The sequence below is a fragment of the Neovison vison genome, chromosome 11 (genome assembly GCF_020171115.1).
Source record: "Neovison vison isolate M4711 chromosome 11, ASM_NN_V1, whole genome shotgun sequence".
In the NCBI taxonomy this organism is placed as follows: domain Eukaryota; kingdom Metazoa; phylum Chordata; class Mammalia; order Carnivora; family Mustelidae; genus Neogale; species Neogale vison.
This window is the reverse complement of record NC_058101.1, coordinates 22,187,326-22,259,414: the sequence shown is the minus strand read 5'-3', so window position 1 is coordinate 22,259,414 and position 72,089 is coordinate 22,187,326. Positions and strand designations below refer to the sequence as shown.

The following is a 72,089-nucleotide window of genomic DNA, read 5'->3' as shown; positions in this document are numbered from 1 at the left end:
CATGAATAATATATCTTTGTGCACATCTCCTGGGTGAACTTGTCAAGTTTTCTTTCTCCTGGCTGCTTTGGTTTTATTTTCAAACCATTTCTACCCAGGAAAGTCTTTGTGTATTGCTTTGGACCCTCTGGAAACAGCTGACTATGACATACACTTATCTCCTACTCAGTATATCTAGGGCTTTCTTGCCCCATAATTTTTGCTTCCTGATTTGTTAGTTTAATTTAAGCTGGGTGCTGACTGGATAAAGATGATTCTGTCTACCTTAATGTTCTTTCTGTCATCTCCACCACATTCTGGCACCTAATAATGGCTAAATAATTTACAACTACTACAGGAAATATTTTCTGAGACTTCACACATACACTGGTTTGAAAACACTCCTCAGTAAAATCCAAATGGTTGAATTCACTTCTAACCATACTGTTTTCAAATAACAAGAACAAAAGCTAAAACATAAAGAAGTAAAAAAGCTTAAATACTCAAAAACAGTAATGGTTGTTTTAGGTTATAAGATTAAGGGTGATTCTCGTCTCCCTTTTTCCGCATAACTCCTATAACATGGTTAGATTCCTTTTATATTTAAAATTCAGAAAGAAAATTCCAGAAATGAAACAATCAGCAGTTGTTTGCTTTAAAAATAATAGTCGTGGACTGAATCAACCCCTAGAGCCTTTCCTCACATGCCTCTGTTTTGTGTTGTAGAAATTGCCTTAGATTTGTGTGCTGCGTTTGTTTTTCCGTGTTAATATTTCTCAAACTGCATGGAAATTCCAGCAAGGGTTTTAATAATTCAACATAAAGGAAGAATAATATTATAGTTGAAAATTAGCCTAAGAAAGGAGAATACAACCTTTTTAAACAAGAAAAATAGGAAGGGTGAGAAGAAGCCAAATTAGCTGAACAAAGAGCTGCGTAATGACCTGATGCACAGATAGGAATGTCTTGTAAATTGCAAACTAGAGAGCTCACTGAAGAGTGTTGTGGAGACAATTGCCCTTAAGTGTAAAATCAGAAGAGTTAGGGCAAGATACAGGATGCTACCAGCGAGGCATTAATAGGGAATGTTTCAGAGGTTTATTCTCTCCACATCTCTTTTAAGCTCAGGTACAAGGGAGGCCTCCAGAATGTGTGGGCACAATGAGAGTATTGGAGACCATTTCTCTATACTGGTGTGGTTGCTTCTGGTGGAAGTGGATGGCTCACTTCCGGGACCCATGCGCTGTGTTTTGAGCTTGGGCAGCTGCTGCTGCTAACTCCCAGCATTCACAGCATTACCAGGAGTCAAAGCCAGTCCCCTGGAAACGCTCCTTGAAACCCAGACTCAATACTGGGCAGCACTGATTCCTCCACACCCATGCCTGGCTCCTGGTTGAATTAAAGAAAGAAAATGGCGAGTGACCATAACATAGAGATCACCTCTCCCTTTCTCCTTGCTTTACCCAGGGCTGGAGAGGGATGATCGTACAAGCCAGTTTCATATTTGGAATTTCAGGCTCTGCTGTATTTTTTGTACTTTCCTTCATGGTAGGCATTTCCTATCCTACCCCTAGGAGCCCTGGTTTCATCCTTTCTCTCCCTACTCTCTCTTTGAAAAAAGTATGTTCACAGGAAAAGATCTGATAAACTCACTAACTCCAAGGTACATTTCCAATAAGGTTTGAATTGGGCTCCCCTTCCTGGTGTGTTGGCGGTTTGCTTGAAAGCAAGGCATTTAGGGGATATTTAACTTTGGAATTTTTGCAACTGTTTGTTCAGTGATTCTAAGATTATTCACTCTAAATCACTTTTTTTTTTTAAACAAATCACTATTTTTGTTAAACTCTCCGTCTTATAAATCATGTGTTTTTAGAGACTTTTCTTACCAAAGTGAACTTATTGTTTCCCCACTACTGATCTCATCGGCAGATGTAATTTTAATCAAAACACAAACTTGTGGGGCACCTGGGTGGCTCAGTGGGTTGAGCCTCTGTCTTCGGCTCAGGTCATGATGTTAGGGTCCTGGGATTGAGCCCCGCATCGGGCTCTCTGCTCAGCGGGGAGCCTGCTTCCTCCTCTCTCTCTCTGCCTACTTGGGATCTCTGTCTGTCAAATACATAAATAAAATCTTTAAAAAAAAAAAACAACAACACAAACTTGTGTTAAGGTAAGTATTTTTATATTGACCTGGTTTACCTACAAGGGCCAATATGGTTGAATGAGGGGAAATGACACTAAGGAGTACATGGATATCTCAATAGAAGATATTTCCCTTGTAATCTACATCTAACCAATCATCTAATACTTTAAGCCCTACTTCCAAAATATATCCCACATTTTCCTACTCCTCACCAAAGCCATAGTGCAAACTTTAGCTGAAGACAATGTAATTTCTTACCTGAAATACTACAGAAGCCACCTAATTATTCTCCCTGCTTCCACATTTGTAGCCCACCCCCTTCCACCCCATTCGTCAAACAGTAGCCAGAGTACTGGGTTCAAAGGTCAATAAGGTCCCATCACTCCTTGCCTAAAACTTTCCAGTGGCTTCCCAATGCAATTAAGATGAAATCTAAAGTCCTTTCCAAAAGACTCATGAGGCCCTAAGTGATCTGTCCCAGATTTCCTCTGTGATTTCATCTTCTGGCACCTCCTTTCCTCATCTCCTAGATTCCAGCCACAATGGCTTTTTCCTTATATCTAAATAGGAAAAAAAATTATTCTTACCTCATGGGCTTTCTTTCAGCTGTTACCCTACCTGGATTGCTGTTCTGATCTTTATGGGACTATCTCTTTCTTAGGAATTCTGTTTCAGTTCATTTCCCCTTCCTAAGAGAGGTTTTCTCTGACCCAGCCTCTTCCTATCTTCTATTCACTTTAACTCACTGTCCACTCTGTTTTTCAGAGCTTTGCTCTTGGCTGGAATCATCTCATTCACCTCCTTATGTATTTATTATTTGTCTCCGTTCACCAGACTATATGTTTCATGAGAGCAGGGACCTTGGCTTTGCTCGGTGATTGCTACAGTCATGGGGCCTAGAACATCGCCAGCCACTTAGCCAATGCTCAATAAATACTTCTTGGATTTGAAGAAAAGTACCATAAAATATACAGTGTAATTTGCACAGCCACAAAGTATTAGTACAAGTCATCAGATTTCTTTTATGAGCTACTTGCAAAACATAGAGCAGGATCCGAAAGCAAGATGTTTTGATGAAATAATTAGTTCATATGAAACGAGGGAGATTTATTTTGAGCCATCCAGGAGTGAATGGGCCTACATCATGGTTGGTGAGATTGGGTTGGTCATCAAGTAGCAAAATAAACATCAGTCAGATTGGAGGTTTTAGTATGTTGCATTCTCTTTTATTAAGACAGCAGTATTTTTAAATGACTTGAAGCTTGCTGTTCTGTTACAGTGACTCGTCAACTTGAAAAATGTGTTTCTTCAGGGTGGGAGGAGAGTTTTAAATTCATAATTCATTTGTTGCAATGTTCATTTATTAAAGCACAGCTATATTCTCTTCCATTCTTTCCCTTTTGTGACATTATGCCTGTTTCTTCTTTTTATCATACTTTATGCATATATGTGCATACATCATAAATAAATTATGAAATACAGTTTATATTAGTAGAAAGAGCATTTTTAATATTTTTTATGTCAAACAGAGCATGCTTTCTTATATTGTATTATAATTTGGCTTGCAGTTTTAAAATGTGGAAAGAATATGAACACAAAGGACATATACTTTTTTTCCCTCCTTATTTATGGCTCAAACCAGAATTTCATAGAATTCATGTGTAGACATATGACTAGAACAAATCGGAATACAGCTCACAGAGATCTCTGAATTGATCGAATTATTCAGTTTCATACTAACTCAAGGAAACAACAGATCCCCTGTGGGGCAGAAGTTATAATCTATGCATTTATCTCTGTGTACTACCCTTCTCACTAAGGTTCTATTAAGCCGCTGCAATCATTAAGCTAGTGTGCAAACCACCAAATTAAACAAAGAGGCTGTTTTTAGAGAAGGGGATGAGAGGCAAGGCAAAACATTTTTTAAAATAAAAAATGACTTTTCCTCAAAGCCCAGAACAGTAGCAGAAGGCTTTAAGAACATAAACATAACCAATCTGTCTATTCCAGGGGATAAAGGCTATGTTTCTTAAACATAAAAGAACAAAATTTCTGAGTAGCAAGCAAGTTGGAAGCATTTGCATAATGGATTCTATTTACATAAATTACATTGCTTATAGCACTCATCTGATAAGACTTGGCAAAGGTGGAAGGCAGAAGTGGAAGTGGAGTGAAAAGGAAGTGGAGGGGTGAATGTATAGTTCTAGAACTCCTTTTAGCACTTACTGACTTTTCTGCATTCTTTGAAGCCCGTGCTTCTTTAGGGGCTAATACGAATATTTGCCCCAAGGTTTATAATGATGAATGTCAAGAGGAATTAGATTTGGTCATTCCTGACCTCTCTGTACCCCCTGCCCTGTTTTGTATTTTTTTTTTTTTATAAAGGTAAAAATGAGTGCATCTGTCAGCTACTGGAGCATGTTAACTTCTGTATTGGGAAGATGACAGCCACTGGCTGTGAATTTTCTTGCCATAACCACCAAATGAAAATGTCAGCAATGAATATTGCTGCTAAGTGCCAGATTTTCTTTCTCATATGCACCATTTCCCTTGGACAAAATAGAAAATTTCAGTTGTTTTAACAAAGGTCCGAAGCAAAGAGCTTATTTCCAATGGAAAACATGATAGCTTACAATGTTCATTCCTTTAAAAAATGGGTAAATATTGGGGGTATTTAGTGGAAACTTAGGTACATCTGCATCAGGATCTGAAGTTCATGAAAGACTTTCTGGCCTCATAGATCTCTGGATGTAGAAAATTTAGTGTAAGGCGGTTATTGCTCAAGAATGTTTGGCTTTCTGTTCCTACAGAACCAGGGATGCTTCAGGTGAGGGAAAGATGTGAATGATGGCAGGAGTTGGTGTGTAAGGGCCTATTTAGCCAGAGCGATTCCATCCGGTTAAACAGTGATTTTGTTGTTTATGCAGTAAAACTTAAACTACCCTGACCACCCCCCCCCCCCCCCGCACCACCATGGGAACTTACTTAAAAGCAAGTCCCAGAAACCCATAGAATGTGGTCAACCAGTCCTTGATAACAGAGCCTGAATGCAGGGATGAGTCGGGCCAGGTGGAGACATCCAATCAGTGGGGCGCGCATACTGTCTCCCTAGCTACCAAGGAGTGTGGACCCCGCCTTTTGGGTGCCTTTTGGGCTCCAGTTCTGACCAAGGTGATAAGCTAGTTCAAATAGCTACCATGGGGTGAATTGTAATTCAATTGGCCACCCGTGTGTGACCTAGCATGACTGTGCAGCTTTCTCTGTGTGTTAAAATCTCATTGGCCACCTGTGTGTGGCCAGCTCAACCACATGGCCTTTGCTCTATAAAAGTCAGTCTGTGAGGCTGTGAGTCAGTCTGTTATACCATAACAAAAGCTCTAGAACCTCTGTAAGAGGCAGCCTGGAATGGTCGGTTTGATTCTCGGTGCTTGGCGCTAAATAAAGCTTTGCTTGACTTTTACTTTGTATCAGTCTCGCTCCCTTGATCATGGACCAATCACTGGGGGACCTTTCAGGTGGCTTACATTCTGCCCTATCATCCTAACTCAGGGTCTTTGATCTGAGGAGAACTGGGAAGAACAGAACTTATTCTTCAAGTTCCAGACTGCAGAATTCCATAGGCATTGACATATACTAATTTCATTTATAATAAGCTTGGTCTTTGCAAATATGTAAACCTTTGGCCATGCTGATGGGATTATTTAGGAATTTGTTTGGCTGCGGTTAATAGCTTACCCAACCAAGCATGGCTTAAGCAAATTATTTATTTTTATACCATAACAAAAGCTCTAGAACTGAGGAGTTTCTGGTGCTGATTCAGTTGTTCATGAGAAACCCAGGCCTTCTTTTTCCATTTTTCCAGTCTAGCATCCCTAGTGTGTTAGCTTTAATCTTCATGCTTGTTGCTTCAAGGTTGCAAGATGATTTCCACAGCTTTAATATGTGGAAACCTCATTTGATACAAGAAGGGAAGTGGGGAAAATGGACCAGACCAGTAGCATCTGCCCTCTTCTATCAGAAAAGAAAGACCTTACCCCCCAAAGTCATCCCCTGTACCCACCCCTCGCCCCCACTACCTTCCTTTCAAGGACTTTTTTCCCCCTTCCATTTGCTTATGTTGCATTGGCCAGAACTATGTGAAATAATTACTCTTACCTGTTTAACTTGTATTGGCATCTGATGAAGAGGTAGCAAGGGAAAGTGTACTGAGTGAGCCCAAGCTATAACATTGGCCACAGTTACCAAAGAGTTCTAATACTCTGAATAGGTAGACATTGTTCTACAGTTCAAGGTCAGGAGTTGATGCTCTTTTGAGTAGTCTAGGACCAGTTATAACTTTTCTTTGTCCACTAATTCCTCCTTGCCTTTTAAACAATGTACATAACTCCATTCTTCTTCTGTTGCCTTCTTGGAAGGATGACTATGGTTTTTTTTTTTTTTTTTTTAAATTTATTTTTTATTTATTTTATTTTTTTAATTTATTTTCAGCATAACAGTGTTCATTGCTTTTTGTACCACACCCAGTGCTCCATGCAATCTGTGCCCTCTCTAATACCCACCACCTGGATCCCCCAACATCCCACCCCCCGACCACTTCAAACCCCTCAGATTGTTTTTCAGAGTCCATAGTCTCTCATGGTTCACCTCCCCTTCCAATTTCCCCCAATTCCCTTCTCCTAACTCCCCATGTCCTCCATGCTATTTGTTATGCTCCACAAATAAGTGAAACCATATGACAATTGACTCTCTCTGCTTGACTTATTTCACTCAGCATAATCTCTTCCAGTCCCGTCCATGTTGCTACAAAAGTTGGGTATTCATCCTTTCTGGTGGAGGCATAATACTCCATACTCCATAGTGTATATGGACCACATTTTCCTTATCCATTTGTCCATTGAAGGGCATCTTGGTTCTTTCCACAGCTTGACAACTGTGGCCATTGCTGCTATAAACATTGGGGTACAGATGGCCTTTCTTTTCACTACATCTGTGTCTTTGGGGTAAATACCCAGGAGTGCAATTGCAGGGTCATAGGGAAGTTCTATTTTTAATTTCTTGAGGAATCTCCACACTGTTCTCCAAAGAGGCTGCACCAACTTGCATTCCCACCAACAGTGTAAGAGGGTTCCCATTTCTCCACATCCCCTCCAACACATGTTGTTTCCTGTCTTGTTAATTTTGGCCATTCTAACTGGTGTAAGGTGATATCTCAATGTGGTTTTAATTTGAATCTCCCTGATGGCTAGTGATGATGAACAGTTTTTCATGTGTCTGATAGCCATTTGTATGTCTTGATTGGAGAAGTGTCTGTTCATATCTTCTGCCCATTTTTTGATATGATTATCTGTTTTGTGTGTGTTGAGTTTGAGGAGTTCTTTATAAATCCTGGATATCAACCTTTTCTCTGTACTGTCATTTGCAAATATCTTCTCCCATTCTGTGGGTTGCCTCTTTGTTTTCTTGACTGTTTCCTTTGCTGTGCAGAAGCTTTTAATTTTGATGAAGTTCCAAAAGTTTATTTTGGCTTTTGTTTCCTTGCCTTTGGAGACATATCTTGAAAGAGGTTGCTGTGGCTGATATCAAAGAGATTACTGCCTATGTTCTCCTCTAGGATTCTGATGGATTCCGTCTCACATTGAGGTCTTTTATCCATTTTGAGTTTATCTTTGTGTACGGTGTAAGAGAATGATGGGTTACATTCTGCAGAAAGCTGAAATGTGATTCTGAATACACTTAAATTGAGGGGATAGTGGACACAATTTTAAGTAGAAAAGAAGATATACTGTTTTCAGTACTTAGATAAGTTTTGTTGTCACATTTTTTTTTAAAGATTTTATTTGTTTATTTGACAGTGAGAGAGGGAATGCAAACAGGGGGAGTGGGAGAGGAGAAATAGGATCCTTGGTGAGCAGGGAGCCCAATGTGGGGCTCAATCCCAGGACCCTGTGATCATGACCAGAGCCGAAGGCAGACAATGACTGAGCCACCTAGGTGCCCCTTGTTGTCGCAGTTTTATAGTCAGTGAAAATCTGGGAGGAGGAATGTTTGCCAGTCTGTAAACTGCTTTAAATCATTGACTTATCAACACACTTTTCCATCATTTCTTCTCTCTTGCCCTGAAAACATTCAAAACACTAGGGTAGAAACTCTTGAAAACATTTATTCTCTTCTATGAAGAATGCACACGAGGAAGCCCTTAATCTGAAGTTTCACAAGGCAAACCCTGTGGGATATTGCACCATTCCCAGCAAAGCCTTTCCAACCAGTGCTGCAAAAAGAAACCAATGAATCTTAGAATGAAAAGACAAATACTTCTCGCTCCTCCATGGCATGAAGCAGGTGGCTGCCAAGTAAAGGTAGCTGGCAGGATTCCCAGAGACAGGGCTTGGGCCACGGGTTGGGCAGAGGAGCAGTTGGCATCTCATTATTTCATTGTCGTGAGGTTGCTGGGCACACTGGCTGACATGCAGAATCAAAGTAAAAATTACTACTGTCAGAGAAATGATACTAATGGCAGTGACTCTGTTCAGTCCTTCGGTGTTTTCCAGGGACAATCACCTCAATTTAGTAGACCCGCTTCCAGCTGCATTAACCCCCCAGGAAGGTGGTTGGAATCTGTTTCCTGAACTGGTGATGCTGGGTGATTTGTTTTAATAATGGTTTGAGGGCCAGATGAATTAGTCACTGTCATTCCAGGGAGGAGGAGGAAAGTATATTCAAAAGCATCACCATATTGTGCTTGCAGGGAGAAAACAAAATAAGGCTTAAAGCCAAAGAAATAAAATACTCTTTTAACTCTTTTAAAAGAGAAAGCGCAGGAAATGTACACCATGGGTGGACCCTAATGCAAAAACGTCAAAGAGGTGAAGCATTCACTCATCATGATATTCATCAATAGAGGTCAATATTTGGGCAATTAGTACTTGTGTTTATTAGTCTCAGCAACCTCCCTCCCACCCTCCACCCCCATTTTCCTCTATTTTTCAATATTTCTTTTTATTGGGAATACTAACTGGGGACATCTGAAACCTTTCAGGGCTATAGTGACCAAATGAGCAGAGATAACCGACCAGTAGGCAGTGATTTACAGCCCTACAGGTTGGGTCTAGTGCTGTAGAGATGTTTGTTGTGGCTCAGATGTTATCTCACATAACAGCACCATCAGCAGACATAAACACGTAGACTTGTCTTGGTTTGTGAGCTTGTCTATACTTCGAGTGCCTCTGTATGAGTTTCATTACTCTGAGCAATTTCCCTACTAGGTATATGCATGTATGTGTGTCTGTCAGTCTATGTGCAAAACTTAGCTCATTATAAAACTCAAATTTAAAAAGTCTGAGTATATAGGACCACAGTGTAAAGAGTGAATAAAAATGAAATTGGCATGGAGGGTAAATGAAAGTAGAAAAATAAGGTAAGTCCCGGAAAAAGAGTATCTATAATAAATGGTCTGAAATCTAAATTATTCACTTGAGGTGGGGTACATGTTTGGCTCTGAGCCTTCTAGCAGCCAAAGAAAAGAAAGAAACTTGATATGATTCTCAGTTCCATTTAATGGAAACAAAACATTGATGAAAAGAAACCAAAAACTCTGTCCTCCTATGATATCTGAAATGATTTTTTTCCTGTTCTAATAGATTTAATTGAAGATTTAGGTGTACTGTGTTTAAAATTGTGTTTCTTAGGTATAAAGGCGCTGAGGAGTAGTGGTAGCTAGTGCTACAAAAAACAAATTAAAAAAAAGTTTTATCCCTTTCTTTGAAATGTTGAATTGTCATCAGTTGCGTACTTGGTTTTGAAGAAGGACGTAAACACCATTAAAAGGAAAGCTTCCTACTAATGTTTTAAAGAGATTAAATGGTATAAAAATAGTCTGGAAATTTTTATTTTTGAGAATCAAGGTGATTCCGAGAACTGAACTGAGCCATCGAGAAACTCTAAGAGACAAAAGTGTACGAGAGCCAGAGAAAATCAAGTAGGCTGAATGTCTGCTGCTTTCTAAAAGAGGTTCAGATGACCACCCGAGAGTTACAACTGATGTCCTGTGGTTGTTGTTACAGCCAGGGCCCAGGGATATGGGGCTGGTGCCCCAGGATGTTTGGCCATGGTCTGTGGACAGGAAATTGATCATGGTGTTGCAGTAGCCCCTTCTGCACTTAGAGTCCAACCGCGGCGAGAGCACTCCACCCAGAAAGCGTCATGCATAATTCTGTCACCAAATTGCCTCCCCGATGTGAATACACTGACCATGACTGTCACTCTTTGGTGATTATACCTACTCTCTTTGCTGGAGGAATGGAGCAATCATCTAATGTTTCAAAATGTAAAACATTTAAGCTGAGTGTTTGGATTTCCTCACATGTTTAGCATCATCATATCCTAACAGATAAACAGATCCTTCCGCTATTTTAAAAGGGCTTTTAAAAAATCTTGACCTTAATTATTTGAAATGATGTGGCATGGAGGGTCCCAAAATGGGCAGAATTAAGAGACAAGTCAAATGGGTGAATCGGGTGTCTGTCTTTTTCTCTCTCTCTTACTGTATATCCGATATCTATCTCTCTTTGTATATCCGATATCTATCTATCTATCTGACAGTTTTAAAAAAAATTTCCAAAATGTCACTTCCAAAGCAGGCCAACTTGTGTAGACTTTTAGATTTAGCAAAGTCAAAAATAAAAAAATATGGGAAGCACTTTAAGGCCGTGACTACCAGACATTAGGCAGTCAATCAGCAAGTAAAATAAGGAAATAAAAAAAGCTATTTTAGAAGATGAACTTTAATTTTACATCCAAGCAATGGTAAAGACAAATATTTCAAGCATGAACTCAGTAAAAAAGGAGTATTAAGAGACCAGTGGCCTATTCATGTTCTATATTATCTTTTTTATGGCCGACAGAATAAACACAAACAAACCTGTGTGAGTCTTTAGAGACAACTTGGCTATCCTTACAGGTAGAATATTTTCTTTCTGGGTGTGAAGGTAACCATACATGCCTTGTAAAATTTGTGAGAGAATGTGTAAAGCCTGGTATTGAGGAAAAGAGATAAGATGGCAAAATGATGAAATGAAACCAGCTATTACAAAATGTCCATTTCTGGCATAGATGCATTTTTCTCCCCATTTCATTTCCAAAATTGTCCCCTTGTATCCCACTTTCTCTTGATTTCATGCAGCAGAGTTAGAGATCAATAGAAATTGCTTTCTAGAACATGCCTTTGTTGTGTGAGTATACAGCAAGGGGGATAAGGGAATTGGACCAGTTGGGAGGTCAAAGTTGGTCAGTGTTGGATAGAGCAGAGTAATTTGGTTCTTTAAAATGTGTTGTTCAAGGGGAGTTTATGAGTTTAATGACTGGGACATTATATCAAGCAGATAATTTTGGGGGGAGGATTTTATTTGATTATGCATATGTTATGATACTCTAAAATGAACCAGCCCTAACTGCTTATTACTTGCTTATCTATTGAAGTTTAAGAATCAGATATTTTCAGCTGACAATGTTGATCAGAAGGTATTCACAATTTATAAAAGAAGCAGAACACAGATAAGAGATATAAAATGCCATTTTATTTTTTAGCATGTCTAAATTAAAAACAAGTAAAGCTTTTCCTACATATGTTGGTTAGGAACTTTGGTTCTTAAGGAAAAGAGTGACTCAGGTAACCTCCAAGATTGGGAGGGAAGGAGTGGTTATTATAGGACCCAGTGGAAATAAGTCTGGCAGGGGTCTCAGCCACACAGCAGGGTCTCACTGGGGCCCAGGGAATCCTTACAACTAGTCCTCACAGGAAAAACAAGAACACAGAGAACAGGGAAGTTTGTCAGTGAAGAGCTCCATTGGAAGTTGAACTACTGCCTGGTAATATTAAAAAACCAACCAACCAACTAACCAACCAACCAAAAAACCCCAACCCTGAAACCATCCTATCAACTTATGATGGGTTATGTCTATATTTGAGTTCTTTCCTGTCATGGTGTATCATCAAGGCAAGGTTAGGGGCCTTTAATGTTTTAGGGGCTACAGTGTGTGTGTGTGTGTGTGTGTGTGTGTGTGTGTTTAAGGGCTACAGTTTGTACATTATCTAAGCTGCAGATGACCACTACAAATTTAGCTACATAAGAGCAGACAGAGTTGTTTTTAACAACAAGTTTTTATACACACGTCTTCTATGTGTTAGGCATTGTCCGGCATCCTGGGGATGAACTGGTGACCCTTGGGTGGAAGACCTTGGGCAGAGCGAAACAAATCACGGTATTCCAATTAATACATGATTTTTGTTATATCTTGTTATGACCATTTTCAGGCGCTTAATTCCTTACTTTCCTGTTAGGAGAGTGAAATTCTTCAAAGGCAAGTTTTTTTAGTTCACATACTTTGTTTTATTTCCGTTGTCACATCATTATTGTTTGTCAAGTGTTACCATTGAATGTTCTTACATAGGCATTGTGGATGGCTTCTCAGCGTCCAGGCATCATGTTGTATCTTTTATTCTTCATTGGTATTACTTTAAATTGTGGGCATCTCCGTAATGAGTTTTCTTTTCTTTTTTTTCCCTGACCCTTAAAGAAAACCCTGATATAATTTGCTGAACTCTGATCCCATTAACTTAAAATTTTAGTTATGAAAGGTCAAGGTGTTATAGTTGTCGCTTTTCTCAATCTTAGAAATAGATGAGGTCAGCTTCATTCTCTGCCCCCACAGGTATGTGTTAGTCAAAGCAGTGTAAAGTTTGATTTTTTTAAAAGCCACTTACAATAGACAACTGGTTTCACTTGAGTATTCATTAAATTGATGGTCATATACTTGGTCATAAGCATTTCTGAATAGTTCAGAGTTCAGTGCTGGATGAGATGGAGTGAGCTTTCTGTGTGTCTCAGACACCATGCCAGGCCCTAGAAGAGTAAAGATGAATTTAATACAATTCTAAAAAAGGAAGTCTGCAAAGAGTTTGGGATATATTTTTCATACCAGATAGTTTGAAGGACTAATAAGTGGCAAAGAGTTTACCTTTGAGGTGTAGTACTTTATTAAAAGCTCTTCCTAGTGAGATATAAGAATGTGTGGGATATAGACTGTGGAATAAATATAAGGGCTTGATGAGGAAAGAGAGCTATAAGGATAGGAGGATGTCAAGCAATAAAGGCCATGTATTTTTCTTGTAAGAATCATTCCCTTCTACTGGAGTCTGGTATTAAAAAACAAAACAAAACAAAAAACCTAAACTGAAAGCAACTATTGAAAGAAACACTGGGAGGGAGCTCCTATAATTTGTGGAAACCCCACATTTACATAATGCTCAATTGGAAGCTAACAAGGAAAAAAAAATGTTAGGCAAGTGAATTATCTTTACAGGTTAATAAGACTGCCAGAAAGCAACTGAGAAAGTACTTTCAAGAGGCGAATTATTTAACATAATGACATTTCTTTTCATGCAAACCAAATTAATTTCTGGAATTACATTAGAATGCACTTACCCCTCCCCCCCCTTTACAAGTTTTCAAGCTAAATTGTGTTAGATCTAGGAAACCACTAAATAGCCCCCCTGCCTGTCTTCATGAGCCTTTAAAATGGAAAATGTGTGTGAATGAGAGTGGAAAGAGCGATGACACAAACCAAGAGAACTAGAAAGTCGATCCATATCAAGGAGCAAGCATAAGGTCTGCACTGTCAGTAATTAGCATTCATACTGGGAAAGAAATTACATATTAATATACTGTGTGTTCTTTTATTAGGTGGCTCATTTTTTAACAGTGACATGCCTGTGGACAGAAATGTAATTCTTCAGAGAGATTTAAAAGGTTGGGACTACATGCAATTCACCACATTAATCATGGGTTAGATTCAATAAATACCCATTGTGGGCTTTTTGTATTCATCAAAAGTTCAGAAGCAGTAACATGTTCTGTCCCAAAATTGCAAAATAAATAAATAAATAAAATCTGAACTAAAATGGGAGAAATGAAGGACCTGGAAAATCAAGGAATGTTTTTATTTATTTCCAAAATCTGTCTTCTATTTCTAATTGAGGTTAAACTTCAGACTAATCTCAGCCTCATCCACTGGGCTGATATGAGAGGTTTGTTGTTATTAAGTAGTATAGGAGGAAGGATAAACCAATTATGTGTAACAATATTGGGAAATAATTCTAAGGATTTGCTGCTATCTAATCACTGTTTGAAAGACATTTTTATGTTAGTTCAACTCTTGCTCCTGTGTGTTGTACAATGCCTGGCAGTAGGAGAGAGGGAGAAAGTCTTTGTCTGATTATATAACACAGTCCCATAGAAGCTTGTGGTGCCCTGAGTGTATAAGGCTACTCATCTTTAAATGCCACCATGCGTTTTCAGAGAATTACAATGTATAAGGGCATAGGACTCCTGATATGGTTTATCCTTTAAAAGATACTAATAGTGGAAATAGGTTTTAAAGCACTGTTAATGAATCTACATTGTAGTATTGTTTAAAATAACATGATATGAAGCATGAATTGCATTCATACATGAAAATGAAATCTGAATACATTTGCTAATGGAAGGCAAAAGTCAATTGTCGTTTAGGTCACTGTGTGACGGTAGGAAATCATTTTAATGAAGCTAGCCCTGTTCAAAACAGTTTGGATCTCAGCATATAAAAGAATATGAGTTCCCAAACAGGATTTCACTGGAGGCAAATACTATCAAGCAAGCAACTCAAGTGTACAGTAAAAGCTCCCACTAGCAAAAGGTTGAATAAGCTTGAATCAACAAAATAGATGGTTTTAAGTATTTTATTCTTCACATTTTTGATGACTTTCAAAGTAGTATCCAGCTGCCTGCACTGTGTGAACTTTGGGGGAGAATTATGCTCATCTCAACCCTCACAATAGTTAAAGAGTGTGCTCCATTTAACTAAAATTATGCCTAAAGATAAACAATGGAGAATGTAGAATTTTTGCTGGAGAAATCAAAGGTTGAAGTATATGAATCATGTCATTACTTAATGAGGTTTCCCTCCTCCTCATCTCCCGATCAGAATTTCTTCATCAATTCCCGATTCTACTTTTCCTCTCTCCTCCTTCAAAACTGGCAAGCAGACTATTAAGAAATGAAATCTTGAGCAAGCCTTCCAGTTAAAGGTGTTCTTTGTGGAAGATTTAATGGTAATAGGTACTGCAGGTTCCTGCATTTACAGTCTTTTTCAAAAGACAGCAAATTTTGGCAAGGAACTAAGAAAGTGCAGTCCTTAGTTCAATCTGCATTTATTCAAGGCCGTGCTGTATGCCCTTGGGCAATCAAAGAGTTTTGGAATGTGTGCCAAATGTCATGTTATTGAGCTCGCCGCTGCCGTGGGCTTCTCTTACCCAGGAAGGCTGTTGAGGAAGATGATGACCCCAGGGAAATCAAGTCAAGTTTATTCAGCGTTCGGTCTCAGGCTATTGGTTAAGGAGACAATGGGAGTCCTGGATACAAAGTCCCTTCGTTCCTCACCTCTTCCTTTTCTCCACTTAGTAGAGAGAGGCACTTGAATCTGCATGGTCAAATTTATTAATATGTGAATATAAAGAAGAGGAAAATATGTCCACAATGAGCCTGTGTATCAGATCTTTGCTACTCCTCCTGATTACATAAATTTTATGGATACATTTCTGTTTAGAGATGGAGAAGAAAAAAATGTATTCAAAGCATACAGTAATATCATATGCAAAATACATGGGCATTGCTGGGAATTCTGCCTCTCCCGTGCTTCTGTGGCATTTTGGAGTTAAAAATATCTACATTAGTAAGCAAGTAAAAAAGCTAATAGAAAAAGAGACTACTGACAGGCCGTATAATGGAGTTTAGTCCCTGTGTGGTGATTTGCTGTTAGGGAGAGCTGTATGACCTTGTTTGGCAAATTACTTAAATTCCTCTCAGTCTCAGTTTCTTCATCTGTAAAATGGAGGTGATAAAATTAATGGCATTTAATTGGATGGGGTGAAATGATATAGCTTAGACTATTAGAACAAATGAAACATTGATTATTAATAGTGCTAAAATATTATAATAAAAAAACAAATGATTACATTTAACTTTTATCTAGGTTGCACTGTTTCGCTTTATGAATCCTTCTTCTGTCTGTCTTTCTGTCTTCCTCTGTAGAAGGATATTTCCTGTTGCCTAGGAATTTACATTAGGGCCCATAGATGAAAATGACAGGGATTGAGTATTCCATATTAAAACAAAAACAAACCATCACTTGGGGCCAGCCTTATGTCTACAGGGCTTGATAAGGAGTTTAGAATTACCATGAGCCACCATTCCTATCACCCTTATCTTAGCCCATATAAAAAATTTGGAGAGGCTAGAAGGAGCCTTTAGGGTCAGCCTTGGAAAGTGGTTACACTGTGGGAACAGGATGTGTATTTACCTCTGTCCAAAGCTTGCTGAAGAGAATCTTCAAGTGAATCACTTGGGCAGTTTAAGGATGCCTATATTAGAGGACTTGGCAGCAGAGTTTTCATAGGCCCTTTGAGGAGGACTGCATTCTTCCATTCGGGTGGTATATCGATACTTTAGTTTTCTGTGTATCATGTAAATAGCATGGGAGATAGCTGAGCTTGAACCACTTGAACCATATTTATGGGAACTTGGCAGCAAGTGAGGGTGGGCTGTATTATAAATGCAGGATAGGGAGGTCGGATGTGAGAGACTGAGTTGGACCCTGGTTCTCTGCAACTGTGCAGTGAGGCAGTCCTGTGTGACTCTCTAAGAATGTATGCATGTGAGTCAATACACAAGTGAACCAGCACTTGGGTGCCTACCACTTGGAGGTCTTGACCAAGGAAAGCTGTCTAAATATGGGATATTAAACAATGGAGCATTTGCCTTTTTTTTTTTTCTTTTTAGATTTTATTTATTTATTTGACAGAGAGAAAGATCACAAGTAGGCAGAGAGACAGGCAAAGAGTGAGGGAGAAGCAGACTCCCCGCTGAGCAGAGAGCCTGACGTGGGCCTTGATCCCAGGACCCTGAGATTATGACCCAAGCGGAAGGCAGAGGCTTAACCCACTGAGCCAGCCAGGTACCCCGGGAACATTTGTTTTTTTATACTCATCTTTTTTACCTGCCCCCAGCCATGGGAGAGAGTAGACCTAGAAGAGGGAGAGGAGTTTTAGAAGTTGTGGTGTTTCCATTCATCCCCCGCAGCATGCTGGCATTACAGAGGTGAAAGAGCAGGCAATGTTTTCCCCCCACTTTAGGCGTCTTACATCAAGTGTCTGGTCTGCGTGAGGGATGGCAGGAGTTGGAATTTTTTAACTGCAGTGTTTTCTCTGTTTCAATACATAATTAGCACCAAGGAGTTTGCTTTCACCACATAAAGATAACTATATGCCCTCATCACTTTTGCTTTAGAGTTTTATCCCCTCTCTAGCTCTAAAACTAAACAATTTAGTTTCAGGGACTTTCATTATCCCACTATCTTGCAGGAACTCATGTTGGCATACTATATTAATGGCCTGATGCTGGTAGGATCTGTAAAGCGTGTGCCTTGAGAAGATTCATAACTTCTAGAGGATCGAGATAAATCTCTCCAAATACAGGGGTCTACAACTTCAGTGAAATTTTTGAAGTTCTAGTGGTCTAAGAGGTGTCTGGAAGTGCTTTTAAATCAGAAAGATGAGTTGCTAGACTTTCCTCTCCTCATCAGTAAAGCAGAAGTAATGCTTGAAGGGCTACTTTGCATTTTGGGAATCAATATATACCACATATGACTCATTTATAAAAGCTAGTAGTTTTTTTGTGGCGTCTAGAGCAAAAGACATGTCTCCAGCTGGTCTAAACTGCAGTATAAGCAGCTCTTTCAACTATCACTGGTTGATGGATCTGATCAGTAGTGGTCAAAATGTCTGATAGAAATTGAAATGTTCATTGGAGCCGTGGCAGATAGAAGAATCAGAGTGGAAATACCTAGGGTTTTGAAGAAAAGCCATGATTTTTTTTTGTTTTTGTTTTGTTTTTCAGTAATTATTGTCTCTTTGAAAAACAGATCTTGCCTTGTTAATGGATCCTGATAGAAGTTGAAGACTAACCAAAGATATGAGGCAGCCACGCCGTGCAAGCTGCCCAGTTTGTACTGGGTTATCTGAATCACAAGGCATATATTTGGAATACATAGCAATCCTCTTATCAATTGACATGAGATATATAGGACTGGGGCTGAGTGGATAGTGAAGGCAAACTAAGATGTGTGTTAAGATGATTATACTTCCAGGCTATTTGTTAGGTCCTTCAGCCTCCTCTCTCTCAATCTATATTCATAGCATTGTTGTGGTTTCCCTATGATCAACTGGTTGAGAAAGAAACCATCCAAGGCTATTTTATAGATGACTTTAATCGATATGCTGGTGCCATTTATGGGTACTGCTATGATATTGTCATGGGGTACTGGCTTTGAAAAGCAATGAAAAAAGAAAATATCTCAGAAAACAGAGTATAATAATGTACACCCGTATCTAACTTATCAGAAAGGGAATATCTCCTGGGATAAGTGTGCTTAACTATTCATAGACAGTAGCACATGATTTGGCTAGATGGTCAGAGGCTTGGAAGGAATGAGACTGGAGGACTGGTGACAAGATTTGAAGAACCTCTTGGAACTTGTTTATAGTATCTATATCTATATCTGTATCTATATTTATATCTATACCCATACTCTATATCAGCTATCTTTTTGTCTATATCTATCTATGTTTATATCATCTCCCCTGTGAAAAGAAGGCTGTTAATAATAAGGACAAGATGCTTTACCCATGCCTATCTGTAGCCTTCTTCCCTAGCCATTTTGATATACTTTTTTAGTGGGCTCTTGAAAAAAGTTGCCATGACTAAAGAGGATGGTGGCTATGCATGAAATCATCAGGATTTTTTGTTCTTTATCAAATCTCACCTGGCTACTCTTACTGCTAAAGTCAAGAGTTCAATTCTGAGTTCTTGATAAGATATGTTCCCAGTGATCCTGCTATTATTCTTGGAAGTAATATGTCTCTTAGAAATAGACATATATTGTGGATTTTAAATTTTCTTCCTATTCTGATATGTTTTTCCAACATTCATAGTCTTCCATAATACTTTATACAGCATTATTACAACCAAAACTGCTTCTTACTGGGGAACTCCATCACAGTGAAAGAACAAAGGCATAGTCCTTATAGTGTGTAATTGTTTACAGTGAAAGAATCAAGACAGTAGGCTAATGTCTGTGATATTCATTGGATTTAGTATGTTCTCCCATCATCCAGAACCATGAAATAGCCTACTGGAGACTCAGCTACAGCATAAGTTAGCAGATAACACCTCAATACGTTTAAGGTATTGTTCTACTGGTTGTGTTTTGTGTACTCAGTCAGTGACCAATGCATGGCGTTGTTTCTTCATTTGCTAGAATACCCAGATCTAGACACAAAGAGTAAAAGTATATCTCTGTATTATGCCTGTTGGTCCAATTATGAAAGATTTCCTAACTGTCCCTGTGACTCTGAATTTTATTGGTTTAGAGATCTTCTACCCACATAGGCAGTATTTCCACTTAGGGTTATTACGGTGGTTCCAGTAATTTGGGAGCTAAGATATTTTTAGTTCCTTGTGCCACTAGTGAACAGATAGAAAAGCGGCATGGTGTTGGCCATGATGGTTGATCCTGATTATCAAGGTTGAAATACGGTTGCTGCTACACAGTGGAGAGAATGGAGGAATGGAAGGAACCCAGGTTTTCCCCTGTGATTCCCCTCCTCATTATCATGTAAAGCCTGTCAGTTAAAGAATCCCAACAGTCTAAAATGCTGGTTGTATGCAAAGCAATGATGGAATGAGGAGTGGGAAAAAGAAGTAATAAATACAAACTGTGGCCTTATGACCATATGCAGAAACATCCATCTTATCTTTCTTGGACATGACCAGGATTTAAAACTGTGGTTCTGGTAGATTGTATTATTGTTCCCATGTATTTGCTACTTCTTCCTGGGGAGACAAAATAAAATTTCCATCCCACTATCTTCAGACTTAACTATCTCAATGTTATTGGTAAGTGAAAAGTGAGAAGTGAAATGAATTACTATTAGCAGAAATTTAAGTTAGTGAATGGTTCTTTGTATTTTCTGTTCCATTAGCCATGGGATCAGTAATATTTTGGAGAGAGGGTACTGCAACAACATGGGTTTCAAACACTACTTGGGGAGAGCCACGTCTTCATTGGGGAGCCCCTGATGTTTTGGTATTGTTTATATTGTAGTGTAGCCAAGTCTATCCTGGCTTATATGGTGTAGTTTTACTTATCTTAACAATCTAGATTTTTTTATATCATTCTCCTTTTCTCCCAGTTTTCTATAAAGAGTGTGTTGGTAGTAGTTGATTATATAGGCAAGCCCATGGGTTATAGAATAATAAAACTGGGTCAAATAAACCTAGATGAAAAGTCACTATCACCTAGTGATTCTGGACTCAACTCTAGATACAATAACTGATAATGATGTGGATAGCTGATAAGTATATTTTTGGTTATATCATAGTTGTAGTGTGTTAGAGGGGAAAGTGTTAGGCCACTATGGAAAGTGTTAGGCCACATATGGAAAGAAGGATATATTTTTTGTTAGGCCACCCAAGAGATAGATTGTGGTAGACATTTGCCATTTTTTTCAGTTGTCCACATCTGAACCCACTTTCTATGTTTGTGATTTCCATGAGCATAGTTGAGACGCCAAGCCAGTCTTCCACCAAGAAACCTGAAAATTCCAGACAAGCCCTCCCAGCATCTCACAAATCATGGGCATGATCAAATGACTGGGGCTCCATCAAGTAGATGCACAGGGCCAGAGTAGGGGATTTGTTTTTTCAGAGTAGGGGATTTGAAAAGCTAGGATATAAATTCAGATTTTTGTGATTCCAAAACCATGATAAACCTTTACTAAAGCATGTCACTAACAAGTGGGAGTTAAGTTGCCCTCTCACCTACTGGCTTTGTGATCTGGGCTAATCACTTAACCTGTCTGAACCTCAGCTTCCTGTCTGGAAGTTGATGATATTGAGTGTGTGCCTCCATAGAGCCCTTGTGGGGAAAAAAAAAATGTAGTAACGCATACACAGTACATTAAATGAGGCAATGTGTGAAGCAAGGGCTAAGTAATTAGCAGTTTAGCCATGCAGACGAGCAGGGGTTATGGGGAATGCTTGTGGGAGTAATGGTGACAGCGGTGAGCCTGGGCTCCCAGGGCATCTGTGGCAGTGATGTTTGCTCCAGCCTCTACTGTCCATGCCAGCTCTGGAGGGGGCAGTTTCCTTCCTGGATGAGTTCTGTGACACGAAGAGGCACTGCCTGTGTCTGCAAAGCTTCAGCACGGTTCTCTAGCCCTCCGAATGGTGCTGTGAACTGCCTAGTTATCTTTTAGGAAAGTCCTGCTCTGCCTTAACTGCAAAGTCTGGTTTTGTTGCTTGGAACTAAGAACTTTTGCTATTTTGATAGGCCCGCCTGGCTTTATTTGTGATGTTCAAAAACACATGAGTTTTAGAAATCAGACAAATCTGGTTTGGCTCCTTCTGTGTCTTTTACTAGCCTGGGTGACCTGTTCAAATTTCTTGAACTCTTTGAGCTTCTAACTTTCTGTCCTTAAATGTGGATAATAATACTTAACTTTATAAGGTAATCATAAAATGAGTTAATCTGTATTAAAAATGCCTCTCACTGAATCTCACTTTTTTTTTTTTTTAAAGATTTATTGATGTATTATTTTTAGAGAGAATGCAAGCAGGGGGAGGAAAGAGGGAGAGGGAGAGAACCTCAAGCAAGACTCCATGCTGAGTGTGGAGCCTGACACAGAGTTTGATCTCACAATCCTGGGATCATGACCTGAGGCAAAACCAACAGTTTGATGCTTAACTGACTGGGCCACCCAGCATCTCCTGAATCTCCCTTCTAATAAGCATGTAGGCAGGTGAATTCTGCTCCCCGCCCCAAACCAGTATGCCCGCCTTTGTCTCCTTCATGATAGAGGTCGGGCTATATAAGCATTATAGAAGAACTATTGGTCCTTACATTGCGATGAGTCATAGAACCTGGGGGAGTGATACACCTTTCAGAGGACATGGAAAATAATTGGAAAAGGGGATTTCTCTAGCTCTAGGCTTATCTTAACTGAGTAGAAAGAATGGGGATAATAGAGAATGAAGCCCGTTACATCTTCGATTGCCTCTTGCTTGCATTCAGTGGTAATTGAGTCTGCATTATTTGTAATTTTCTGCATTATTTGTGTCAAGTCCATTAGGCAACTGCATCATTAGTATCATATTCACAAGTGTTATCATGCAGTTACAGCCAATAGTCACTTAATGGAAAAATCCACTTTCAATCATGTGGGTGTTTTCTTTCTTTCCTTCTTATTTCCTTCTTTCATCTTGCACAAGACACACATGCCTGTGCTCACATGCACGCAGTGCACACACACAGGCATATATGCACATATTGTAAAGCGTATCATATATGCCATGCTTTCCTATTTATGGTAAAGAATTTAGCTACTAAGTGTGCCCAGGATAATGATTCAGGAAAGGCACATTAACTCATTTACTTTGGGTATTAGAAATATTTTATTTGCTATTTTATTACTATTCTTAAATGCATTACTGTAGGGCAGAGGTTTTTAAACTTTGATGAGTACAAAAATCATCAAGGAGATCACCAAATATGCAGATTCCATGGTCCACTCAAATGAGGGTAGATATTATGATAGCTGTCCTTCTGCAGTGTGGAAACTGAGAAACAGAAAGGCTAAATTAGTGACTTGGCTACAGTCATTGATACGGTCAGAATTTGATCCCCGGATTTCCTATCTTCATATTATGTAGAGCATAAAAGCAGAGTATTGTGCCCTCTGATAGGTAATGAGAACAAGGTCAGTTTTAGTAACTTTTTCTTAATCTAATGCCCCAGGTAGAGCTTGCTGTTGAATTTTTGATATCAATTATACCTTTGCTAATTTTCTATAGGGAATGGCAAATCATATTCTCTCACTTCTGTTTCTTCCATTGTTATACCTTTTCCTGATTGAATGAAAATAGATATCAAATAACTGTACACCAAAGCAGACACTCAAAAGAATAATCATGTAAAAGCACTTGCTTATTTTCCCAGATCTGTCAAACCTTTCCATGCATTTAGGATTTAGGACTCAGAAATAGATCCTTTGGGACTGTTAAGGGATTATGATCTTGGGAAATTAATCCATAGTAAAAATGTGTTTACAGTGCTTGGACTTTCTTAAACCTTCATCTGGAGAAAATTTATGACTCTCTTCGCCTCTGCTGCCTCATTCCCAGTTTTTTTCATTACTGTTGAATGCTTTCTGTATACAATGACTCTCCATGTGTCATCCCACTTAATCCTCATAGCAACCTGCAAGGTAGGATACTATTCTCCCCATTTTATAGATGAGCAAAAAGGAGTTTAGAGAGGCCAACTTCTCAAGTATTACGTAACTAATCATTAGCAGAGCTGATTTATAACTATTGACTCCAGTTCTGTTTCACTCTGAAATCTGTGTCCTTGACTAACCAGCACTGCCTATTTAACAGAATCATAGGTTTTTATGTTCTTGGGACAAGCTGGTAATGCATTCAACAATAGCAATCATAACCAAACCCTAAACAAACAGATTTTATGTCCTCCAGTACGTTATGGAGTTGCTCTGCAGAGTAGAATGTTAAACTCCAGTGGAATGGGAAGGTTGAGATCTCTTTATGACCCAGTAACTGTTCTCATGGCAATGACAAAATGGCAGAAGAGCGGCACACAGGTGACAGGAGCCCCAGCGCAGCGCTCTGTTTGTACAACCTTTATTAAATGGAGCCGTTGGCTACCACCTGCGGTTTTGTAGTTGTGCCTCCCACTGAGCACACATTTGATCTTCCGATTAATTAGGTGCACCTTGGCTAGAAGCCCACGATCAAGCATACATATTTCAAAGCTTAAACTGGGTTCCTCCTAAGATGAAAGCAGAATGTTTCAAAGTGCAGCATAAATCCTCATGTCATCTTCTTGGAAAATGAATGGCATTAACAATATTAATTTATTGATAAAATAAAAAACATTAGAAGGAAACGATGCACTTCAACTTTTACTTCTAATTTGTATTTTTATGACAAGATTTTTATTGGAGGAGAGTGGCGGTGATCTTTTTGAGGAGCTCTTTAATTAGAACAGATTAATTCTATCCCTTTGGCATTACTAGGTGAAAAAAAAAATTGAACTCCCAAAGATATTGTCTCTAAAATGCTTAAAAGTCTACCCACATTCGTTCTGAGATGGAGACATTGCATTGCTTTTAGTTTTTCTTAAAATGAGTCAATATTTTTTAGGACAAGTAACATTTCCCTATTTAATTGCTATTCTATCCAAAAGCAGTGTCACCAAGCTTCTTATTTTTAAAGAGGTTCCAACTGTCTGAGTTGCCTGTTTATTCTCCTTTCCTTTGACTTTTTTCCAAACATGTGTCTTTCATCTCTGCAGTGAGCAACAAATAACCAGCCAAAACTGTCTCCTCTATCTTACCCCTTTTCTCTGTGCTAAGGTAATCTCAGTGTGCTGTGTTTCCTTTCTCCACGGTGGCTAGAGTACTGCCAGCATGTAAGACACTAACAACTCATTTCCAATCTTCAGCCACATAATTAACAGCAAAGATGAATAGATAGAACAAGGATTCATTTGCACAGCCTCGGTGGCCCTCTTTGTGTGTACCGAGGATGGATGATCTATATTTTTATTTTCCTGCTCATTTGCTTACCTTGATAGGGTGCCCTGATAAATATGTGGTAGCAACCAGACATTTGCTCATCAACTCCGTGGGATAGATCATTCTTTGTTTAAACTAGTCTTTGTGGAACTGACAGATCCAATGGGGGCTTGCAAAAAAGATCCATGAAGAATATAATGTGAATTGTCCTCTTATCAGTTGTCTTTAATAAACCTTCTAGACTTTTTCCTTTTAGTGTTTTTGTTCCTGTATTAGAAGAAACTTACTAATGTGAAGGCATTCTTGTTAAAAGTATAAAATAAGTCTTTGTAATGGAAAGCTAATAATTCTCTCTGCTCCCCATTTGCTTAAAGAGAATGCTGGTGCTGACAGACAAGGATGTATGATTATATTCCCATTTCCATGGATACATACACATACACATATATAAAAGCATACATGGATATATATATGTTTTAATATTTTTACAAACCTAAAATACTGTATGTTCTTCTTAACACATATTTTGATTAAAAATATATCCATTCAAAAGGTGTTATTGCATGTCCAGGCAATGTCCTAGATGCTGGGTTTATGATGGTCAGCAAGATGGATACCTTACTGCCCTTGTGAAGCTTACATGTTTGTGAATCATGGCGATTCCTCGGGCCAATAGACAGAGAACCAAGTGATTTAGCAAATGACTTTGTAATCTTACAGATTTCCTTTCCTACTGATAGATGTTTACATGTTTTCCACTTTTATTGTTGTCACCAACAGTGTTATATAAAATATCCTCATATAGATATTCTTATGTACCAGTGCTTTTTTTGCTTAATAGGGTAGATTTTTTCAAAACTGGAATATCTAGAGAAAATAAACACATACTTATCATTTTAATAAACATTATAGATAACTTTCCAAAAGGTTGTAGCATCCTTAGGTACAATGCTTCTACCATTCATGTATTCACCAAAAATGTGAAAGAGTGTTGGTTTTCTTTCATCCTGGATAGTAGTCCTCTTTTTTTTTTTTTTTTTTTTTCTAATTTCAAAGATTTTATTTTATTTTTTATTTTTTATTTCTTTTTTTTTTTCCAATTTATTTATTTTCAGAAAAACAGTATTCATTATTTTTTCACCACACCCAGTGCTCCATGCAAGCTGTGCCCTCTATAATACCCACCACCTGGTACCCCAACCTCCCACCCCCCCCGCCACTTCAAACCCCTCAGATTGTTTTTCAGAGTCCATAGTCTCTCATGGTTCATCTCCCCTTCCAATTTACCCAAAAGCACATACCCTCCCCAATGTCCATAACCCTACCCCCCTTCTCCCAACCCCCCTCCCCCAAGCAACCCACAGTTTGTTTCGTGAAATTAAGAGTCACTCCTCTTTTTTTTTTTTTAATTAAAGTTAATTTTTTTCAGTGTTCCAAGATTCATTGTTTATCCCTCTTTTACCATTCACAATTGCCATTTGTGAAAAAAAAAAAAGGTGCTATTTTGAATATAATTTACATTTTCCTAGTCAGTAGTCAGATGGAGTAGCTTTTCATGTTTATTAGCCTTTTGCATTCCCCTAGACTCTTGGTGGATTTTTTTGTCTCAGTTTCCTTCTTTTTCCTATTTCTTTATATATGACATTCTAACCCTGTGTGTCTTAAATGTATTGCAAATATTTCCCTAAGTTCATTTGTCTTTTTATTGTTCTTTTTGGCATATATTTTCACATTAAACCTATTTGATTACATGAAGAATTTAGAATTTTATGTGAAATCTCACTACTGACTAGGAAAATGTAAATTATATTAAAAACGCACCCTTTTTCCCACAAATGGCAATTGTGAATGGTTTCCCCTCTCACTTAAGAAATTGTTCCCCTCCTTAAGATTATTTGGGTATTAGCTTAAAATTTCTTCTGTGTTTTATAGTTTTATTTTTAGATTTAGGTACTTACTATATTAAGATTTTGTGTCTGTACATGGTGTGGTTTGGGTTTCAGCATCATTTTATTCCAGATTGGTAGTGAGTTTTGCCAGGATCAGTCATGACCTAGTTCCCCACTCCCTTCAAGCAGAATTGCCACCTTGTCACACAGATTCAGGCATTTGTGAGTAATGGTCTGTACCTCTTATTAAACTTCATGGAGGGGTGCCTGGGTGCTCAGTGGGTTAAAGCCTCTGCCTTCAGCTCAGGTCATGGTCCCAGGGTCCTGGGATGGAGCCCCACCCACATCAGGCTCTCTGCTCAGCGGGGAGCCTGCTTTCTCCTCTCTCTCTCTGCCTGCCTCTCTGCCTCCTTGTGGTATCTGTCTGTCAAATAAATAAGTAAAATTAAAAAAAAAAAACTTCATGGAGCTTTTGGATTTTTGCAAGTTCTGTAATATAATCAAGGGGGTTAAGGAGCAATTGAAAGTATAGAAATGGTACTGGTGACTTCATTGTCATCAGTTTCTCAGTGGGATGTGGAGTCAAATGCTATTCCCTCAGGGCTAATAAATGATGATACCAGCACTGTTACCTCACTTTCTTCTGATGAAATTTCTGTATTAATAAACATGGTTCATGTAAAAATCTAAATACCCTTTGGTTTGTTCCAAACATAACAAAGTTACTTACATTTTCTCATATTATAAGGCTGTATTGCTTTTAATCAAGTTAACATTATCCAGGGGCATTGCAAAGGCTACAATTTATTTGTTTCTAACACGCCTTGTAGTTGATTAAATTGACATTCACACTTTCAAGCTCACCACACCATAAAAATCACATGGAAGCTAGACATTGGAAAGAACAAAAAGCCAGCATGTCTCCCTTGAAAACACTGGTGAGCTTTATATATCAAACCCTTTAGCTCAGTAGTTCTCAAAGTATGTGCTGTGGAATACTAGAGCCACAGGATGTAATTTAAGTTGGTTTTATATACAAAAGAGATTCTGTGTCAAAAAGTTTGGCAAATGTTAGAGCAAATATATTTAAATAAGGTTTTTACTGTAGGGCTTCTCAGAGGCTTTAGCATGCTCTTATGGATTATGCATCTCCAATAGGGGCGTATTATGTGCAGTGTTTCCCAAACTTGTTTGACTATAATTACTTTTCTTCCCTCCCATGGTGTACAGAGCTGGTGTTTCTTAGAACATACTTTGGAAGTGCTTCTCCAACCTATTCTTGTTGGTCATCATAAGCTTCTACCTTCTCCAGTAAGAAAGAAAACACAAGTATCTAAAAAGAGTAAGAATAACCTAATTACCTGAATTGGACTACTAAAGGATTCGTCTTTTATATGGAAAAAATTGCAGATAAAAATTACTGGTCCAGGGGTGCCTGGGTGGCTCAGTGGATTAAGAGTCTGCCTTCGGCTTAGGTCATGATCTCAGGGTCCTGTGATGGAACCCCCACATCAGGCTCCCTGCTGAGCAGGAAGCCTGCTTCCACCTTTCTCTCTCTGCCTGCTTGTGATCTCTGCCTGTCAAATAAACAATAAATAAAATCTTAAAAAAAAATTACTGGTCCATTAGTGGCTTTTTGCATGACATCTCAATGCAGAGTCTTCACGCTTTCCTGGGCTGATGGTCATACCCATTCTGCTTTGTTTTCTTGGTGATGGGCCTTACATTGTTGCTAACCTTCCCAAACTCAAAACAAATCCCTTCCCTTCCAAAGCTGTACTCCCTTCTGTTGTTGTTATTTTCTTTGCCTCCTGAGGGGATCTTTCTAGATACATTATGAGCATTGAGTGGTTGTGAGGGCAATCGCTTATGAAGGTTTATATTCTGTTATTTGAAACCTGTTTGTGCCATAGTAGGGGACACTGTAGGAGTCTACTTAAAGGGTTGGTTTTGCTTCTTTAATCTCTTAAATCAATATCATAATCAATTCTGTTATCTTTTGAACTTTCTCTAACCCAGTTCTATCCTCCTGGCAGTCATTTGGTTAAAAGTGCATTTCTGGTGGAGGTATTCATTGGTTCTGCTGTTCAGCATTTTTATTTTCTCTCTAGAGACAGGTTAACAAGAATGCTCTAATAATTAACTTGCCTGTCCTGGTTACTTATATGTTGGCAATTGTAACTTCACAAGGAGAAGGTGGGCTGACTGTTGATACTCCCATCAAGAACACATTAACATTAAGTGTATTTTACCATTTCTATGAAGATAAGTATTGAGGTCTCAAAAACCATTAAACTATTTTTTTTCTCTTCTGTTCTCTCTTTCTTTTCCTCCTTCCTTCTTTCCACCCCCTCCTCCCTTCTGCTTGTCTTCCTTTCTTCCCTGTTGTTCATTAACATAAGACTGGTATGGCAGCTGCAGTAGAGAAGATGGGAGAGGGGGCAAGTGTAGCATTAGGGAAGCAGTAGGTTATACAGAGGAAATTGAAGACACAGGTGCTGGTTCCTCATATCATTTCACAAGTAAAGAACTGACAATAGTAAAAACATTATTTCATATCTATTCTCAATAGAGTTACATAGAAAGGGAAAGGTTCTGCACTATTTTCTCTATATTTGCTACTCAGAAGAAAATTTGCCAGCTTTACTGGCAACATTTTTATTGTTGTTATTGACAAACCGCTCTAATTGTTCCTAACTTCCCTAGTTTTTCTTGTCCATAGACACTGTTAGACTACTTTCTTTCCCTATTTTCATTGTCTTTTTTATTTGCTCCTGTGAAGAACTTTTTTAAGCAGAGACACCTATTTATATTTCAAACACAGTTTGTTCTATGATTTGTTTTCTTTCTCAACTTTGGGGCTGGCAGAATCCGGGAATGCGTAGCATCTATGAATAAAAAGGGGTGTTTTATATTATCTTATTAATTCATAGTAATAGGCTAAGAGTCAGGAAACTTGGGTTTTTATTTCTGTCTCTGCATGGAACTTACTTGTTTTTTTCTTTTTAAAAAGTCACTGGTGCTAATAATTTTTGGTCTATACATCTCATACGTCTGTAAACTCATCTGTAAAATATGGATGGAGCTAGAGAGTATTATGCTAAGTGAAATAAGTCAATCAGAGAGAGACAAATACTGTATGATTTCACTCATATGTGGAATTTAAGAAAAAAACAAATGAACAAAGGGGGAAAAAAGAGACAGATGAACCAAAAAACAGACTCTTAACTATAGAGAAAAAACTGCTGGTTACCAGAGGGGAAGTGGGTGTGGGGTGGGTGGGTCAAATAGGTGATGGGGATTAAGGAGTGCACTTCTTTTTTTATGTCCTTTTAGATTTTATTGGATTTCTTTTTTTTTTAATTTGATTTAATTTAATTTTTTTTAGTGTTCCAAAATTTATTGTTTATGCACTTGCGATGAACACAGTGATGTATGGAAGTGTTGAACTGCTATATTGTACACCTGAAAATAATGCAACACTGTATGTTAAGTATACTGGAATTAAAATAAAATTTAAAAAAAAGGAAATTTCAGACATGACAGTATTCTCTTCTGAAAACCAGATAAGGTAAGTGTATTTTTAAAATGTTATAGATAATTTATCTTTCTTTAGAACAAGAAAAGTGAAATTATAATAAATTTTGATTTTGATATTCTAAAAAAAAAACAGGGGATGCTGAATATGCAAGTTGTAATAAGGTTCTAATAAAAATCTTACATTTATTTTGCTTTCTGTAAACATATTATTTATTCATCATTTATTTATCAAGTGAATTCAGCACCTAGAATGTGCCAGTGCATATGGATGTAGTGATAAATAATATAAATTCTTGTCTCGAGGTAACATACATTATTAAGAGTTGCTGAACCATCAACTTAAATTGTTGTAAGAATTTTCCCGAGCTAATTTTGTGAATTCACCTAATTTTAATAATTTACTTGTTTAAGTTCATTTCCTTATTTTTTTGGGTTGGGCGGGGAGAATAGAACTTGCATAATTTAAATATTGGGCTCAGTATTCAGATAATGTCTGGATTTCTAAGACTTGTCATACTCTACCTCATTGCTAATAATGATACCAGGTTTGTTATTATTGAACACTACTTTTTTCCCCTTTAATATCTTAGATTGTCTCTTTTGTGTTCTGAACTCACTCTTTAATTTTCTTTGACAGACTTTGATACCTTCGGCTCAAACTGTCTTCTTATTGATTTTGTTTTCTCCTTATCACAAATGATATATTTCATCAATGTTTAGCTTTTGTTTCCAGTGGAGAATTTTAGTTTTCACTCAATATCTAATGTTTCCTTCAGGAAACATTATATATATAAATATATATGTCTATATATCTATATATATTTTCTTTTTTTTTGACCGAGGTATATGATAAAAACATATAATAAAGCATTATAGGACATTTATATGATGGAACATTTTATATGACAAAACATTAGTTAAATGTTTATGGAACTGACAGTCCATGTAATCTGTCTCCATTTCTCTGTGTGTGTGTGTGAGACTGTGTGCGCAGCTTACAACCTCCATTTGCCAATATAATCTTGCGATAGATATTTCCTAAAGGTCATGCAGCACTTATAAATTAAATACATTCATCATGGTCTTATTTTATTTGAAGGTGCTCCTTGAAGATACTTAGAGGAATGTCCGTGAATAGTTTGAAAATTGTTGCTTTAGGAAATGTACTCATTTAAGATCTTCTAGAATTATTTCCTCCTCTGTTCTCAAGAGGTCATTGGCTTTGACGGAGTCTTCCATTAGAATTAGGACAGTTGCTCTTAGTTTGCTAAATGTATTTGTGAGGAAATTGCCACATTGATTGATAGAATAAAAACCTCAATTTGTAAGATTGACAGTGAAGACTGACAACATCTTTTCATGGGAGGAACAACTGGACACTAGCATTATTTCTTGTATTATTTAGGAATCTTTTGGTTGCAAGTGCTAGAAACCCAACTGGGACTAAATTAAGCAAAAGGTGACTTATTAAAAGATACTTTTGAGGGGCACTTGGGTGGCTTAGTGGGTTAAAGCCTCTGCCTTCAGCTCAGGTCATGATCTCAGGGTCCTGGGATCGAGTCCCCCATCAGGCTCTCTGCTCAGCAGGGAGCCTCCTTCTTCCTATCTTTCTGCCTGCCTCTCTGCCTATTTGTGATCTCTCTCTGTCAAATAAATAAATAAAATCTTAAAAAAAAAAGATATACATTTGAGAATTATTGAAATTGAAGAACAATCAAGGTTTGGAAGGCAGAAATTTGGGGAAGTTCCTTAGGGATTTTATTAGTTGAGATATCAGTTCAATTCTTTTGATAATGTGGCTGAAGATGTGAGATTTATTTATCTCTTATGTAAGAGCATGAATAAGTAGATAATTTGGAGGGAGGAGGTATCCTGACCCATGTCATCCAGAGTCCAAAGTTCCTTCTGTCTGTTTATTCCACCATACCTAAGTGTGTTATATTTTTTGCATGATTTGTTCTGGATTACTTCCTGTCAGATATAAGCTCTGGCTCCTGGGATTGGGAAAAAATGGGGGAGCAAGCTATTTCTTTATAAGAAGGTGACATGGAAGTCGCTTACATCAGTTCTGCTCACACATTTTTTCCTGAATTTACCCATGTTGCTACCAGAAAGTTTGGGAATTATAGTCTCTAGCGGATAAGCCATGTGTCCCACTAAAACTTGAGAATTCCATTGCACCAAAAGGAAGGATGAGAGATAGGAGCAAATTGCATTGTCTACCACAGGCCCAAGAATGTTTAAACACAAGCAAGATTCTATCTTTGCCACATTGTTTCTCCTTCTCTCTATTAATGTACTTATTCTTTCCTACTAGAGGACCCAGAGCAGGGGATATGGTTATCAGTAGTGCTATGTTTATACTCCCTCAGCATGAAGATCAGTACAGTCTTTAACAAGTAGGCTCAACCCTTTTTGGTCCCTGTTACATTGCTAAGGGAGTCCACAACTAGAGAGGAGGTGGGGGTCTTAGGAAGGGTAACATTCATGGTTTTAACACATATTTTTTAGGTAACCATATCATGCAGTGTTCTAGACCAGGGCCAAATTATATCTGCTACCTGTTTTTTTAAATAGGTTTTTACATAAACTCTTATTAGGACATAGTCACATCCATCTGTTTACATATTGTCCGTGGCTGCTTTTGTGTTTTAACAGCAGAGTTGAGTCGTTGTGGAAAGGAGAATATGTTCTCAAAGCCTAGAATATTGATTATGTGGCACTTTAAAAGAAGAAAGTTTGCTGACTACTGCTGTAGATGTTGGGGATACAAGGGTGATCAAGACATGTGAAGTCTCTATCCTTACGCAGAAAATATACGTAAGATTTGCCTTCTGAGATCCAGTTTCCTGGGTGATTCCTACCTCTTACTAGGGTGTCTAATGGAGCAAATGATCTGATTGTTTATTATCTGTAAGGGCTTTCAGGTCTCTTTGGTGTAACTCTACATAACGTAATATATCCATACGAGGAGAGTTATGGCATTGCAACACCAGGTCATTGTCCTTAAAAACTTACAGAAGAGATTTCACAGTCATCAGAATAGTCTTTGTACCTTTGGTTATGTCTTATACTTGGCTTCTGGTCCTTTTTGGTCCATGAATAATTCAAGCTGTCGTTTTGTTGTATTATCTGTTCACATTACAGTTTTCTTCCTTCTGACCATTTTCCATATGGCTTATTCCATTTTTCTTGATCTGTATTCTCATGGCATTTGGATTCTTTTGAAAATAGTCATGTCACCTGTGGCTGAAGCAGTAATATCCATTTTCTTTTTCATTTAAATATTCCCACCCTTTCCATTTTGTTCTTCATTTTTTCTTAAATTTTATAGAAATAAATTCAGAATGTAGAAATTCTTTCAGTTTGATTGAGGTTACTCATTACAGGTCTCACTCAATCTGCAAAGTAATGCAGCACATTAGTTTAACACTCATACGCCCTCCACTGCACGATGACATCCCGCCAACATCTGATTGTAAGTATCGAGATTAGAGCCTTCCTGTAACACAGCCATTGGGAGTTCAAGACTTGTCTGCCTAGAAATATGCTACCATCAGGAGGCAGATAATTAATATGAGCGGAAGTAATGAAGTAGGGGGTAAAGGTCCAAGAGCCTTATGGCAGTAGAAATTTATGGTGGGGGAAACTTTATAATGAGAACTAAGTGTACATTAGTAAATTTGTCAGAGGGTTGAAATTGAAAATCTGTTGAGTATGGTGTATGCTCATTGACTTCATCTTTAGTCCAGTCAGGACTGAGAGGCTTACTGTGGCCTCATTTAGTTTATTAGCTATCAGATTATTCTTCTTGACTTTGTACTTGACTCCGTCCCTCCCTTCCTTCTCCCCTCCTTCCCTCCCTCTCCCACTACCTCCCTTCCTAGCCTTTCTTCCCTCCAGCCAGTCTGTCTCCTACCCTCCCTCCCTCATTCCTCTCTTCCTCTGTCCCTCCCTCCCTTTTCTCTCCCTTCCCTTCCTCCTGCAAATGACTATGGAGTGCTTACTATGTGATAGGTTCTGAGCAAGATACTATCTGGAATGTAACTGAACGATCATGACATAGTCCTTTATCCTCATGGAGCTTTTGGTTTCACAAGGGAGACAAACAATTAAAAAGACAATAATTGGAGGCAGTTGTGGAATCACATGCCAGGAACAAATAGATATTTTTCCTAGTTAAAATAATTTATTTTATTAATATGAATTTTTATAATATTAGATTATATTTTATTAATATGAATTTCATTAGTATAATATTTTTCTGTAAATGCTGGTGAACTTTCTAACTGACAAGGTAAGAACTCTGTCCAAGAACTGTAAAATGATGAGAGGCAGTATAATTATGGCCTAGAATCACTAGGGCTTTGACACTACTATTAATTAAAACAATATCTTCTTTTAAGGAAACTCTGGTTAGCTTTACATTATTATGTATAGTAAACTTTCATGTTTTAAAAACAATTCTCAAAATAACTCAAGATTATTATTAGGTTTCCCCCAAGATTCTATTTCTTTGGCAGTTACATTCAAGGGACAGTCCTCGTACTTTCCAGTATGATCACAAGAGAGGGGGGAGGCTGGTGAATGTATCAGAGAATATGAACATCTTTCTAGAAATTGTAGCTGCCCCTGATTACTTATATCTAATCAGGGGTGATGAGGGTTAATAATAATAGTAGTAGTACTGATAGTAATAAATCGATAACACTCCCATAGTGCCAAGTTGTAAGTGCTTTATGTATACTAACTCATTAACCCTCACAACTCTATCATCAGCTCCGTTTTATAGATAAAGTTACTGAAGCCAACCTCTGATAAGTGACTGACCTGGGGGATTCCATACACAGACTCTGGGGTACACACTTGTAAACACTGTGCTGCCCTTAACTCTAACAGCTGCATAATGTTAAGCAGTTTTCTGGTGTTAAGAGGACAGTTTTTGGAATTAAGTGACCTGAGTTCTAATACCAACTCTCCATCATGATCTCTTTTGCCTTGGTTTACAGAACTAAATGAAGAGATGGAATTATATTGATATTCCACAAAGTATGTCCCGAGACAGTTTCTATAAAAATGGGGCTTAGTTAAAGAAGCTTAAGAAATGCTGCAGAATATATTCCTCTCTTTGTGCATTGTGGTGCTCCAAAATGTCCTGCAATAAAGACATCTGTCAACTTTGACCCAGTTCTTCCTAAACTTCTGAACAAAGGATGCCCTTTTGGAGAAGAATGGAGGGGACAACACATTTTAACACACTAGCGAACTAGTGGCTTATGAAACTGTTTACAGAGACTCTGAACCATATAATCATTAATGTCTCCTTCAACTTCAAAATCCCCATAACTGTAAATACCAATTTTGTATCTATACTATTTTCCAGTCTATTTGTATTGACCTCCAGTGTTGAGACCAAACTGACTGAGAGTTTGATGGACCCACATCAAGTGCAGTACTGTAGGTGGAAAGTATACTTTATTTTCTTTGCAAACACAGCCCAGTAGTATCAAATTTATAGTTTGAGGCCCTTCCAACTGGTTTTCTGGCATGTGTAACTTATGTTCCCCATCAAGCCAAAGTAGAACCTGCCATAACCATAGCTTATTAAAAGGTTTAATGACAGTAATTTTCTGTTGAAGTTAACTGAATTATAGTTTTGTTTGCAAATGGGTGTACATTGTAACATCCCTGAAGTCTTGGTTTTAGTAACAGAGTGTAGGGTTCACAATGTTTGTTTAAGCATTCATGGAGTTTTCTGCAAAGATCTGTCTCTTTAGCACAACAGTTTTCTTACCTTTTTCCTGGCTGTTTCAGGATGGTTAGTTTAGAGATTTAGCTTTAACATGTGGAACTTACTGTTCTGTGTATGTTTGTGAAAGCACATACACGGGAGGCTTTCCTGATTTCATTGATTGAACTGTAGCCAAAGTTCAGAGCTGTAGACAGTACACAGAATTGCTTTAGACCAAGTACGTTGAATACAGATATTGAGGGACTTGAGAACCATTCCCAGTTTCCACCCAGCATCAAGAAAAGAAACTGGAGTTGGTAGAGCAACTCTTCAGCGCTTAAGGTGACGGAATTGAACTCATTCAGCTTATTATCCCCAAGTTTTACCCACAATCAAGAAGTAAGAAATTAGCCTTGCTAAGTTAAAAAAAAAAAAGTCCTCCTGCAGAATTGGAAAAAAAATGGGCTATTTGACAAAGTGCCACTGTAATATGACAGGTTAGAGAAGACCTTTAGAAATGAGACACTCTATAGTGTGAATGAACTCTACTAGAAAAAAAGAAAAAAACTCAGAAGAAATATCTTGTGCAGAAACACCGAACTGGGTCCTTTTCTCATATAAAAATTTTTAACGGCTCTTATAAGCATTGAAAAGAGACTCAATGGGATCTTTTGGTCTCTTTACGGAATTTTCAGCTGACACACTCTTCCAGCTTTCAGTCAAAAATATAACCACTAGTGACTTAAATTGAAATTCTTGACAGAGATTTCACCAAGTATCTTCTCCTTCTTTGTTAAATACAAAGTACAGATCATTAGCTGACTAGAGAGGCCTCTTCCATTTAGGAAGTTCTTCCATTCACTGCAGGGTTGCCCTATGGTGATTATTCACCTGGCCCAATAGAGGGTTGGTATATTAAATTGATCTGAGAAAGAATAGTCACGTATTACTGTAATCTGAATGTGGGAGGGAGCAGAAATATCCCACAAAGACCTACTGTCCAGGGGACTCTTCGGCATGGTGGTGCAAGTAATCAGAATTCCATTTTCCTGCTCCATTACCTTCTTGTTGCATTATCTCAAGCCAGCTACTCCACTTCTTTTAGCTTCAGTTTTTCCATCTATAAAAGAGGAATTATAAAAATGCACCACCCTCCAGCAGGGATGTTGTCAGATAAAAAAAGACAGCATATTTGAAGCCCTGAGCATATTATTGTCACTCAGAAATGTTAGGTGGGGTGGTCAGTGGCTGTGGAGACTCAGATAGTTTTCATCAAGTTCGGTATTTCAGGGAAGTACATCCAGTTGGTTCATCAGGAGAACTTTTGTAAATCCTTGGGGAAATAAATTATTACATTTTTTCCTCAAAGATAAAGCCAATGTAATTGTTGAAATTGTGGTAGCAGCAATTCTCTTCATGGTTATAATGTTTCATTGGACCTAGATTCTTAAAATATATCTTTCAGTTTCAGCTTATCATGGCTTAAGAACATCAAGAAGAGGAAGAAGAGTCAGCATGAGGTTGATGGTTGAGTGGCAACTGTAATTTTCCATATAACAGAATCTCTGCTAATATAAAAGCTACCTTCTGGTTATGCAAAAGTTTAATAAAATATAGGCACAAAGTGGTGTTTTCTATTCAACAAAGAACAAGTGCAGTCGCAGAATTTAGCATGTGGAGTTATTCTTTCTAAAATCAACCACCTAGGGACCAAGGAATATGATTTAAAACAGAATTTCTATGCATTCTTCTTTGATTGAACAAAACAGCTTGTATAGCTAAACTGGGTAGCTGCAGTGCAATTTGGTAATGTTTCTATTTGTTGAAGAAATGCTGAATGTTTGCAGGAATGGCAAGAAGCAAAACATAGCCCTCATCTGTATGCAACATAGTCATAACATAAAATTATGAGCTCAGAGATATGATTTCTGAAAAGATTGAATTAACATTGTGAAATTAGAGCCCCCTCATTTGCATAAATCTGGGGAATGCCATCGCATGACAAAGCTAACAATTTATTTGGCGATAGTGAAGAGTGAAGTCACACAGAGTTCTATTCCACAGATCTGGCTCTCTGGTAGATGTCAGGAGTAGGAGTTCACTCTTTTGTAGAAGGGCCTGGGAATCACTATAGTTCAGATATCACTCCCAACTCCAAGCTCTCCTGAAGTGAAAAAGAAGCACCTTAGAAATGCTGTTTGGAAAATGATGAGTTAGTTGCGTCATGCCGCTGCTTGTGATGAAACTCTGTTCAACATCAAGCCTTATAGCCTTTTAAACTAATTATAGTTACTCACGTTGACCTCTGATTCCTTGAACTTTCAAGAAAAAGAATCTGACCTGAAGGGAATCAAAGCTTTCATTTGGAAACCAATAATCTGCTAACATGTTCCTGGGTCATATGATCAGTTTATATCCAGAAAATCTTAGGTAGGAAAAAAAAAGCCACTTGTATTTACAGAGCCAGCAAACTGGTGTCTCTTCTCAGGTGGCTGATATATTATACTCAGAACCAAGTCCTTCTTTTGGTTAAGCTCTCTTGTTTCTTAACTAATGCATATTAATTATTAAGGGTGCAAGAGTGGAGGGGTAAATCATGAGCATGGAATGTAGAAGATGAAATGACAGTCACACTGTTACATTGTGAAGGTGGAGGAAAAAAGAAGAGGGTATGACCTGAATAAAGGTACATATGGGTGTCCTCCTCTGGGTTTGAGAGATCAGTTTTGTAGGGTTGGGGTGTGTTATACCTAAGAGATAGGATATATATATCCCAATGCATGGCAAGAAGAGGTTCATTAGGGTGTTGATGTCTAAAAAGCCAGAAGGTGTTGATCCAAGTGGGTAAATATGTCATTGGAATGAAAAACATTGAAGTTGAAAATGAGTCTGTTTCCTGCCTACTGAAATGTTTGCTCCTGCTTTCACCTTAGGCAAGTTGATGTTGGTACTATAGGGTCCTAGTCTACATTGAACCTTTGCCTATAACATGCATTGTACTGCCCCATGGATTCTTTTTTACTGTCCCGGGGACTGGGCCAATCTGTGCAACATTAATAAAAACAGAAGTTAATATTAACGATTGAAGTGAACCAACATTTCTCTCCTTCTTACCAAAACAATTGTCATGAAATTAACAATTTAACTAAGGAACACCAGAAAACAATGTGCAATTTACAAGGATTTAGAAAACCATAGAGTGGAGGTGGAATGGCTGATTTCCTCACTGTATACCAGGTAAACTTGATTCTGAAGTCCTGAATAATTGACAGTCTCACATTTTATAGGGTGTGCAATTTATAAGTAAGACCCTAAATGCTGACAAAAACTCCAAGTGCTATAGGCGTAAAGAGGACGGGGCAGTTAATTTTTAGCTGGAGGAAAGGACAGCAGGGAAAACTCTACTGAGAAGGGGATATTAGATCCGGACAATTAAGAATGAGTATGACTCATATATTCTCTCTCTCACACAGAAAGAAAAGAAGAGATAGACGTTTTAGGAGAGGGACCAGAATAGATAGGGACAATGAATGAGTAACATAAGAGCATTCATGATACGTTCAGGGACAATTAAGCAGGCTGATATGGCTAGAATAGAGTACTGGAGTAGGGGAAGGGGCTAGTGGAAGGTTGGAAGGCAAGTTGTAGTTATGTTGTAAAAGGTGCTTGCAAGTAAATAGTACTTTGTATTTTAGATTTCATTAAACACTCAAAGATTTTTCAGCAGGGCATTGATCTGACCAGTCTCGGCAGAGTAAGGGATACATATAGAATGGTGCGATCTGGTGAAAGGGAAATGTTTTGATGCTTATGAGATGGCTAGGTGAAAATGTCCAGTAGCAACTAACTGGAAGGTGGATTTGGAACTCAGGAAAATAGAGGTGGAGAAACAGATTTGGATGCCACCTATGTAATTGTTGAGATGGTGCAAGATAGTGAAAACACTCCAACAGAAGGTGTAGACAAGTGTAAGGAAGAAACAGAAGTGTATCAAGGGAGTGGTCAATAATGACATAACTGCAAGGAAAACATATTGGATAAAAACACATTTCTCTTTTTTTTCCCACTGTGCTCAGCTACCCAGTGGGCCATGGCTAGCTGATCCATTCATGTCTATGAAATAGAAAAAGGGCTTGGAGAGCAAAAGTGACCTTCATATGCGGTAGACAAATGAGCCCTTCCCTCTGATCGAAGGCAACATCCAGAGCTTGGCAAGCAGTGCTTCTCACTCCTCCTTGTTTAAACAGTCTTGTACAAGTCATCACTGTGCAGTGTACCTGCTGCAAAACTGTATGTGGCTCTTGCTGACGGGGGCAGGAGGAGTAAATGAATGATTGTAGATCAGCACAAGGATCCGGGAGAAGGAGATGGAGGAATTAAGGCGATACTGAACATTTATTTAAAATGGTTGCCCTTGGGTCCAGGAAAGATTAGGAATAATGTAAAGACAAGAAGAGACTGGCTGACTTGAGAAAATGAGGTAGGAAGTCAATAGAGAGCCTGATGAGATCAAAGAGCAAAGTTTCCAAAGATTGATAGGGGTGAAGGAATTGATTACAAGATCGATGGGAATGGATTCTGGAGCAGAAGTAAGGGTGTAAGGGTTTGAAGTGGAGGATATCATGAAATGATGGCGTCAGGGTGTTGGGTGGTTCATCAAAATATACACTGAAATGACTCAGGATATAAAAGACAACTCTGATCATTAAGAAATATGAAGGCGTGATGAGGAAAGGGTGTGTCAGTAAATGACAATGAGGTTGGAGTGAAGGTAGTATATATAACCTCTTTCATAAAGTTTGGCTGGCGGCTGAAGCTGAGAAAGCAGAAAAAGAAGGTGTTGGTTTTTTTTCTTTTTTTCTCCTGAATGACTTGTTCAATTTATAACTTAACAGCACTTTGGGTACTAAGAATTCTTACTCTGGCTATTTTATTTGGCAATAAGGGGTAAAATACAATAGACCAGAGAATGGAAAAGTAGGGGAAACCATGGAAATAAAAATGACAGCCAGAGAAGCGGGTGGCTTAGGAAAAATTAAAATTTTTGGTGTTATAATAAAAGAATAATGAGTTTTAAGGTATGGAGTTTTAAGTTCTAATAATGCGTTTTAAGCATTGCCTTAGGTGGCAAAACTGAGAGTGAGAATCCTGTGCTTTTTTCTTTGGAGGGTATTTCAGCTCAACTAGACTTCTTGACCAAGATATTCTAGCCACGAGAAAATCCAGGGCAATCTGGAAGCTTATTGCTGGGAAGATTTGGTATTCCATAAACATTATGCTCTAACCCATGGAATCAATGCTTGAGGACTTCAAATACAAGTTTGCAGTTCCCCTTGGAGTAGGATCTTTAATCTGAATCTTTAGTTTATTTGGGAGAGCTGAAGGCTTTGAGTTTATCTTGTCTTTGAGGAAGATACACACCTGAACAAAGTATTGATCTGAGAGGAAAAGAAAGAGTGTAAACATATTTTTATAGCCAAATAAAATATTTGAAATTTTTGTCCTTCTCTGCTTCTAAGATCTTAAGAGTAAAAGTGTCATGACAAAACAAAGAAAAGACTCATTGAAGACCTAAATTATTTCCTTATTTGTGTTCTCTAGTACTCAGCGGTATACTAGTAAAAATGGTTCTGGTACCAAATTTAATGTGGTTCTTCTTTGTTGTATTTCCTCTATATATCACAAAAAGAGCTCCTATTTTTTGTCCTTGGACTGGAAGAAATGGACAGATTTCACTAAGCAAGGTGTGGATCATGGTTTTGTGATGGGGAGCCAGTGCTTTGGAGAGGCAAGGTACCAACTGGAGTTAGAGGAAAGCCCTTCCAGAAACACAACCTCTTTCAGAGTTAGGGTGATTAGAAAGTGTCCTAAGATCTACCATGAACTGCATTGCCTTTACTCCACTGGCTTTGATTTACTGAGTAAAAATGGACTAGAGGTAGCCTCCCTAATTATATTTAATATGGAACTATTTAACATAATGCAAGATTTTATGATGCCAACTGTCAACTGTGGTTAAACCTAATCTTCCTATTTATGCACACACTGCATACCTGCATCACTTACATATTTCTTTGTGATTAAGACAGTTTAAGTTTTAAGTTTAAGGTACCATGTATCTATGTGGGTGTTTGCTCTGGTTCATTAGTTGCCTTGTAAATATTGTTGCATTGGCCATCACATTGGACGAGATTTGTTAGAGTGAGGTTCAGAGCTTCTGTCCACAGACTTGATTTTCAAGCATTTGGAGAGTGAAGACATAGTCATAGAAGCTCAGGGTCCTTATTTTTGGTGAATCTTAATATGTTGTTTCTAGGTATGACTAGTGCATGGGTTGGCTCTGCTACCACCATTCATCTGGCTGCATATTTTCCATGTATACAAATTAGACAATCCTAATCTCCTGGAGTTTAGAAACACCCCCTTCCCCTCCAATCTCACATAGCATTGCCCCTAAGGGGCAGGGAAGGGTGGTCTTTTTCTATGGCCAGACTGGGGTGGGAGGAAGTTGCCTTCAGGTCTGACTCTTTCAGCCTCTTAGGGAAGACCCCAAGGCCAAAAACAAGCCATTTTCTAGGAGTTTTTCATTTCATTTTCTGCTGCCTGTCCTGCACAACCTAGGGATTTGGATTCATGTGTTACTGTTTTTGATACTAACATATGCGGTGCAATTCTTTACTTACTAGGCTAAGAGTACCTGAGAGAAGGAGATTCGTTTTTGTCTTTTAACCACCTGTTATAGTGCTTGTTACCAATAGATGTTTAATAATTTTGATGAATTAAATTAATGCCATACCTCATTCTTTGAGAAAGTGGAGCTGAGGTAGAGATGATAATGATGATTATGATATATTGTTTAAAGTTTGCTATGCTTTAGCTGCTGTTCCAAGTATATATGTATTGACTTATTTGACCAACAGTTGTATAAAGTAGGTTACTCTTTCCTTCATTTTTACACATGAGGAACTTGAGGCTCATTAACCTGGTTAAGGTCATTGATCTAATAAGTGATAGAGCTGGTCTGCTTAGATGGTCTGCCTCTGAAGTCCAAGGTTCAAACTCTGTGCTACGTTGTGTCTCAAGAGGTGAAAGGCTGGTTTGAGAAAGTAAATAAAAAAACTTCAGTACCCCCCCATAGATTATTTGTCCCATCTCCCCTTTTTATCCTCCATATCCAATTTTTTCTTTAGCGTGTGACCTTGATCAAGTCCATCCTACCTTAAACACATAAACATACAAACTTCTCTTAACCATATACCTCTCTGTAGTTTTATGGTACCCATGAGAATAATAAAACTTGTTGCTTCTGGGCAACTGATTTTCCTGAGCTGAGACCTAGAGACCTATGTCTGATCAAGCTTCATAAAAGGGTACTATGTGAGAGAGCAGACAACTGCTCTGAGGATATGTCCACAGTGACTATATTGTGGTGCTGTTCCTGTAGGATCTTTTAATGTGGTCTTAAGTTATAAAGACAAAGTGTTCATTAAAAGCAATTTTAAGGAGAAATAAAAACAATATGTTCTGAATTTGTAATTCCCCGATGGTTGCTTGAACTGAATGTTTGAGTTCTATGTTACCTATCTGGACCTCTATTGCTGTGAATGGCTGGAACATTTATCATTTTACCACTTGTTTGGCATTCCCATATAAATGCCAGTGCAGGCCCTTTAGTTCCTGATTTCAATGAAAAGCAAGATCAACTGGGAGATTCTCCTGGCTATGTGGCATCCTCTGTGCAATGGAATCTAGAAGTCTGTTAGGCAAATGTAACTCAGAAAAAGGACTTTTCATTTTTTTTTTATCCTCCAAGATTAAAATAGCAACTGAAATGTCCTCCTACCACCAGTTTCCCCTCCATCCAAACACAGTACCAAAGACACATGTCTGTATATCCAAGGAAGAGGGGAAGAGGAGGGACAGCCAGCAGAAGACAATGTTTGCTGCTGTGACCTTCAGAGGCTTAAATAAGTGAAGAGATTTGTTTTTTCTTATTAATAAAAAGGATAGATGTAGCTGATGTGGCAGCTAATAAGGAGTATTTGAAGGCAAGGAATTCATGAAATTGCCAGAGAAAGAGGCTCTGGTGGTTCTAATTTTAATGTATGTTTTCCTATTTAACAAAATATAGAAAGAGCTGGTGTGATTTGGACCCATAAGTCTGGGATTTTATGATTTATCCTTATTTTTCTGAAACTTATGAATACTGTTCAGAAAGGTTCACTAAACTCCTTTTTGATTACTGATACAAAGAGAGGAAAAATACAGCTTTCCTTAGTAATGATTTCCCCAATTGTGAGATGAATTAGATAAGAAACATTCCAAATTGTCATCCCAGATGAAACAAACATGGTAGAGTGGAGTGAGTCTAACGGATGCTTTCCTTGAACCTATGAAGGAACCTGTATTAGGGACTTATTTGGAAGAATGGTGTATGAAAATGGAAAACTTTATATAAGTTGTTTAGTTAAAAGGCATAGAAGAAGCAGGTCAGTATCAACCAAAACTGTTACATGTCAACTCAGTGTTAATTTAGTGATAACAGTTATCAATTAAGAGATCATGTGATACAGAAGGGTAAATCCTAGATTCAGAATACCTGGGTTTTAGCTTTAATTCTACTGCTGGCTTTGTGAGGTTGGGAAGATCACTTACGTTTCCTGGGACTGAGTTTCTTTATTTACAAAATAAGTGTAGAATTGGATCACTTCAACGGGTCTTTTCCAATCTGAGCTCTCATGTTTTTCACCGAGATGAAGATTATAATAACTTATACTTGTTCAGCAGTTTATACTTCAATAATTTAACCAGCAGAAGTGAGAAAAATATAATAAATTAGCTTAAAAAGGCAAAATTAGGTAAATTATATGCAGTATAAATAAGCTTTAATAAGTTGGAAACCAATCTTGTATTACCCAGCTAGAGACACGGCCACCCATATGTTCATAAAAACACTTTGGTTGTTTCATTGTTCTCTCTGGCAGTGCCAATCATAGTTAGCACTAATTAATGAAATTCCAGGGCGCTGTTTGCCAGGAGGTTCATGCAATGGGTGAAGCAAACTACAGTGGCAAAGTTTCCATCATTTATATTGCCGTGACAATATTGGCTCAAGTTTCAGAAACAGTAATTCCAGCTCCTAGTCCCTGTGAGAACAAATGTAGATTGATTTATGTTCCCAGCCTCTCTAGCATATTGTCAACACTGAGATGGCTGCCAGAGCTCATCATACGAGGTGCTGACATTTTCTGGGAATCTGCTTGCTTTTACACATATTCTCTCTGGTACCTTACATTTGCACACATTGCTGGTTTTTTTCTTTCTTTTTCTTTTTTAAAATTTTTTGTTTTAAGACCTAAGGCATGGATTATTGATACTAAAAGAGACCTAACATTATGAATCTAGTTTATGCCAATACAAAATATTTTAGGGTCAAGTCATGCTCAGAAAAGACCATAAAAAATTTTTTTTTAAACCCAAGTTGATATTACCAGCAACATCAATTTAAACTTACTGGCTTTCTTTAGAATTATGCTTCCTTTTTAGAAATTCTCTGCCCCCCTTTTTCTGGCTTTATTTCCCCCCTATGTTTATCAGTTACTGAATCTCTCTATTCAGGTCCATTTCTCTTACTTTGATTTTTATTCCTGCAAATCCTATGTCTTTTGGGCTCTATGGTTGCTTTTTGGTTTTAGTCATAAACATAGATCATCATATATATTGATTAAAAAAAAATCTCTGGAAAAGAAGAAGAACCAGATATTTCAATTGATTGTTATAGTGAAAGATAAACACATTAGCCTAATTATGTAGTATCATCTCTGTATGGGTTTGATCAAATAAATTGAACAGTTTCCTCAGTCATATTGTGAGAAATCAAAGGTTATCATGTTGCAGATTTCCAGAACTTTTTTTCCCTTGGAAATGTAAGACATTTCAGTGTTTCTTCAAACAAACCATTGAGATAAACTATGGACTCAACATCATCAGTTTTATGTATTGTGTTTCCAAATGGGAAAATAATTTTTTTCCATTTTAGAAAAATTGAGATATAACTACTTAGGCAAAGTATAATCTTAAATGTGTGGCCTGATGAATTTTTATAACCTCACTTCCACCCTGATCAAAATATGAAGTACTTCTCACTCCCTGGAAGGATCCCTTACCCCCACTTCCAGTTGGTAGGCCTATTCTTATCTCTGTAGAATGGTAACAAATTATTTGTTAAATGAAAACAATTGAACATTTAAAATTTTTATTATCGATTTTTTATTCTTTTTCTTTTTTTTTTTGGTCATTGTGGAATTGCTTTATCTTTAAAAATACTCTTTCAGATTTTTCCCTTAGAGGGTAGGATGGAAAATGGTTATGGAGCATTGTGAGTTTTGTTACTTATTATTTCTCACAGGACACATTTTTGGAGCTGAATATTTCTTGTTGTTACTTACTAGGTTATTAACAGAGAAGTAAATTTGTTTCCTTCCTTCCTTCTTTCCTTCCCTCCTTCCTCCATTCCTTCCCTCCTTCCTTCTTTTCCTCCTTCTCTCCTTCCTCCTTCCTTCCCTTCCTTTCTCTCTCTTTCCTTTCTTTTTTACTTTTAAATGATTCCTGAAATATTGCTTATATGTATGAAAGGATAGCACAGTTTTCCATTTTCCCATTAGTGGAGATTTTTCTCATTCATGCAGTTTATTTGATTGTTCAGTCTCTGGAGAAGGATACAACTCTACCAAGTTTTCCTTTGGATCTTCATTTTGTTTGTAGGCAGCAACATTAAACTTTTAAGGGGGCAGTCAAGTACAAGGGAAACAGTGAAGTGCGAGAGCAGTGTTGTATTTGTGGGACTTTGTAGAGGTGCTTCAAGCATGTCCCTGGGGATCTACTGAAGAATGGCATACAATGATATGGCAGGAGCTGTGGGTTTACAGAGGCGAGTCAAAGCTTATTTGCTGCTGAATTCTGACTTCCCTCAGTCCTCAGTTTAGAGCTGCTGGCTCCCCATGGTGAATCTCTGGTAGGTTTAAACCCTGGTTACCCATATATATCACCAAATAAGCTTGACAATGTTAATACCAAAATATTTGTATCATACTTTTAGAATTTTTTTAAAAAATCTCCCTATTTTATCTCATTATTTATTATGACAGCTTTGTAAAGTTAGTACTATAAGCCTGTTATCCCTTTTTGACTATTATGAAACTTGGATTTAAGGAAATTAAGGGTGTCTCCTATAGACTAGGTCTTCCTTAAGTAGTTTGGTTCTTCACAATATGGGTCTAGGGAATTTCTAATTTTATTAATGACTCTGACGTAAATAGCAGTTATATCCATATGTTCAGAGAATAAGGGAGAGCATGCAAAACATGCACATGATCCTTTTATGGCTTGAGTTCTAATACAGTACTCATAAAATGGGATTTAGTAGGAGAGTTCAGTCATGGACAGGTTCTCCTCCATCCATTTGTCATAGAATTAGTTTTGAATTACTTCAGTCTGTGTTTTCAGAAATAACTTGAAGATATTATTTGAGCTTAGCTCTTACAGCATCCCAGGCCAAGAGAATCTTTAGAACGATGAGCTTGTCAAATTGGGTGCTGTTAGGATTTAAGACTGTCCAGAACCTGGATTAAGATAGTATTGGCTATGGTAGGTGATTGATAAATATTTGTTGAACAGTTGCATGGTTCTAGGTATAATTCGTTCTTATTTGTTATTACCCTATAGCAAGAATAAGAGCTTTTTTATTTTTATAATGCCATTAGCAGGATAGTGAGATTCACAGATTCATAGTTTTACTCCAGTAATTGGGATATGATCTGTAACTACAGTCCTTCTGATTTGTCCTGAAATCTTGGAATAGACAGAGGCTTGTGTTAATGGCAAAAACTGCAGGTATGATATTGCCTTTATTGGTAGATTAGCCACGACAATAAATCATTAAAAATAATAACAAAAAAGAATGAAAATCGCTACTCAAATCCTTTTTGCTTTCTCCATTTTGTGGAAATGTCACAGCTGATCTTCTTTTCACTCAGCCACTGGGTCTTAAGAACTGTAGATGGCAATCCAACCACAAAAATGATCGGGTTTGCTAAATTTAGTCATGGATTTTGCTTTTCATAGTGGCACAAAATTATGTTGCTCTAGGAGAGCAGCATATCAGGAAAAAGAATCATAAAAACAAAAGCAAATTTCAAAGAAATAGAAAACAAGATAATTTTTTTCCAGTCTTTCTTTATAAGTTCCACTACATGTAAGTTTACAAAATGCAATTTTGGGCTCATGAGTTAATCAAGAAATACTGTGAAGGCATTTCAAAGTATGGGTAGTAAAAAAAAGCTCAGTTACCATGGAAACAAGACACCATACATGAGAACAGACCACATCATATAGATTTAATTACAATGAAATGATAAATGGATAAAGGCAATTTTTTAGCCTATTTGGGGCTAAAGTCCATTGAAAGTCCTGTTTCCAAGGAAACTTATGTCTAAAAACAGTAATAAGAAAAATTATGGAGTAAGATAAACTACATTTGAAAAAGATTTTGAAAAGATTACAGCAGCCTCATCAATTAAGAAGAACATTTCTAATTTTAAAAGAATCACATTAAGATGAACTTAGATTTCTTGTGAAAATCATGAACTACCCATAGTGACAGTAGCACATGTACTTTCTACACAGAATAATAAAATACTTGCTTGATTGAAAAGTGTTCATGAATCTGATTTTTTGAATACAATTAGAATGGCATATTTAGACATGTTTTTATTTTGAAGTGAGTTTTGCTATGATTTGAGAGATCAAAGCATGGCTAGGAAACACAGCATGATCATGTCAGTAGATCATTTTGATTCCAAATGTTGTGTCCTATTACCAAATTTGCTGCTGATTTATGCATGTGTTTTTGGGCTGAGCCAACAAGAAATAGACCATCTGGAGGGCCCTTTTGATATAAAAATGAGAGTACAAAATATTCACTATCCAATGTAGTCTCTCTGAGAAGTGGATTTAAGTCTAGGTGGCCCAGAGTGTCCTTCAAAGCACAGTATATTCCAAATTTTAGGTCATGAGCAGTAAGTGTGTTAGCAGGGGGGATTAGAGTGGTAGTGAACATTTATTATAGGACCTGGAATTTATTAAAGGAGCACAAGCCTGCCTCCATCTCTCCCATTATGGGATATGAATACACACAAAGCTAGAGCAGGATGAGGGATAAGAAAAACAAGTCGGTGATATAATGAGCACCATGTCTTTTAAACTCTCATATTTTTCTCTCTCTCTTACACTATGTTCTGGATGATTCCTGCAGAGCTCTCTTCTATTCAGGGATTCTCTTCTCAGGGGAATCTTGTTTATCTTAGCTATTGATTTTTTTTTTTTAAATTTCAAGGACTATAATTTAGATTTCAAAATTTTGTTTTCCACATCCACCTCTTTTTAAAAAGGATTTATTTATTTGAGAGAGAGAGAGAGAGGAGGGAGGAGCAGAGAGAGAGGGAGAGACTTTCAAACAAAGTCCATGAAGAGCACAGAGCCCCACATGGGACTCAATCTCATAACCCATGGGATCATGACCTGAGCCAGAATCTCCAGTGATCTGCTTAACTGACTGAGCCACCCAGGAGCCCCCCAGCCCAGCATCCACCTTTAATAATATTCTTTCTTTAGGGTTTTGTTTCTTTTTCTCCCTCATTGGATATTATAAAATGACAATTATATTATTTTGAAATCTTTCTTTATTCCTGTTATTAATGATTCTTCAGCTTCTGTTGACTACTCAGACAATATGTTTCCTTAAATGCTTTATAGTTTGAGTCAGCTTATTATTTTTTTGTTTTTGAAGACAAGCTACATTCAGAATAAGCTACATTCAGAAACTGAGAAGGGTATCTAAACATGTTGGAGAGCTAGGCACGTTGGTCCTGGAGCAAAATGAACTGTGGCAGAATAGTCTGGGCTGGGCTAGTGATACTACCCAAATGAAGAAACCAGTAAGAACTGATGCCCAGACTGAATTCTTTATACCTGAAATTGCCCAATTTGATATTTCTGACTATACATAAACTAGAAAATATTACCTTAGAAAAAGACACCTGTAAGTTCCGATGGCTTATAAAGAGAAATACAGAAGGGTCAGGAATCATTTTGAAAACAAAAACTGTGAAAAAGAGCACCTTATACTTTCAGGGGTGGCAGTGAAAGCAGGGACCTGGCATCCGGGAAGCTACTGTGATGTGACAGACACTATCTCTTTGAAGGAAAGAAAATGAGAGATTAGCCATTTAAAAGTAATTGAGGTTAAAATGTAGTGTATACATTCAACAGAACATTATTTTGGCCTTAAAAAGAAATGAAATTCTGACACTTGCCACAACTTGGATGGAGATTGAAGATATTATGCTAAGTGAACTGAGCCAGACATGAGAAAACAATATCGCATTGTTGTAATGATATAAGGTACCTAGACTAGTCAAATTCACAGAGCAGAAAGTCAACCAGTGGTTACCTGGGGCAGGGGGAGAAGGGACTGGGGAATTATTGTTTAATAGGTCCAGAAGTTCAGTGTGGGGTGATGAAAAAGTTCTGGGGAAGAATTGTGATGACGGTTGCACAACAGTGTGAATGTACTTGATGCCACTGAATTGCACACTTACAAGTGGTAAAAATGGTAAATTTTAATGTGTATTTTACCACAATAAAAATAAATACATTTTTTAAAAAGGAAAGTAATTGAAATCTTCATTCTATGAGGACCAGTACCATGTCTTACTCAGCCTAGCACCTTACATTTAGGAGATGCTCCAGAATATTTGTTGAGTAAATAGACAATTATTGATTGCTTGCTATAAACATACTAGTTGTATAGAGGTTAATATATGTGTCACTTGGAGAATTAAAGTAAGTAGAAAATTCAGTATTTTAAATTGCCCCTCTTAAAATTTAACACTAATATTTCTTTTCTTTTCTTTTTTTTTTAAAGAATTTTTATTTGTTTATTTGAGAGAAAGAGATCACAAGTAGACAGAGAGGCAGGCAGAGAGAGAGAGGAGGAAGCAGGCTCCCTGCTGAGCAGAGAGCCCGACGCGGGACTCGATCCCAGGACCTGAGATCATGACCTGAGCCGAAGGCAGCGGCTTAACCCACTGAGCCACCCAGGCGCCCTAATATTTCTTTTCTTGATGGAACTATATATTGTTCAGGTTTCTTTCTTTCTTTCTTTCTTTTTTTTTTTTTTTTTGATCCATGGAAGTGACCCTATTGATTATAGCTACTTTTTTTTTTAAAAAGATTTTATTTATTTATTTATTTGACAGATACCACAAGTAGGCAGAGAGGCAGGCAGAGAGAGAGAGGAGGAAGCAGGCTCCCTGCTGAGCAGAGAGCCCGATGTGGGGCTCTATCCCAGGACCCTGACCTGAGCCGAAGGCAGAGGCTAATTTAACCCACTGAGCCACCCTGGCGCCCTTATAGCTACTTCTGATATAGTCCTATATGTTCATTCACTTTGGAGATGTTTTTATGTTAGTTTTTTAGCTCTGCATCTCCCTGCAAGTCATAAACAAATTTGGATATTACACTTTTGCTAGATGTCAGCTGGGGAATCTTATCTCTCGAGGAAGACATCTTCCATCCAAGGCTCAGAGTCGATGGCTTATAATAATGCTATATTGTTAGTAGGTGGAACTTTGCCAAGGGGATTTTTCTGAATTCTGACTTTATTCAGAGGTTTTAATACCAGTATTCTGTCAGAGTATTAGTATTTCAGACCCCAGTGATGTCATTATACCCATCTGATCTCAATATTCTGTTACTACTGTGTATTCCCTTCTCATTTCTGGGCCTCAGAATAACATTTCTTGCTTTGAATCTTTACTATTAATTTTAATTAAAAACTATGTATGTTTCTCAATCTAGCATTTTTATGTTTTTGTGGTAATAGGAGGTGTTGGTTTCCTGTGTCAGTTTAGCTGAGCATTTTGATTAGAAGTTCCAATTTAACCTTTCTAAACCTCAGTTCCCTTATCTGTAGTACTGGAATAAAGATAGCGTCTATATCATAAGGTTGAGAAAATTAAATGAGATAATGGATATAATATTTATTTACTGGACACATAGTAATTGCTCAGTGCACACTACTTTCATGTAAATCAGCTGCTGCATTGCCTGCCAAATTCTAGATACTCAATAATTTATTGCTTTAATCTGTAATTATGGTTATTTGTATATATCCTCATTTCAGATCCATTCACAATTGGGAACCATATCAAGAATTTAAAAGTCCCAGCTAATAGTGCCAGAACTATTCAGATATCTCTATAATCTGCAAAACAGTTGTTTGGAGAGTCGACTCTCAAGTGGTCAGCTAACCTGACACATGCGCTTTGACTAGGACAGTGGTTCTCAGTTGCGTTTGATTTTGCCTCCAAAGATATGTGGCAATGTCTGGTTATATTTTTGATAGTCATGACTTGTTGGGTGAGATCTTACTGGCATCCAGTAGAAACCATAGATACTGCTAAACATTCAATAATGAACAGGGCAGCTTTCTGCAACAAAAGATTACCTGGCCCAAAATTTCAGTAGTGAGATTAGATTAGATTGAGAAGCCCTGAATGAGATTATTACACCTCTTCATGTTTCAAAATGAGCTTTTAAAAAGTTTTTATTTAAAATCAATTTAGTTAACATATAGTGTTTTATTAATTTTAGGGGTAGTATTTTGTGACTTACCAGTTTCTTATAACACCCAGTGCTCATTCTATTGAGTGCCCTCCTTAATGCCCATCACCCGGTTACTCCTTACCCCCACCCACTTCCTCTCTAACAACCCTCAGTTTGTTTTCTAGAATTTAGAGTCTCTTATGGTTTGTCTCCCTCTGTGTTTTTATCTTATTTTATATTTCCTTTCCTCCCCCTTTGCTCATCTGTTTTGTTTCTTAAATTGCACATAAGAGTAAAATCATGTTATTTGTCTTTCTCTGACTTATTTTGATTAGCATAATACTCTCTAGTTCTATGCACATCATTGCAAATGGCAAGATTTCATTCTTTTGATGGCTGCATAGTATTCCATTATATATATAAACCACATCTTCTTTATCCATTCATCTGGCAGTGGACATCTGGGCTCTTTCCATATTTTGGCTATTGTGGGTATTATTGCTATAAACATTGGGGTGCAGGTGCCCCTTCAGATCTCTGTTTTTATCCTTTGGATAAATATCTAGTAGTGCAATTGTTGGGTCATAGGTAGTTCTAGTTTTAAAATTTTGAGGGGCCTCCACACTGTTTTCTGGAGTGGTTGTATCACTTTGCCTTCCCACCAATAGTGTAGGAGGGTTCCTCTTTCTCTGCATCCTTGCCAGTGTCTGTTGTTTCCTGTGTTGTTAATTTAGCCATTCTGACCAGTATCAGTTTATTTTTAAACTATTTACCTCCAACAAGTATTGTAACTTGTATTCTTCACTGAGTTAATAGTAGGATATTGATTGTCAATTGGTGACCAAGATCTGATTTCAAGGGAACGTTTCATATAACCCAGGACTCCCTTGGCAATACAGGGTGAGGAGCAGTTACCAAATTCACATATCTGTGTAGCAAAGAACAAAAAGGAAAATATTAACAAAAACAACACAATAACAGTATTAGTGATGCAACAACAACAACTCACAGAGAGACACGTGGATGTACACATAAACACTAGCCACACGTACAAAAGGTAGTGGGGTTTGGGTGAGTCTTCAGGGAAAATGCAAAATTAACTAGGGATGTATGTATTTATTTATTTTAAAGATTTATTTTTATTTATTTTGAGGGGTAGCAGAGAGAGTCTTAAGCAGATTCTGTGCTGAATGCAGAACCTGATGCAGGGCTCTTTCTCACAACCCTGAGATCACAACGTGAGCTGAAACCAAGAGTCAGATGCATAATCAACTGTGCCATCCAGGCGTCCCAGGATTTCTTTAGACCCTAGAGAAGATAGCGTCTAACATTCCTCCTGCTAAAATTTCTGAAGTTGTTACGAATATAAAATTGCACTCTTCCAGGATCTATCTATTCTTCTTACCTCTCTGAAGTCTCTTTGTTTTAAAATCTTTTCAGTGTATTTTAATTTTCTGTTTCTGTGTCTTTTTCCTTTTCTAGATGTTGTTGAGGGCAAGTATATTGCCTTGTTTATGTATATACAGCATCAAGCATGGAACTCAATATTTGGAAGACAATAAATGTATAAGTTTAAGAATGAATGAGTGAATGACTAAGACCAGTGCGTAGGTTTACCATCATATCTAGTGATATTTAGATCTATACACCCTGAGTAGCCAAAGCATTGGAGAATTCAGTGAGTAGCTACAAAGTGGAAGTGAAAAATGTAAGGACAAAGGGAAACCCAGCCTCAAATGACATGCCAGAACTGTGCAGGGCTGGAAAACAGAGTCAGCGAACCAAAAAACTTGATTACAACAATCCAAGATGAAATTTGAACAAAGACGGAAGTAATTTGTGTTGTCTTGGAATCAGGCAAACATCACTAGTCTCTGCAAATAGCAATGGCAGTCCCAAAGCCAAGAACATACTTTGCTTGTGTGTATGTTGGTGGTGTCTCAAGTTTATGACTGTGCGAGCCAACCAGTTAGGCTTTTCTTGGGGGAGGTTAGCACAGCATCCAGCATATTATACTTTCCACAAATTAGACATATTCAAATAACAGCATCAAATCTCGAATGAACCAATCCTTTATTGTGTCTGCTTGTATTCTCGGTTTAGGAAAAGCTGTAACATCAACCCAGATCTAGAGAAATATACGTCTTAGGTGAAAAGTTTATGTTTGAATAATTTTCAATCTTTTTCAATCAATAATTTCCAAAATCCTGTTGTTTTGTGGTCTCTTCAATGACAACCATTTAATCTAGTCTCATTTAAGATGCTGCCACATCTTCATCTGGGAATCCTTTCCTCATTTTATAGATTGAGGAAACTGAGTCTTTGAAAGATGAAGCAATTTGCCCAAATAGTAAGTGTTAGAGCTGGTAGTCCAAAGCCAGGGCTTCTTGGCTCAGTGTCTTGATCTTATCTCCTCATGACCAATATAGAGCACATTTTCAGCCCTTTGACAAAGTATGGGAACTTTGCATTTTCTATTTTTAGTTATTCACCATAAAATATATTTGGATGTAAAAATCTGTTTTAAATTAGTTATTTAGAAATTTCTTCATGCCATACAACACTGTACTAGGCATTGCATAATGTAAAAGAAAATGGTATCTTGCTTTTAAAAAAAAAAAGATTTATTTATTTATTTATTTGACAGATAGAGATCATAAGTAGTCAGAGAAGCAGACAGAGAGAGAGGAGAAAACAGGCTCCCTGCTAAGCAGAGAGCCCAATGTGGGGCTCGATCCCAGGACCCTGGGATCATGACCCATGCTGAAGGCAGAAGCTTTAACCCACTGAGCCACCCAGCCACCCCTGAAAATGGTATCTTTCTTATGAAACAGCTTTATTCCTTTCATGAGTGTATTGGACAAATATAAATATATTTCATTTGATAATCAACTTAAAGCTTCCCTTAAAAAATCTTTCATTTTAAAATTTCAAGTAAGAGCTAGATATCTTCTTGCAAAAGATTCAAACAACAGAGAAACCTCAAAACCCTTCCCCATCTTTAGGTTCAACTCCAGATGTAGCCAGCTGAGCTAGCTATTATCTGGAGTCCTCAGCAGTAAGTTTGCCTTCCTTTACTCTGTGATGCTGCGGCTGGGGCAGCTGGGATTGTGCCTCTGCCAGTGACATTTCCCAGACTGCTTTACCAGATGGCTTCCTGGAAGGTTTTTATCAATGGGGTGTGGGAAGAGGGAGAAGGCGCTTCTCAGTTTTTTCCCATTTCATTCAGGATTAGTCCCAACAGTGGTAATTTGCCCCAGTCTCCATGTTCTTTTGGCAGTTCCAGAACCAGCCTCAGGGATGCCTCAAGTACAAATGAAACAGATGGGATCCTTACAAATGTCTGAACTCACTCCTCCAGGCCCCTCCTTTATGAATCTGGATTCTTATAACCTCATCTCCCTTTTGTTGCCCAGGCCTAGGATATGGTAGCTCTTTCCTGCAGTTATTACTTCTGGGTTTCCTTTAGTGTTTCCTCTGCATTCTCTTAGCCTTCTAACTCCTGTGTTAAATAACTTTGGTGTTTGTAATGTAATAAATTAGTTTTCTGTTTTGCTGACTGGACTCAGAAAAATATACCACTATGGTAAGATTGATCTATATCACTACAGATGTTTTTCTTTTCACTTTGATTCTCCGTTTAATGTTTTATTACTTTTATTAGTGATTATTTTCATCTAAAAATAATGTGAAGTGTGATAGTATAGCGAGGTAGTAGTGAGTACAAACCTAGCTATGACAGAGGGGAGAGGACTACCACTGACAGATGTAGGCTTTTAGAAGAAAATCTGTGAATAGAGTTTCCAGGTCATAATCTGGCTTCTGCTTTTCTGAGAATTTAGGCATTCCCAGAAAAGTAAGTGGGCAAGATCATGAATTAGTCTTGGAAGATGTAGGTCCTGCCACAGTGGCTTATGGGCAAAGTGGTCTTGAGCCAACTACTGTGTTTTTTATTTTTTTAAATTTTTATTTATTTGACAGACAGAGATCACAGTAGGCAGAGAGGCAGGCAGAGAGAGAGGGGGAAGCAGGCTCCCCACTGAGCAGAGAGCCTGATGCGGGGCTCGATCCCAGGACCCTGGGATTATGACCTGAGCCAAAGGCAGAGGCTTTAATCCACTGAGCCACCCAGGTGCCCCCAACTACTGGTTTTTAATAGGAATATAGTCCTGCCCTATATTTTAAATTTCAAATTTATATTAGCTAGCCTCCAGTTCCTCCAGTTCTCAGATGTTTGCAAAAGCAGAACTTCTTTGAGTGTGTAATGTGTAATGTTCTCAGCATGTGGTCCATTCAGCCATCTTAGTAATGATATCATTACTTACTCAGCAAGTGTAACCATGGAGTACACTCCTCAGACCCTGACTAGCTGGCCTGTATACAACTGGTATACTGCTATCTTCCTGGGGTCTTTATTCACCATTATCCTGGGATTCCCTTTGCTGCTCTCATGTGTTGAGTGTCCTATTTCTTATATTCCATAACTTTCTTTTCCTTGGATTACTCTCTGTATTTGGCAGGGTGTCCTCTAGCAACTTGCTGAGAAATTGTGCATGAGAAGTATTTTTCAGACTTTGATATCTCAAAATAATCTAATTCTGTTCTCACATTTTAAAAAAGATTTATTTATTAGAGAGAGTGCACAAGTGCGAGAGGCAGAGAGAGAGGGAGAAAGAGAATCTCAAGCAGACCCCATGCTGATCACAGAACCTGACTCAGGTCTCAGTCCCACAACCCTGAGATCATGACCTAAGCTGAAACCAAGAGTAGAACACTCAATAGACTATGCCACCTAGGTACCCTGTATGCCCATTGGATCAATAGTTTGCCTGAGTATTATATTATAGATTGGAAATACTTTTTTTTTCATAATCTCACAGACATTTTCCCCACTCTTCTCATTTCCAGTGTTGCTATGAGAGGTCTGAAGCCATTCTGATTTCTATCCTTTTCATATAAGCCTTTTCTTCCTTCTCAGAAAGCTTGTAGAATCTTCTCCTTCCTCCCATATTCTCAAAATGTATGATGATAAGTCTCAGTACGAGTCTGTTTGTGAATATGGTATGCCCTCTTGGTCTGCAGACTCATGTCCTTGAGTTCTGAGAAATGTTCTTGAGTTCTTTATTCAGTGATTTCCTTGTCTCCATTTTTCTCCTTCTTTGTAACTCCTATTACAGTATGCTTGTTCTCTAATTTCCTAGTATTTTCTCCCCTTTGCTTTTTGTTTTGTTTTGTTTTTACTCTATTTCTGTAAGATTTCCTCCACTTCTATGTCATTCTTCCTTTTCCATCTCTGTTCTTGGCTATTTCTAAAGAGAGAACATTGGAATAAGCCATTTTTGGTGCCTGAGCATCCTCTATAGCTTGCTTCCTGCCTCTAGTAAGTTAAGAGCCCTGGGTTGTTTTACCTCTTTTAGCAGTCTTACTTCTTCTTAGTCTACGATGTGGCTTTCTTGCCAATTCAGCTCTCACACTTGATTGGATTTGTAGGTCTTAGATTCCATTTTAGTCAACCTTACAAAAGCAACTCCCACAATTATTTTCAAGACCTGCCTCTCCCTCTAGACTTAATTACAGGTACTGCATATGAGACTTGTGTGGGACCAGCCTTCAAGTTCATTGTCTTTGGAATTTCATTTTTGTTTTTTTAAAAGGTCTAGAGCCATTATGATTTCTGATTATTTCATGGGGTTTCTTCTTTGTTCTCTAGAAGCTTAAGAAATCTCTTTGTCTCTCATGTCATACAAATTTGTATTTCTGCCTCTCTACTGGAATGAGGCTCAAAAACAACTTTTTGCTGGATATACCTGGATATTCTGCAGGCAGGTTAAATATCACATGTCAAAGACGTGTCTTCTTCCTCTCTTCTTTCCTCTCCTGTTCCTCTTCCTGTATTCCTGATAGCCTTTATTTTTCCTACCATCTACCCATTTCTCTAGGTGTAATACTTAGGTATGACTCTTGGCTCTTCACTAGCCCATTAACTACACACACACCAATTAACACAATCTTACTATTTTTATCTTCCTACAAATTTGTTGAAGTTTTATCTCTCTTTTTTAATACTACTATAAGCTGTAAACCAATCTCTTCTTCATTAACTACAATAGTCTCTTCATTGGTAACTCTGCTATATGATTTGTGATCATGCTCAGCAAAGTTGCCAGTCACTTATCTAAATATAACTCTGACTTTGGCTTCGGCTAAAACCCTTGAAGGACTTCCCATTGCTTACAAAGTAAAATGGAAGCTCCTCCATAAGGTATTTGGGGCCTTTCATGAACTTATTCCTACCTACCTGTCTTAGTTGGCTTGGGCTGCTATAGTAGTCTACCATGGATTGGATGGCTTAAGCAACAGATAATTATTTCTCACAGTACTGGGGGCTGGAAGTTCCAAGATCTGCATACCACCAGATTTGGTTTCTGGTGAAGGCCCTCTTCCTCGCTTGCAGATGGCCACCTTCTGGCTGTGTCCTTTCCTGGTGGATAGAGGAAGTTCTAGTGTCTTTTCTTCTTCTTATGGAGGCACTAATCCCATCAGCAGGGGCCCACCTTCATCTTAATCTAATTGCCACTGAAAAGCCTTACCTCCTAATATTATCATATTTGAGGTTAGAGCTTCAACATATTGATTTGGGTGGACACAAACATTTAATTTATAACACTACTTCTTCAGCTTCATCTCCCCCAAATTCATGCCTTATAATTTACACTTAGATTGGAACTGTGTGTTTGTCTTAGTATACCTCGTGCTATTCCACATTTTGACACATTTGTTCACTTTTTTTCCTTTTGCCTTGAATGTTCCTCTTACTGTCCTTCACATGGATATTACCCTTTTTTCAGAACTCAACTCAGGCATTATAATTTTTAGGAAGCCTGTACCTAAACTCTAAACCGAGTCAGTTTCCCCTTTCTCTATACTCACTTAGTACCCTGAGTCTTCCTTAGTACCCTTCCTTCCTTAGTAGTCCTCTTGCTCAGCAAATACCCCATTAAGTTGCCACTATGTGTATGTATTATTCTCCCCTAAATATTAAGTGCCTCAAATACAGAGATATTATTTATATTTTTATGTCTGGTTTCAAGCGCAGTACCTGGTTCATGGCAGGCACTCAAAAAATATTTGTTTCTAAACTAACTAAATATATCTTTTATTTCCCCCCACACCAGTCAGAAGTGTTTTATTAAAAAAACAAACAAACACAAAAACAACAAAAAAACCCCAGCTGTAAAACAAACACATACACAAAAAACTTTTAATCAGAGAGTCTGATTAAATTAAATATTAATTCAAGTTCTTAAAAGCCCATTGAGAAAAGTCAACAGGTATATCAGAGAAAAGCAGGCAGCTACTAACAATTCTTTGCTGGAAAAGTAAGTTGCATACATATACAAGCTGTCCTAATGATCATCCAGCTCAAGTTTTGTTTTAAAAAAAATAGGTTTCAGGATATACCAAGGAGACTGTATAGATACCTCCATCAGTACAAAGATGTGAGGATTAAGTTTAAGTTTATAGGAAAAGCCAATTATCATAATACACACAAATAATCTACAAAATAGGGCATTCAGTCCTGGAAGAAAATGTGGAAACTTTGTGAATATAACTAAAATGAGGCTAACAATACATCAAACAACCCTGAACATTTTCCCAATGACTAAGCCATGACATAACAGCTCAGGACACCATTAACATGTAGTTTTTACATGCAATATGTAAGAATTAGAGTCATCTTCTTTTCTACTGAGTTTCCATCTCTTCCTTTTTACCTTTTCCCTGATTTTCTCTACCAGCATTTTTCTCTTGGTTTGATCAGTTGAACTCGAAAGGTTTGGAACCTAAAGTGAGTATCAACTTTTATTGGGATAGCACTTGGGAAATGTAGTCCTAGAAAAGGCAGATTTTAACTGAAGTGTCTTGACAAAGGTAAGCATCCATTTTAACATGACAGTGTCCTTCATGTGACTCAATAGGGTAATGGCTTCTCTTGGCTGAATCACACCAGCCAGCATGATACCTGCATGCTATGTGCACAAACACCCACCCATTTAAACTTTCAGTAAATACAAAACATCTTTTAAACCATTTCAGTAAAATAAATAAATAAAAATATTGCATTTCTACTGGCCTGTTCTGCCTCTTGAACTTACTTGGAGAGCTGTTCATGACAGACAGAAGGTACAATAGTTCGTTAGTTGCTACTCCACACTCCTTAGGCTCCAATACTTCCCGCTCTTCAAGCTTCAGTGCCTTTTTTGCTGCGGTACTTATTTTTCATTAGCACTGCCACTGCCATGGGACCAACACCCCCAGGGACTAGAGTGATGTCACCAGCCTTCTTTCTGACTCTTTCAAAATTCACATCTCCAACCAACTTGGTTTAGCAGTTATCGGATCTTGAACTCTATTCCCACATGGACGACTGCTGCTCCCTCCTTGATCATATCTGCTGTGATCAGATTTGTACTGTCTGCAGCAGAGACCACAATGTCTGCAAAAGAATTGTGTGTTTCTTTAGTTGCTCTTCGGGAGTATGTATCAATGAGATATTATAAGAGTGGCATCACCTCTAGGGCATTCATGTGCCCCATCTGTGTGTAGTAGCATTGCAACAGGCATTCCAACATTTTTTGACTTCCCAGCCACAACCACATTCTTCCCTAGGGTTGGGGTGCTAGTTCATTTAATTATTTTCTAGACACTCCGTGGGGTAGCCGGTAACATGGAATACTGGTCCAAACACATTGGCCCTACATGAATTACATGAAAGCCACCAACATCCTTGTCTGGAGAAACAGCATTGCGGATCTTTCTCTCCTCACTGTGCTCTGGAAGAGGCAGCTGAACAAGGAGGCCAACTGCATTACCATCATTATTTAGATTATTGATTAAATTCAACAGTTCTTCCTCAGAAATTGAAGCTGGTTTCACAATTGTCTCACTGTCAATTCCCACTTCTGCAGCTGCCTTGGTTTTGTAGAGGACATAGGAGTGACTTACAGGTTTCTCATCAACCAGAACCACACTGAGGTGTGGTTGCTTGTCACCTGATGCCACACATTCTTCCACCTCCTGCTGCATTTCCTGCTTGATCTGCCAGGCAAGTTTCCTTTCAAAAGTGACAACAGCTTCATTTTCAACTACCAAGAGGTGGAAGGGGTGATGGCAGATGGGCAGTTCTGTGTGGTCCAGAGCACCTGGGTGGCCAATATGGGCATGAGGGAAGCAGCAGCCATCACCCACGCTGATGTCCATGTCAGGCTAAATATATAATTTTACTCATGTTGTTAATCTGTTAACTACCCAAAGCACGCTGAACATTTCACTGGTATCTATGCCTATAGTTTATTTAACTTTCCGTGTTGAGATGCTTTATGTAAACATTATAAATTTAAAATAGTTTTGACATCAGCACTCTTTTTACAGTTTCAACCTTACATTTATAGCATGCGCGAGTTTATATGCTGAGACTAATGGGTCCTATTTCAAACATTAAAAAATTTTACTTTAGCTTTATCAGTAGGGCATTGCCTAGTAGGTTCTTAAATGTTGACTAATGGCTCGGTGAGAGTAGCTTCGGATGTGGGAGGTTCAGAGTATTGTGTTAAAGGGCAGTTGCTGAGATCAAGGCTAAACAATGTAGCTTCTGGAGTGTTTATATCATCCATATCCTATAAAGCTGGTTTTGGAGAAGTGAAACATTAGACATTTTAATCAATATTTCTTAGAGTAAATCTCTGAAGAGATGACAGCAAACGAGAACCCATCTTCTGGCCAAAGTGAAAGGAAAGTGAATCATTTTTTTCAAAGTAAGTAATGTGTGAAAAATGCTTTTCAACTATAAAGTGGTGCACAGTTGCTTACTCTTGAAATCACTATGATTGTTTTTTTTTTTTTTTTTTTTTTTTTTTAAAGATTTTTTTTTATTTTTATTATTTATTTGAGAGAGACAGTGAGAGAGAGCATGAGCGAGGAGAAGGTCAGAGGGAGAAGCAGACTCCCCATGGAGCTGGGAGCCTGATGTGGGACTCGATCCCGGGACTCCAGGATCACGCCCTGAGCCGAAGGCAGTCGTCCAACCAACTGCGCCACCCAGGCGTCCCGAAATCACTATGATTGTTATTAGAGCTTGTTTGAAAGTCAATTGCTGATCTCAGCTCAGCCAAACTACCAGGTCTATCATATTGTCCCATGACTCAAGACAAACAAATTCCATACGCCATTTGTAATGGACTTTATTATTAGCTATTGTTTCTAGCCAATAGATCACTTTTTCTCTTATCCTTCTGCTCCCCTCCCCTTGTATTTAAGAAGCCCATGTCTGTACGTCCATATTAACTTAGGCCTGGCCAAGCTTAATTTTCCATTTTTTGGGTCAGAATAATATGTTTGGGAGGTCCAAGTGGAGTCAGTCATAATCCTTCCCTGGGATGTACATGTGGGTGTTGGAGAGAAACATTTCTCTTTTCTATGGATTTTTGAGGTGGCTTTTTGATGGGCCAACTTCCTTGGATGCATTGAGGAAACCCATGGGTAAATTTGTAACATGATAAAATTAGAATAATACACAGAGAAAATAAAACCTGAGAGATGGGGCAGGTGAGAAAGAGAACTAATAACATAATTTGCGTTACTTGATCCAATTGTGTCTGAATCTAGTAACTTCTGAATTAATCAGTTTCACAGATTATTTCATCCTTTTTCTGCTTAAACTATTTTTAGTTAGTGTTCTTTCCCTTGCCCTGAAAGTCTGACAAATATACCAGTCTAGGATATTTCAGCTACCAATCCCAGTGACCTCATTTTTTTCCTTAGTCCTTTCTTCATTTTCTAATTACATGATCACTTGGTGGTTAAGTATGACACTGAACTAGATTACCTGAGCTTGAATCTTGGCTCTTCTACTTTTTAGATACATAAACTTGGGCAAGTTATTTAACCTCTTTAAGCTTATTTCTATATCAGCAAAATGAAATAATTGATTATATCCACTTTTGTTAAGGATTAACTGAGTTAATGCTTGTAAAGTGTTTAGAAAAGGTCTTGATACCTGGTACTGGTCCAGTAGGTATTAGCTATTTTAATATTGGATTCTAAAACAGACAAAAGATATAAATATTTATCTTTGTCTTTATTGTCTCATTTAAAATTGTTAGATTTTAAGGGATAAAGACCTTGCTTTTTTGGCTTGGATAGATTATGGCACATAGTATAATTGTATGTTTTTGAAAAGCATTGCCCTAGTTTACTTGTTCCTACACTTGGTAAGAACCTGTCATTCATGGCCTCCTTCCTGATTTGCTAGCCTTGATCCATTTCTTGGTGTACTTAACTTCTCTTTTGTCCTCATTATTTTCTACATGACTCAAGGCCCTTGCCAAACTGTTCTTTTCCTCTTCTTGATTATGATTTGTATTCTCCTTCTTATGATGCTATTTCAAACCACCACCCTTCTCATTAAAACCCTTAATGAGAAGGGCTCTTACTGGGTCTGCCCAACCCCCATGAGCACAGTCAGGGCAGCATTCAATAAATATTTATGGTTAAGAAATTATAGAACACAACCCAAGTTTATAGTGAAGGGGAACTAACTACAAACTGATCGTGTGACCTAATACAGGCTCTTCAAACTTGTGTTTCTCAAAGGTTGTTATTTCCTGCCTAGTGTCTTCTGCAACCATTAATTTTCCTTAGTGTGTAAGCAATTTGAAAGCATTTTTATATTAAACAATGATGTATTATTGAATATAAAACAAAATTTACATTGTTTTAGAAGATGAAAACACACTAAAGAAATGTCTTTATTTTTCTGTGATGAGCATAAGTTACTGTTCTTTGTTGTTAAAGATACCTCTGTGAAAACATTTGAGAAGACTAGTACACTACTGTTGATTCCCTTTGTCAGTGTTAGATGGGCTCATGTTCACAACAGTCAGAACTTAATAATAGCTACCATTTCTTATATGCCTAAAACTCTGCTGCACACTTTACAGTAACATATAATTTGATATTCACAGCAAGTCTGTTTTATAGAAGAGGAAAATGAATTTTAAAAAAGTTAAATAACTGGAATGAGGTCTATTTTATATTGTGATTTGGAGTCAAATCCAAGTCTGTAAAGCTCAACTATAGTGCACAGCCTATGAGAAATAATTCAGAATAACCTCATTCAAGATGAGAAATTTAAGGACAATTGAAAACTTCCATCAGTAAGGGCCTGCTTGAGGTCTTATAGGAACTTCCAGGTAAAAGGAAGAAGGGTGAGAAAGGAAGCAGAATGTGTGTATGCATGTTTATATATATATATATGTATATAAGTCATACACATATAAACATATGTATACGTATATATATAAAACAACTTGCTTGAATTATAAGATATCCCTATATCTGAAAATTGAAATGATTACCATTGTACCTCTTGCCAATTCGTTTTAAAACCAGTTAGCTTTTGTTCCAGGAAAGGATGCTATGGGATTTGCTTTGTATAAGTCATGTTCTATTTAGGCCTCAAGCACACACTGGTAAATGTAATGAATACCAACAACTTGATGGACAATTTTCCGTGAACATTGTCCCCTAGGATTACATTTCTTCAACTAAAATCATTGGAGAAGGTCAAATAGCCTGCTTTATTGTACATTATTTATAATAGAAAATTTATTAAATTCCTTTCCTAAAACTCTTTGATAGAGCTATTTACCATCATTACATTTTCCTTCTCTTTTTCTCCTTTGCAAAGGTGACTTGGCAAGAATTTTATTTCACTTTGCTACACTATGGACCTTTGGTTCATGTTCTCATTTATTTTGGCAAGTGAACCATTTTGTCTGTTTGGCTTAAAGTGGCCCACTATACAGCAAGAGCATAGGCTAGCATATTTTCTGTTTATGCACTTGATCCTCACTGATCTACATATGCAAAGCTTAATGAAAACGTCTAAGCATAAAACTTCATCTGAGCTCCTAAAGTTAATATTGATTCTGTTTGTGAATGCTAGTGCAGAGAGTCAGACTGTTTCTCAGAATATTCCATGGAACACATATTAGTATCCCAAGATGCTTGTGCAAAGGGCTTCAGCAGTCAAATGAGTTGCAGAGATGCTATATAAATATATAAATCTTGTCTTCAAGATTTGCACCATAATTAGTATATAAATGTCTCATCTTGCAATTAAAAGAATAACTGGCTTTGTTTAATCCAAAGTCTCCTGAATTTATTTGTTCGGGTTTGAAAGTATTGGTTCTCAACTTTCTGTGGCACTATTTTTTTTTTTTCTGGAAATAGGCTTTGGAAAATACTTACCAGTACCCACTTGTTTGTAAGTCCAGTTGAAACTGTGTTAGAATTTAGCTCTATTATTGGGGTAGCACATTTGTCTTTCATGAGTTAAAGATTCCTCTTCTGGGGAATATATTTACTTCATAGTATTGTTGTTAAATTAAGTAAGTTAACACATCTAAAGTAAATAGTATGATACTTGACATATATTTTAGTTCACCTACTACTTAGTTTTTGTTTGCCTTCATTTTCTTCAAGCAGCTCTTGAAATTTCATTTTATGAATTCTTCCCTTAAAAATTGATCTAGAAAGGTGCTCTAGACCTAAATTCACCTGAAGTAACTGTGCCCTTCTCTTGACTTTATTTTCAAATGTCAAACATAAAATGCATTCCCCTTCCTATGATTACTCTGCTTAAAAACAAAGATAATAAATGGTCCCATTTTAATCCAGATATGAAAATCATATGGTTCCAGGGAAGGAAGTGCAGGGTACAGTCTCTAGCATTTGCACCTGACATTAAGTTCCTCAGGTGGCCAAATGCTAGGATTAGCAGAGAAAAATAAATAAAGTCCTTTTAAGACTTTGTGAATCACGTAGAAATACCAGACGATCATGGTATATATATCTGAATAGGGTACTGTCATTAGAAAAAATAAAAAAAAATCTATAGCAATAGCCTGATACATTCTGAGGTACCAGTTTTGCCTTTGGATAATGATTGTGATTGACATCTACACTGAGTATCTCAACTTGCTGAATTTGTTGTTTCTAGAAGCAACCAGACTATAAAAATAAAACTAGAAGGATTATACTACATTTGTAAAACTTCTTGTGGTTCTGGTTGTTTGCCTTTAAGGAAAATATAAGGGAAGAAATTCCAGATAAATAAATACATCTTGTTTTTGATGCTGTTTAAGAAAGACTTCTAGGTGGCCTGAGAAGCAATTCTTGGCTCATTATGTCTCCGTAATACTGAAAGGGAGTGCAGGTACCAGAAGGAAAACAATTAATACCAGTGGGTCAGGAACACAAATAGAATTCTGAGGATGCTGCATTGAGGTTCCCATCAATTCATACAGAAGTAGACTCTGATACATGATGTATTCACCTCACATTTGTTGCCTCCACTGTTTTCTGCTCTTTCTGTTCATTTCTAGGTCTTGACTCGCTCTTGGAAGAAGGTCTCAGTTTAAGATAATCCTGGGAGAGCAGGGGTAAATCTCACCTAGCAGATTTAAGTTTCTCAAACTTAATGAGAACGGTGCATGAATGAGACAAATCAACTTTGCTCTTACAAAATTGTACTCTTTTTCGTAGCACAACCTTAAGATGTTACTATGCCAGAAGTCCCACTATTTTCCACTGAGGAGGAGAAAAAGTGGTAAAAAATGTGAGAAGGAAAGAAATCTTATCTTCCTACTCCTTATGAATCCCCTTAATACTTATCCTCTTGCCTGAACATTTGCTTTTGATCAGCTCATTTAAATACATGTCTTTCTTAATAGAAAACATCAGGGATTATGAGGAATTTATGTGATGTGTGGTCACTGAGATGTAATTTAACTGACAGTGTTGGCTTTGGATGCAGGTAGATCTTGCTTTGAGTCTAGGCTCTACCACTTACTGGCGATGTCACTTCATCTTTAAGGTGTGGTGTTCTCTAATTAGGTACAGACACAGGGCTGTAATGGGCATTATACTTGCTTTTCCAGCATCTGTTCTGCTCCCTGGACATCATCCCCAGCTCTGTGCATAGCCTGTATTTCACATAGGCAATAGTATCCCTTGCCACAAAGATTGGTTCAGGGATGAGCAATGACATGAGCCTAAGTCAATCAGCACATGGCATTGCACTGGCCTCTGCGATTGGTTAAGGTTGGCCCTATCAGTGCGAAGTGCAATGTATCTGCATAAGATACACACTGTTTTTGCTCTGATTAGTATGGTATATAGGTGAAAAGTCTGAGATTCTGTAGCAACTTTTTTACTGCCATGGAAGATAAAGCTAGTATGTAGAAGTAGAAAGTGAATGGCAGGAAATAGAGACTGACACTTCCAAAGCTTGTCCTACCTCTGGAATTTCTAGCTATCTGGTTAAAAGGATTCCCTTTTGTTTAATCCAGTTTGAGTCGTGCTTTTATTACTTCCAAAATAAGGAATCCTAACTCATAAGTGTTTTATAAGTATATGTTATCTGACCTGTCAGATAGTGACGATTAATATGGAGTAAAATAGAGAAAGGTGGTGAGAAAGTATTACAGTGAAGGTGCTGAATAAGTACATCTGAAGTCAGGATGGGCTGACTGCGAAAGCAGCCTTTAAACAAAGACCTGAAGGAGACGTAAGGTCATCTGGGGGACGAGTGTTCTTGGCAGATGTAAGAGCAGATGCAAGAGCCCTGAGGCAGGGCTCTGCCTGGCATGTTCTATGAACAGGAAGGAGGCCAGCTTGAGTAGACTATGGGGAACAACTGGAGAGTAGGTGACAAAGTCAGAGAAGTAGTGTGAGGTAGGTATATTGTGAAAGTTTGAGAAGCCATTGTAGGGATTTGGCTTCATTCTAACTTAGAGGAGGCTATTGAAGAGTTATGAGTAGAGAAGTGACATAGTAAGACTTGTATTTTTAAAGGATCACATGGGTATGGTTTTGAGTATAGACTAGGTGGGTTGCATGCTAGTGGCAAGTGAATGAAAGGCAGAAGCCAGAAAGCCAGATAGAAGCTATTACAGAAAGCCAGGGAAGATAAGATAATCTCTTAGGCCAGAATGGTAGAATTGAGGTCCTAAGAAGTGGACAGAGTCTGACTGTATTATGATGGTAGATTTTAGATGATTCACTGTTGGATTGAATGTGGGGTGCGAGATTAATAGGAGTCAAGGAAGACACCAAAGATGCTTTTTATACAGTAGGGCTATGATGGTTAATGAGATAATTCATAAAGACCTGGCACATAATAGGCTGTTGACTTGTAGTTAAACAATAATAATAAATATTTATACTAGCATTGTCAAAGACTTTGGCAACACTCTAGGCATAAAGGCAGCAATAGATATCTTCAATAATAAATAGCATTAGTAAAATATAATGTCTTTTCATATATTTTGTCACTGAAGCCTTAGAAAATCCTGAGATAGGTATTTTTATTACCACTTCGTAGAGGGAAAACCCAGGGATTTGCTGGGTAAATTGGTTTTGGTCATGGTTCAATAGGAATGGTTATCTCATTTCAATGCAGATCTCGTGACTCCAAGTACAATTCTGCTTTCAGCATAGTGTTCTGGTGACCTTCCTCTTCAAAGGTGACATTTTTCTGAGTTCATTTTTAGGGAGAGTGGTAGAACTGAGAGCAATGTGTATTTTTTCCCAATTTTTCTTACTGTGACATATGTTTATAGGCAAACCAAATAAGGATTTTCACATGTGGCTTTGTAGAGATATCATCATAATGAATAACAACTGGATTAATTAACACTTAGTAAGTGCTAGGCATTGGTAATATTTGCATTATTACATAATATACATCGGTTTAGTTTCCTAGAAACTCTCTGAGGCAGTAAATCAATAATGGTTCAAACAAAAGAAAGAAATTACACCAGTAATTTAACCTAAAGAATCATTAAACTAGCAAGAGGTGGTTAACTACTATAAGGGGGTAAAAGATGACTTTAAAAAACAGAGAGAAGATGGGGGACTTGGCAAGATGGAAGAGTAGGAGGACCCTGAGCTCACCCTGCCCCCTGTATACAATTAGATATCATCCACATCCAAGTCAATAAACTGGAGAGTTATCCAAAGACTGACAGAACAAACTCCACAACTAAATACAGAGAAGAAGATAAATCTGAAAGTTTATGAGGTCAGAAAGGTAGAGGGGGCCTGCCCACAGGAGGGAGGGAGCTGCATGCACACAGAGGCAGGGAAATGGGCTCTAACACCAGGAAGCTCACACAGGAAAGTTGTTGCCCTACAGGGCATACAGTGACCAGCTACCATGCCATGCCCAGCCTTAGGCCCCCAGCCATCCTTGGACAATGGCCCTGGCCAGGCCCAGTGATTATAACATGCCATGATCAGCCTTGCCCCCTGGGTACCGGTGCATAGCCCCCAGCTTATACAATGCCTTTGGGTATCTGGCATAGGACTAGTGGCCCAGTACAAGTTTTGCTTATACTGCCGCCCCACTCCCAGTTCCCCAGAGCAACTGTCTTATCAGTGCTGGTCTGTCTGCATCCCATTAACACCACAGAGAACAAGCACAGCACAGCCCACGATAGGCAGATAGTGTAGATGACTGCACTGAAAGGAAAAGTGATTCAGACCAAGAGCAGGACATAAACAACACACATAGGCTACCCCCTAAAGTTCCAGATTCTGATGAACAGGGGGCACTGCACTCCAGGGCACTCCAGGACCTGTTCTTTATAAAGAAACTACTTTCAAGAGCAGAAGATATATCTGACTTTCTTAACATGGAGAGGCACTGTAGGAAAATGAGGAAACAGAAATTTATCACAAATGAAAGAACAGGATGAGGCCATGGCCAGAAATCTAAGCAAAACAGAAAAAGTAACATGTCTGATAGAGAATTAAAAGCAATGATCATAAAGATATTCACTGGACTTGAGGAAAGAGTGGAAGACATGAGTGTGACCCTTAACACAGAGATAAGGAATAGCATAGCAGAGATAAAGGGTTTAATAAATGAAATGAAAAATATACTTGATGGAATGAACTGAGCAGGATAGAAGAAACAGAGGAATGAATTAGTGACTTGGAAGACAGAGTTATGAAAAGTATTCAAGCTGAACAAAAGAGAGAAAAAAGAATTATGCAAAATGAGAATAGACAGGGAATTCAGTAACTCCATCAAATGTAATAACATTTGTACTATAGGAGTCTCAGAAGAAGAGCAAAAAGGAGGCAGAAAATTTCTTTGAGTATAATAAAAACTGAAAGCTTCCCAAATCTGGAGAGGAAACAGATATTTAGATCGAGGAGGAACAAGAGAACTCCCAACAAAATCAACAAAAGCAGACCCACATTAAGACATATTGTAAAACCTTTGGGATGTGGTAAAAGTGGTTCTGTGAGGGAAGTTTATAGCAATACTGGCTTACTTCAAGAAGCAAGAAGAATCTCAAATAACCTTGCACCTAAAGGAGCTAGAAAAAGAACAAGAGACAAAGCCTAAAGCCAGCAGAAGAAAGGAAATAATAAAGATTAGAGCAGAAATACATGCTATAGAAACTAAAAGTACAGTAGGACTGAGTGAAAGCAAGATCTGGTACCTTAAAAAAAAAAAAATCAACAAAATTGATAAACCCCTAGCCAGACTTATAAAAAAAGACTCAAATAAATAAAAGCCCAAATGAGAGAAAAGAAAAAATAAACCAACACCAAAGAAATATAAATAATTATAAGAGAATATTAAGAAAAGCTGTATGCATACAAGTTGGGCAACCTAAAAGAAATGGATAAATTCCTAGAAACATATGAAGTACCAAACTGAAACAGGAAGAACAATTACCAGCAGAGAAATTGAATCAGTAATTTAAAAACTCCCAAAAAACAGAAGTCCAGGACCAACTGGCTTCAGAGGCTAATTCTCCCAAACATATAAAGAAGAGTTAAGAGAATGGTTGAGTTTCATTCTTCTACATATAGCTGTCCAGTTTCCCAGCACCATTTATTGAAGAGACTGTCTTTTTTCTCCTGTATAGTTTTCCTGTTTTGTCGAAGATTATTTGACCATAGAGTTGAGGGTCCATATCTGGGCTCTCTACTCTGTTCCACTGGTCTATGTGTCTGTTTTTATGCCAGTACCATGCTGTCTTGGTGATCACAGCTTTGTAGTAAAGCTTGAAATCAGGTAACGTGATGCCGCCAGTTTTATTTTTGTTTTTCAACATTTCCTTAGTGATTCAGGGTCTCTTCTGATTCCATACAAATTTTAGGATTATTTGCTCCAGCTCTTTGAAAAATACCGGTGGAATGATGAATGGATAAGGAAGATGTGGTCCATATACACTATGGAGTATTATACCTCCATCAGAAAGGATGAATACTCAACTTTTGTAACAACATGGACGAGACTGGAAGAGATTATGCTGAGTG

General features: G+C 37.8%; 1 pseudogene; it reads right to left on the bottom strand.

Annotated features, from left to right (window-relative positions):
• Positions 1 to 59,056: 59,056 nt before the first annotated feature.
• Positions 59,057 to 61,927, bottom strand: LOC122890186 (annotated as a pseudogene).
• Between the last annotated feature and the right edge of the window lie 10,162 nt (positions 61,928 to 72,089).